Source organism: Camelus ferus, chromosome 11 (genome assembly GCF_009834535.1).
Source record: "Camelus ferus isolate YT-003-E chromosome 11, BCGSAC_Cfer_1.0, whole genome shotgun sequence".
NCBI lineage: Eukaryota > Metazoa > Chordata > Mammalia > Artiodactyla > Camelidae > Camelus > Camelus ferus.
This window is the reverse complement of record NC_045706.1, coordinates 55,621,623-55,693,711: the sequence shown is the minus strand read 5'-3', so window position 1 is coordinate 55,693,711 and position 72,089 is coordinate 55,621,623.

Sequence of the window (72,089 nt, the reverse complement as noted above, 5' to 3'; positions counted from 1 at the left end):
CTTTGATGAGAGAACTTGTATTTCATTCAGCCTTGTTTCTGATATATGGTCTAGCACAGACAATAAAAATTCTGTGTTTGTTGGTGTTGACTGAATATTTATCTCTGAGGGAAAATCCTCAGTTTAACAAAGTTTTTGGTAACATGTTTCTATGCACCAGCAGAAGCTCATGGTAAAATTTATTGATTAACAAATCATTTACTACTAAAGGTCTTTATTTCTCAGAATCTATCAATTTAAAGCATAAAATTTTAAGAAAAAGTGATTTATACCTCAATTTCCCAAACTCTGTTTCAAGGAGTTCTAACTCTCTATATCCTGGAGAATCATAATATGCATTTATATACTGAGGGATTATTAAAATAGTGCATTTTTTAAGTTTCTTTTAAACTAGGTTTTTTATAAATTTATTGTACCATTGAAACATTCTGTCTAACACCTATTATCAATTCTGTGGAATTGACGTTCCCAAGCAGACACTTTGGGAAATGTTGCTTTGACAGCGGATTTCATGAGAAAAAGAAATTTATTTCACCTGGATTCATCCTGATGTGTTTGTTTTGACAATCTTCAATAAAGAATTTCAAGATTACACTGGTCCTCAGTTTACTTTTGGTAGTTATAGAACAATAAATATACTTATTTAAATTAAGATTGATATAACAATAAAGTTATATAAAAATAAATGAGGTAAGTATATATGTAAATAACTGCCTCATTTTACTTTTCATAGTTATATAACATGAAAACAAACAAACAAAATCATCATTTGCCCACGTCTGTGGCAAATTAGATTAAATTATTAAATTAAATGCATTCTTGTTTAACAGTTACTTGCACCCTCCCCCCAAGCAGCTCTCCTGGACAGTTGCTTTTGTTGAAGATGACTCACTGTTTGGTTAATGGGTGGTGGGCAGAAGTGACAGCAGACCTGTTTTGAGTCTAATCTTAGGATGTATCATATGTTTCTTTTTTCTTTCTTTTTTTTTGATTTTACAAGGCAACCTTTATTTTTTTTTATTGAGTTATAGTCAATTTACAGTGTTGTGTCAATTTCCAGAGTAGAGCACAATTTTTAAGTTATACATGAACATACATATATTTGTTGTCACACTGTTTTCCACATGAGCTACCACAAGATCTTGTATATATTTCCCTGTGCTATACAGTATAATCTTGTTTATCTATTCTACATATGCCTGTCAGTATCTACAAATTTCGAACTTCCAGTCTGTCCTTTCCCATCGTCCTCCCCCCAGCAACCACAAGTTTGTATTCTATGTCTAAGAGTCTGTTTCTGTTTTGTATTTATGTTCGTTCGTTCTTTCTTTCTTTCTTTCTTTCTTTCTTTCTTTCTTTTTTTTAGATTCCACATATGAGGGATCTTATATGGTATTTTTCTTTCTCTTTCTGGCTTACTTCACTTAGAATGACATTCTCCAGGAACATCCATGTTGCGGCAAATGGCGTTATGTTGTCATTTTTTGTGGCTGAATAGTATTCCGTTGTATAAATACACCACACCTTCTTTATCCAGTCATCTGTTGATGGACATTTAGGCTGTTTCCATGTCTTGGCTATTGTAAATAGTGCTGCTATGAACATTGGGGTGCAGGTGTCTTCTTGAAGTAGGGTTCCTTCTGGATATATGCCCAGGAGTGGGATTCCTGGGTCATATGGTAAGTCTATTCCTCATCTTTTGAGGAATCTCCATACTGTTTTCCACAGTGGCTGCACCAAACTGCATTCCCACCAGCAGTGTAGGAGGGTTCCCTTTTCCCCACAACCTACCCAGCATTTGTCATTTGTGGACTTTTGAATGATGGCCATTCTGGCTGGTGTGAGGTGATACTTCATCTTAGTTTTGATTTGCATTTCTCTGATAATTAGTGATACTGAGCATTTGTTCGTGTGCCTATTGATCTTTTGTATTTCTTCCTTGGAGAATTGCTTATTTAGGTCTTCTGCCCATTTTTGGATTGGGTTGTTTGGTTTTTTCTTATTAAGTTGTATGAGCTGCTTATATATTCTGGAAATCAAGCCTTTGTCAGTTTCATCTTTTGCAAAAATTTTCTCCCATTCCGTAGGTTGTTGTTTTGTTTTACTTATGGTTTTCTTTGCTGTGCAGAAGCTTGTAAGTTTAATTAGTTTCAATTTGTTTATTCTTGCTTTTAAGGAAAAATCATATATTTCTACAGCAGAAGCTCCTGGCCTCCCCAACACAAGACCATGCCTTTGGTGGCCACTTCCGCACCAGTGACTTCTCCAGAAGGGGACATGTGCCGCAGAGCCACCCCAGGCAACTGGGGGACCTGTATCCTGAAATTAAACTGCCCCAGCTGACCCACAAATGCACAAGTAAGCAATCAGTAAAAAATAAATGTTTATTGTTTTCTGTTGCTGAGACTCTGTAGTTGTTTGTTAAACAGTAAAATCTAAAGCAATGTGAAATGTACGTAATTGATAACTTTTCTAAGAAATTTTTCTGTGGAGTCTGTCTCCACTTGAAGTCCTCCAAGCCTCCACTCAGCCATTAGGGTTCCTCTTAGGCCCCTGTTGAAATGTGTGTCAGCATCACCTATTCCAGCCTTTATTCCAAACCCAGAAAATACCTCTCCTCATCTTACCCATGATTAAGCACACTTTACCTCTCATTGCTTCTGTGAACATTACTTCCCTCTCTTGGCTTCACTGTCTTGATGATTTTGTTTGTTTGCTTGTTTTCCTGACTTCTGCCAAGCACTCCATCCTGTACATCTTTGTTGGACCATTCAGCTCAGCTTGACCTATTGCAATACTTAAGTTTTAGTCTTGAACCCTCTTTTACCTCTATCTACACTTCCTCTCTAGATAATATCACCCTGTTCCAAGGCTTCAAATACTGTGATTTTTATCTGAATGCTATATTTATATCTCATGCTCCATAGTCTAAACTTGGATATACAAATGTCCACTGAACATCTCCATCAATATGTTTAATGAGCACCTTTATCACTGAGGGTTCTTGGTTGCAAACAGAACCTTCTGTTGCTGTTTCACAGGAATGTGTTAAGGATATACGTTAGCTCACGGAATCTCTCTAAAGACTAGACAATCAGGCACGAGAGCGACGAAGCCAGAAATATGCAACACACTAACATTCGGATAACTCTGCCATCACTGTCACTGGGCAGCAGCACTCCTGAGCCCACCGTTAGCCACTGGCACTCCCTTCTTCAGATGGTTCTTTTTCAGATCTAAATATGCAGAGGCATTTAATTGACAATACCTACATAACCTTTGTGTTCCCACTGCAAAGGAAGCTTGAAAAGAGGGTCATGACTTCTAGCTTGGAAAGTCAGGATTCATAGATAGAAAATCTAGAAACATGAAGTCAGTCAAGTCGTCTAGATTATGCTGTAGTAACCAAAAAGAAACAAACGAAAACCTCAATGGCTTCAAATAACAAGTGAAGAGGGAGGGCATGGAAGGTGCCTACCGTATCTAAGACATTCTGGAAATAAGGGTGATGGGAGGCTCCAATCTTAACATATGGTCACCAAAGCAGAGTAAAGGGGGCATAAAAGTGCCCACCTAGAAGTAATACACTTTGCCTCTACTTCTAACCACTTGTGATTCACTTGCCAAAGCAAATCACATGACCATGCTTAAAATTACAAAAAATAAGGAGGTGCCCTTCTAGCCTATATTCCCAGAATGAGAGGAGAACTGATGTTTTCGTGAGTGAACCTCATGATTACAACATACAGGAACGTTTGTTACAAGGAGCCCAGAGCTCTTTAACATGTAAATCATATGGTGGGACTTTCTTTACTTGAAGTCCTCCGATGTCCTTGCATCACTGAGACTGAGAGTCAGGCTCCTAGTCGTGGCCTTGATCCAGCCTCACCTCACAACCAGCTCTTTGGTCACTAGGCTCCAGCTGCTCTGTGTTCTTGGGTTTGAAGCCTCGGAGCTTGTTTTCCTTAACTAACATGTTCCTCCCATGGATTTTACCTGCCTTCCTGTTTCCCATCGCTCAGTTGTCAGATCACAATTTACCTTATGTTCTATTAGGTAAAATTGATGGCTTTTTTAATAGCACTTTTCAACAAGTTAAATGGTCCTGTTTATGTATTCACTTATCCATGCCTGCCTGTTAGAACACCCTACAGATTGTGTTTATCAATATTTGTTGAATGTGTAAATCAGTGATGAAGTGAATGAATAAACCTAATGTCTTATTCATTATATCACATTACTTCTAAATATGTGGACTGAGGACATTAAGTTACAATGAGCACAAATTCTTTCAAAATTATAACAAATTGTTGGAATTTTGACACAGAACATTAATCCTGATATTAGTAAATTACTTTCTAAAAACTTTTTCAGTGATGCCCCAGATCCTTAGAATAACATAGAAGAGAACTTGATAAATCTGGAACCAGCAAACTTTTCTAGACTAAATTACATCAGCCTTTACCTCCTTACGCACACTAAAAATTCACCCAAATGGACAATTAACCATTTTACTAACTTTACACAAAAAATTTACTCTATTGAAGAGAAAGTGCAATCTCCTTGAATCAAGCCTAGAGATACTTGTACATGTTTTGCTATTACAGTGAAAAATCTTGCTTCCTCCTCTTCTCTAAGTCCAGTCCCTTCCCACTTGCTCTAGATCCAGTTCCTCGTCTCCTCGGGGAGTTCATTTCTCTATGATACTTTAATTTTTAATAATAATTTTATTGGCACATAACTGACACACAATAAACTGAACCTATTTAAAGTGCACAGTGTGGTGAGTGTGATAAGAGCACGCTTTTACACACCTATGAGGTCATCAGCGCCATCACCGTAGTCAGTGTATCCATGACCCCAAAAACCTCTTCTGTCGCTCCCTGCGCTCTCCCCCTGGCTGCTGGCAACCACTAATATGCTTTCACTCACTGTGTATTAGTTTTTATTTTCCAGAATTTTAGATGAATGGAATCATACAGTATGTATCTACAGTATATGGATGGCTTCTTTTAGTCATAATTATTTTGAGATTTGTCCATATTTGATCCATGTTATTGTTGAGTAGTTCTCCCCTGGATGGATATGCCACAGTTTGTTTTTCCATTCACCTGGTGATGGGCATTTGATTATTTTCAATTTTTGAGTATTAAAAATAAAGCAGCTGTGAATATTCATGTACAAGTATGTGTATGATTGTATGTTTCATTTCTCTAGGGAAAGTATCCAGAAGAGGAATGGCTGGACTACATGGTAAGTGTACACTGAACTTCTTAAGAAACTGCCGAACTGTTTTCCAGAGTGGTTGTACATTTTACATTCCCACCACCTGTGTGTGAGACGCACAATTCCTCCACAGTCTAACCAGCACTCAGTATAGTCAGTTAAAAAACATTGTTAGCTGCTTAAGTGGTATGCAGTGATATCATGTTTTAAATTTAAATTTCTCTAATAATTAATAACTGTGTGCATTTTATATGTTTATTTGCCATTCATATATCCACTCTGGTGATGTGCCTGTTAAAATCTGTTGTCAATATTTTTCATTGAGTTGTTTGAAGTCTTATCAGTGTGTTTTAAGAGTTATTTGTATATTCTAGCTATGAGTCCTATATCATATCAGACAAATGATTTGCAAATAATTTTATTTCATCTGAATGTTTCATAAGCATTTCAACTTTTTTAAAAAGTCCAAACCTTAATAATGTGTCCCTAACCCTGTCCTTACTCTGGGGTTCCCTTTCTCAGCAAATCCGTCTAGTTTTCCAAAACAAAATCATGGCAGTTGTCTTTGACTGCTTTCTCTCTTTTATTTCTTCTCTGTCCAGCATGCTGTGTCATTCACCCAGTCGTGTCTATGGAACTTCCTAGGTGGCGCATTCGCTCTGCGCCTGCTGCTACCACTACACCTCATAGCTTGAGTGCAACACTGCTCTCTTCACTTGTCTTCACAGTTTTCTTCTCTCCAGCCCAGTCCCTCAGCAGCAGCCGACACGGCCTGTGCACGTGCCACTGATCCGATGACATGCTTGTTTGACAGGGACCCACTCAGTGACTTACTGTTATTCTATGGGTAAATGATTTTTAAAATGTTATCCTGACCTGTAAGACTCATCATCATCTATTTCTTGACTAGTTCTCCAGCTCCATTCCTCTCCACTCTCACTCTTTCACTTTACCTTCTGTGCAAAGTGAACAAATTCTAGACTCTCAAAAGTATTATCCTTTTTATCTCCCTTCCCTTCTCCCTGGAGCTTTTGGGAGCATTTTTTTTTTTTTTTTTGGACTCTCTCCTGCCCATCTTATTTTCCCCCTGGAATGTTAGTTCCACAAGAACATAGATTTTGTCCTGTTCATCACTGGACTCCTAGCATCTGGGACAATGCTTAGCATGCAAGCATGTATATCCTTAAAGAGCAGACAAAGGCACCACTTCTGTAAAGCCAACAACAAGCTCCTAGTCAAAATTAATTTATTCTTTATGTGTTCTCACGTGTACTGTGTACGTCTTACTGTGTCAGCAGTGTTTTGCATTATTACACATTTCTGTGGAAAGGGGAGTGTTGCTAAACAAACACTGGATTTTATTTGATCAATGGGACACAGTCTTTACAAGTCCTTAGTGCACTACCTTAATGCATTTTATTTCCTTTCATCTTTCTATAAGTTCTTCCTTCTTGTACTCATAATAAGCACAATGGGTCATTAAATAAATACCATTAATCAATTAGAAAGTGATGGATATGATACATCAAGTAAACAGTAGTTATTAAATTCATAGAAACATATATCCATGCATACTACAGATAAGGGGCTCTATGTATCTATATAACACATTTTCAACAGAAGCACATTATTAAGTTTAAATTTCTCATGTGTATCACATGTGCACACAGGAGACACCTTTGCATAAATAGTTGGATACACGTTATATTTCTAACCTATAAATAGTTTCTGAAAGGGTGTATATTATTTCTGTGTATGTATAACTATATATAGACATTCATATAATAGTACATTTATATAGCAGCTTGTGAAGTTTTAAGATATAACAAGTTTTGCACCAGAAAAAATGGAAGATTTTAAAAATAGAAATCACACCTTTTCACTGAGGGATAGGGCTCACACACAGTGATTTCACCGACACGCTGTGGCAAGCAGAGGTTCTTGTGCAGTCAGAGAACCCCTGGGCGGTGGATTTGAGGTTGCATTTCTCAAAGCAGAGCCCCAGGACCAGCTACATGAGTCCTGTGTGTGTCAAACCTTCAGTGTGCAGGACACCACCCCAACCCAGCACATCAGAATCCCTGGGATCAGGCACCAGAATCAGGGTGTTTAACAAGCTTGACAGATGATTCTGTTGCACACTGCATTCTGAGAACCGTTGATCTAAGGCACCCTGCCTCGGGCAAACAGTTCGTGTTGAAGAGTGAGAGGCACGGTGGGAGAGCAGCTGTGAGTGGGAAGTTCGATCATCTGCGTGAGGCACAGAAGGCTGGTTGCACGGTGGGTGCTGGCTTGCATGGAGTACTGGATTCAACAGAGTGTGGATGATTACAGAACAAGGATTGTTTTAACGAGGACCGTATGTTCCCCTTCAAGGTTAAGGAAGCAAGACTCTCAGCTGTCTGCTTTCCCATGTCTCACTTCCCTTTCACTCTCCACCTGTTCTTTGACCTTTTCATCAACATGTTTTCCATCAGAATTATGTTCTGAATCTTGGCAGAGCTCGGTGCTGCCTCCCTCTATTGTGTCTTCTTATCATCTTGCCATAGCAGATGCAGACTCTTCTTGTGGACAGGGGCATAGAGCGGCAGCCACAACCCAGCGCTTTAGGAAAAGTCACGTCTGAAATCTGGAGACTCCTGCTCTGCAAGCACAGGGAATACCAGAGATGAGGGCATTTTAGAGATCACCTAGGCTAACAGCAGACACTGTCCCTCATTTTAAGCTAAGGTAACAGCTTTAGAAAGCAGTTAAAAAACTATCAATCACAAAACAGCCTAGCAGTCAGCCTGATCTGGTACTCAGGTCTCCCCTCTCACATTTGGTTTTCTTCGAGAAACTCTTTGTAATATATCTTTAAATAGGACTATTATCTATGATCTCCTGTGAGCACCACACAAATAGTTTTAATGTATAAATGAAACACTGACTAATTGATCAATGACTGAATGATGAATGAACATACTGATTAAAAAAAGAGAATTAAGAATGGGTATCAGTATCAGGCACACAGTCTGTGGATGCTAGAAATCCAGATGTGGTCCATAAACTGCATTTTAGAAAAGCATTTTGCTGTCTATAATTTGCTGTTTTACAAGTGACACTTCAAAGTTGTACGTGACAATTTTTGACCTAGATATAATATCATTTTGGGCTTAAAATGGTATCGTCTTGAAAAATACTGTTTGCAATGATGGCATAGTATTCCATCAAATAGTTTTTTCATAATTAATATAACCAGTTCCCAATTGTTGAGTTGCTACTTGTTTCCATTGTTTCCCTCTTGTGATAAGGATACGCTAAGGGTCTTTCTATATAAATAATGTATCTGTGTTTGTAACTATTTTCACGGGGTACATAGTGCTAACAGTGGAAATACTGAGTGTGTTAACTCCCTGCTCCCTTCATATCATACTAAAACTGTTAACAGATAGTGCATTGATCAGGCAGTCTCTTTTACTTGAGATTGATTATTATATATTTTTCTTTCGACTAAACTTAGACTTACCTTCAGCCCATAATTTTTTAAAGGTTAATATGCTTTAAATAAATTTCTTGATTTAATATAGAAAAGAAATCTAAAACTTAAAGAGGTAAGAATTTTGAAGTAGATTTAGCATTTGCAGTCTATTCGCCTACCCACTCAATATAACTTCAAGATTATACCAAGACACTTTTTTTTATTGACAAAAACATTGGAAAGGGTGGCCCATCGTTCATAAACATGACCTAACACTAATCTCTGAATGCAAGGTAAGCTGGTAGCAGTTGCTACTTTTGAAATGGGCTCCTTTATCTCACTAAAGATTGGAGATGGTTCTCAAAGGAAATATTGGAATGTAACTCAGATCCAGAGAGAAAGTTGTTAGCATAATAGGCAGCAGGACTAGACTGGCAGTGAGAATGGATCCACTCACAAAGGTAAAGGCTGATTGATCAGTGATTGGAAGAAATGAAAAACACTCTAGATGAGTTCATCAAAATCTGCCTTTGCCAACATAATACATGATAGGTGAGAGATCTTCAACCAATTTCTGAGCCAGTTTAGAAACACGGAGCCAATTAAATACTGGAGAGGCCAAGTATCCTTGCAGAAAAACATGTATAGCATTTCAGTATGAACTGTGAATCTTTTGTCTCCATATCCCCAAAGTTACCTGTGACCATGTGGCTATGCATTGGCAGGGGGTAGTGGGGGGCAGGTTGGAAGGAGAGAAGAGAAAAAAATGAGAAATATCCTAATATTTTAGAAATTATTTAATATTGGCTCTGTGCTAATATTAATATTTACATATCTGAAATTTCATGACATTCAGCTGGCAAGAGTTGGGGCTTATTAACTTTAGATGATAAATTAAGCTTTTACTGAGTACATCTCAAGGTACGTCTACAGAAATACACAAGAAATATGAGCACCAGGGAAAACTCTCTACAGTTCTTTCACCTTACAAATAATAAATTAAAACAGTATGGTATCCTTGGGGAAAATTCAGAGATTGGTCTCAACTTTAATGACTTGACAGTTACAGGCTGATATTATTTGCTATTTCTAACTCCATTTAGCTCTGCAGTTTGATTCAAGAAGGATGGATTGAGCAAACTCCTCCTGTTAGTAATAATTGTAAACCCTAGAAAATGTTGGAAGACACTACAAATTGACTAAAAGCATCCATAAACGAGAGAGGAAATGGCCACTGATGCAAATTAGGTTGGATTAATATTTGATTGATTTTCATCCATGGGAACCCAGTTTGGATGATGCCCAGAGCATAGAGGTCTTGCATAGAGGTCTGCTAGACTGATGCCTTAAAAGTTAAGAGTTTAGGATTGCCCAAGTGTGGAAACTGAGTAGGAAACCATCGAGAAGGAAGACTCTAGAGAAGGGAGCCATGAAGTCTACAAATTTCCCTCAGATTCTTGGTGGACAACTAAATTACATGTGGATAGGCAACACTCCAAAAAACCAATGCAAAGCAGAAGCGAGATGAATTATAGAAGTAAGCAGGGATTTCAGCAGCTGCTCAGTGCTGAGAAAAGATGAAGTCCTGGCAATAAGGCAGGCTTTTTAAACAACTTGGACTTTCCATTGAAAACCCTGAAGGGCCAAGTCTCAGAAGTAAGAACCTACTATACTAAAGCCTAAAACCAAGCCGCCGAAGAATTAAGTTAATACACTAGTAATTTAACTGCCAGCCAAAATACAACTCAGTCTCCTTCAGCAGTAAAACAAACAAACAAATAGAATCCAGCCTCTAAAATGTGTCACTTACATGCCTTGGAATGCAGGAAAATATTGCCAGTCATGAGAAGACGCAGGAGGATGTGAACCATAATCAAGAGGAAAATGGCCAGCAAAAGCAGATTCACCTATGACCCAGACATTGGATTGGCAAAGAGGTAATTAAAAATAGCTTTCAAAACTATTTTTTCAGATGTACAGGGAAAGGTAGATACAGTAACTAAAGAGATGGAGAATAACAAGAAAGATGTGACAATTTAAAAAATAAAAAAGACAGAACTGAACCTTACAATCCAGAGGCTTAAAATTAATCGAATGAACTCAGCAGAAGATTGGATGCTGCATAAAGAAGTCTCAAAAAACTTGAAGTCAAGTTTGCATAAGAAATTATCCAGATGAAGCCAAATTTATGCACCCTGTAATAAAAGATTTTAAAAATTAACAGAGTCGCAATTACCTATCAGACAATAGAAACCAGGCTAATGTATGAAATCTGATTCTGAGAGGATTATGGAGAGAGAGAAAAAAGCATAAAAATACTTGAAGAAAGAACTGTGAAAATTTAACAAATTTGGTAAAAAAAAAAATCCACAGATCTAAAAATCTCAGAGATTTACAAAGGAACCCACCTAGGTGTGTCCTGATTAAATTTCTGAAAATTAAACATAAGATGAAAATCTTAAGAGAAGTCTGAGTGAAGTGAAAACGCATTTCATATAGACACTAATAAGGAGAATAGTGGCTGGCACCTCATCAGAAGCAAAGAAGGCCAAAGACAATGGAGATACATATCTTTAATGTGCTAAAAGAAAGATAGAGAGAAAAAATAAAAACCCATATCCACCTGAACTTCTATATTCAGCAATAATATCCTCCAGAAAATAAAGTAAAATATTTTCAGGTAAGCAAAAGTGAAAAATGTATCAGCCATGTAACACACTATTACAAATGCTAAAGAAAGTTCTTCAGGTTAAAGGAAAAATGACATCAGGTACAAATTTGGATCTACAGAGGGGAATAAAGATCTTGTCCAATGATAACTATTTGGGGTAAGTCTATTTTTTCTTGAGTTCTTTAAAAATCAATTAGCAAATGATAACCACTATATATAAAAATAGATTAAAAACAAATTTCTTCTATACAGCACAGGGGAACTATATTCAATATCTTGTAACAACCTTTAAAGAAAAAGAATGTGAAACCAAATATAGGTGTATGTTTGCATGACTGGGACATTATGCTGTACACCAGAAATATCTGACCTAATGGAAAACAGATACATTTTCATATTTGCTCCTACAGTGTGTTGCAAAATCACGTTATGTATCCTTTGAAAAATGCCACTGTATACTTGTGATAGAATGAAAGTACGAAGTGCAAATAACATCTCAGTATTATTATGAAAATAGTTTTTACCTAATGGGCCCTCTGAAAGGGTCTCAGGGCCCCCGAGGGTGCCCAGACCACACTTTGAGAATTGCTGCTCCAGCATAGTTTTTTCAGAGGTTAGCTCTTTTTCTGAATCAACACTATAATTTTTCATTTCACTTTGTCATTAGTTAGTTTACTATCACATTATTGCTTGATAAGAGATGCTTTTATAAGACAAGATTCAAGTAATACATTGCTGAAGTTATTTCAAGTTCTCGTGGCCAATGGAAGATGTAAATTACATTAATGTCCCCCACCAATGCTTCACATTTCTTCATCACTGCATCCTTTCCCGTGTAGTCTTTCAGTGTCAGGTTTCTGAATCTGGGCTCAGCCACATAACTTGCTTTGACCAGTGGGATACAAAAAGAGGCTTGAAATAGGCAGTGCTTGGGATGTCACCGTGAAAAGGATAGGCCTGAGCTAGTTCCTTGGTCCAGGAAAGAAGATGAGAGAAACTTGGCAGAGCTGCCAAGACAGTTTAGACTAGTGAAGTCCCAGACAGCCCACAGATCCATGAGCTATATAAATAACCAATTATTATTTTAAGTTCCTGAATTTGTGTTTATTATACAGCAATTGTTAACTGATACAAACAAGGAAAAGCAAAAGGAGCTGGTATTTACATTACTTGTAGTAAATATACAAGACAGTGCTACTTTTAAGTCAGTTAACATAATCTGAATAATTAATTATGTTTTCTAAGTTTTCCAAATTAGAAAACAGAATAAGTAACAAAACCTAGGTCTGTAAGAGGGCAGAAGCCCTCATTGTTTTTACAGAAAATTTCGTGGGACTCTATGGGGACCATTAGCAGCAAACACCACAGAAATGGTGTGTGTGTTTAGACCTCTAAGGATCTCTCAGGTAGTCAGCTGATGTAGCAGTCAGTGTCTGTGTGATGTTCAGTTGGCTCTTTCCAACAAGATTTAGAACATGTTTGTGTTACCTGGAGGATATCTACCCTTGGCTGTCAATCATTCTTATTCTGTTTGTTATTTCAACCATAAGAAGCTTTATCCCTGACATTTCTCCCATCAAATAGGAAGTGTTTCCATCAAGAACTATTTTATTGTTTAAACTATTAAACAACAGAACTTAATCAGTCTTAGGAGTGAATTGTTCCAGATGGAGTTGTGATATTTTTGTTCTTGTCCAATGGGTTTTTAGAGCCAGTTTTTAGTAGCTGTCTCTCTGGAGGATTTTCGTTCATTACTTAGCTAACTCTGGTAATGTCATTCCTAAAGAACAGAATTATTGTCCTTGATTAGCTAAAGAGAAATATGTGGAATTGATACTAAACTTACCCAGGATAGACACAGAGAGCTAAAGGATTGCCAGTAAAGGAAAGGTACAAAGGAGCAGACCTTAGGTAAATAAGAGAGAGATGGTATTTGAAGTTAGCACACATCACCTAGTGAGATCCCTGTTAGTGGAGGCATTTAAGTCAAGCATGAATGATCAGTTAGCAAAGATACTGCAATAAGAGGCTCTCATTTCCCTTTCAGGGGTTTTTGGAAAGTCCCTGATGCCCAATATATGCTTTCAGAGGTCTATGACCATCCCCTCCCCCGTCTCCCGGACTCATATGCCTGTAAGGTATATGTACTTTTCTTGGAGAGGGTCCACAAATTACATTATTCTCAAAATATCTCTGACCCCCAGAAGATTAACAATTAGAAAAAGATCCATTCATAAGAAATGAAGTTGGACTAGATGAACTCTGACATTGTATCAAACCGTAATATCCTTTGTAGTCAGCATTTGTAATTTTGAGGACCAATGCAGCATCTATAAATGTGAGATATATATATATATAGATATTTCTTCATCCATTCATCCACTGACAAGACACATAGGTCGTTTCCATATCTTGGCACAGAAGTCTTGGCAGCCCCCTATTCATATATATGGCTTTTTTAGTCCACCATCTTGCTAATGTTCTCTTTATTTCTTTCTGAGAAAAACAGCCAGAAACCATGGCGAATTTATATATATCTAAGGTCCCCCTAGTGCTATTTTGTTTTAAATGATAGGGACTCCTTCATCGGTTAAGGAAGATGACCATGCAACTCATACAAGTTTAAGTCAAGAATTTTAAACAGATAAATGGAGATTTCTGTATATTAGGGCAACAAATAATCTACAACATCGACGTGTTATATGTGCTTGAGTAAAGAGTGCTTCCAAATACTTGGTAAACAGTGTATGCTTGACTAGCTCAGCTCAGAAATGCATAATATAGTACTGTGACTTAAAATAAAGCTGTATTTTTAATGTAAATTGAAGTGTTTTGTTCAGACTCAGATGCATAAGTGTACCTTGCAGCAACAGTATCTTCCCAAGGAAGAATTTTCAGATTGAAATTGAAGTTGTTTTCACTTGTATCCTTGTTTCTAAAAAATGCTCATGTAAAGATCTATGTAACTTGTCATGTCCTTTGTGAATATTTACAATTAATTGTTTTATTTCCATAACACATAATTATGAACAAAAAGTAGATAGTAAGCACTTGCACACTTAATTTTATGCTACATTATATGAAATCCTACATTTTCACCCTAGGCAGAGGAGGAGGATATAGGTAATTGATCAAGCAGAGGAATAAAAAGACTGTTCTTACCTTGGAGAGCCCAGTACAAAGAGAATATAGCACGGAAACTTGTGACATCTTACATTTGGCTCCACAAAATGTGCAGTAATAAATTAAGAAGTACGTGCATGTGTTGTAGCATGTGAGAAAAAAGGCTTAAGGGTTTTATGAAGTTTTAATTTTGATAAAAAGCAACAGTATGCTAGGTCAGTGAAACTGCACAGTGAAGTTACAACTGTCATGAATCTTTATGCACTAAGTACTATTACAACAAAATAGATTTTTAAAAATTATACATACAAGAAACAAACTGACAGAGAAACATTAGAATTTAGGAACATTAAATAGACTTCCTTAGCTGTCACCACATTAAGCAGACAAAAAATAAGTAGTAAATATGTGTATAAGAAGCCTTATGAAAATAAAACTATTGAAAAAATGAATCATTATAGACCTAAAATATCTTGAGAAACATAGCAAGTATATCCTAAAGAAAACTTAGAAATACATTATGAACAAGTATGAACAATTCTAAGGGTACAAAGATGGCACAGTATTAAAATATGTATTAATATTATTTCTCAAAGCAATAGATTGAAGAAGATACGTGTTATAATTACACCAATGAATGTAAAAAGGCATTTGGTAACATTTATCCTACATTCTTGATTTTTTTAAATGTTAGCATAAACAAGAAGGCTCAGTTTTAGTCAATATCAAACTTTTAGAATGTGTATTGTTAGCATTTTATCTTGTGATTTCACCTCAGTTTTCTTATTAACATTCTGTTGTTTCATTTTACCTTGTTTTATAGTTGTAGATTATATGACCACTTTTTTACTTCCAAACCCCGATTACCTTTTCTCTTTGAGGTATTACCTCTCAGCATACCTGCTGGTAGCTACTAGCTAGACTTTCCCCACATTATTCTTTCAGCTAAATATTTTTATTGTGTTTACAGGTCATTTGGAGTTACTCTTTACTGAACTGTTCACTCATACTTCTGTCCCATTTATTTAACCAGGTATTATAATTTTCTTACTTGAAGAATACATAACTGACAGTATAGACTGCTGTATACCATGGCCTCAATCCAGATAAATGATGACATTTCCTAAAAATATTTAAGCCACACTCACTTATTGACCCCTTACTACTTCAAATGCTGTTTTATGTTCTTTTATGCTCAATAGTCTTTTATATGTAACCCAATGAGTTTCTGTCTTCTAAATATACAGTTGTGTGAGGTGCTACTTATTTTTAGAATCGCTTAAATATTTTGTTAATCATAATTTTTCTCAACTTTTATTATCCCGTTTAATGCCATAATGTGGTAAGACCAGATCTTGTTATATTTACTTGAACTATGTATATTAAATTACTGAAATTTTGTATCTGTTTTGTATTTGGTATTCCCAAATTTACCTAAAACTTTAGACATTTTGTAAAGAAAAAGATTATTATGAAAAGGTAAGGATAAACTAGTGTTGCTAGTGGGGTGTAGAGATCTACCCTTCTTGTGGCCAGCCTCATAATAAGTCCCCTTGCTTTTTAAACATGCCACCTTTCAATCTGAAGAGGTGGGCATTTTTCTTCAGTATCTCCTTGTCCTCGTCCTCCATATACAGGGACCCATTGAATTTCACCTGGAGAAGCCCCCAGGGTTGCAGACCAGCAGTTAGTGAACCTGCTAGGAGAGTAAAGAAATGGATCTTGAGAAGGAGGTATCTGTGGGGAATATCTAGAGTTAGCCATCAACTTCTGTGTGGGGAGGAGTGGCCTGTATGTTTGATGCTTGTGGACGTGAGTACAGGGACACCCTGAAAATGCTGGCTAATCTAACGCCCGTATTTGAGGAACTGTGCACACAGGGAGGCAAGGCGTGGCTGCACGGTGAGCTGGGCTTTGCTGTGGGCAGCTTGCTGGCAGCCAGTGCCCAATGAGAGGCTGAAGCTCAAGTTAGAATATTGGAAGAAGGTCTAAGATTAGAGGACGTGCAGTTGTCCACTACTCTGCTCGCTTCGCGGCTGGCAGACAAGGTGGGAGAGCAGGATAAATAGTTGGAGACCTTAGCGTGCTGTTTTGCAAAGCTAATGATAAGGCTTGACTGGAACGCTATGAGGTGGAGTCCCTGGAAGAGTGAGGAGAGCAAAGAGGAGGATGTTGTGGTGATTGACCGTGAAATGGACAGAGAGCTGCTTACTCTCTGACCCCTCAAACAAAGAAAAGCAAGAAAAACTCAGCAACACCCCAGCCAGCAGGACAAACCCTCAGTTCAGGAAATGTTCACAGTGAGAGAATATATTCCCACTGAGCTTATTGATATAGCTTCCAGGTTCCAATAAATAGCCAGGGACAATATCCAGCATGGATAGTACGGCAATTAGATACGGAAGAGAATGACAAGAGGCAGAGAAAATGAGCGATACCACCACACTTTCTGCCCTGCACCAGTGCCTGCCTGGTGCTGGGGGGTCTCAGGGTGCTCGCTCCCTTTTAGATTGGATTATTCTATCTTGCAAGGAGGCTTGGCCCAGTGTAAGGATCTCTTGGGCATGTGGGACTCTGAAGTTGGGAATCAGACAGGACATCTATGTCCCTGTCTTTGAAGACCCTGATCAAGCCACAGTCACTGTAAGAATAAAAGACAAGATACTCCAGACCACCTGCAGTACCTGGTATGGGACACAGATATCCATGCTGAGCTCAGCCACAGGACAAGACATTTATAACATTGGGTTATCTATTGCCGATCCGGAAGAAACTGACAAATACCAGCAATAGGTATGGAGTGTGGGAAAGACACAGGACAGACAGGGAGCTTGAGAAGCTAAAAAGGTCTCCCAATCACCTGTAAAGAGTCCGGTAGCCCAGAAGCAGAAGTGGTTCAACCTCATTACTACTCGGAATCCACCTGAAAAGACAGAGCGACAACCCTACGCTGTGTTGGCTGGCCTGTGGAAAGCCTTCAGACCTGAACAACAGCTCAGACCTGCCCCTACCAGCCCTAGAGCCCTGCCTTCTCCAGCAGGGGCCTCAGGCATACAGTTCTGTTTGGGGTGGGTGCCTTCCATGCCCCAGGTATAGGAGGCAAACTGAGATCGCTTCCAGGTGAGGGCCACTGGGGGCAACCAGAGGCCCCATGCTGGGCTCACTGTTCACTGGTTCCCCCAGAAATAAACAAAAGGTGATGGCTCTGGTTGATGCTGGAGCCAAATGTACTCTAATACATGGTAGACTTCTGGTCCCCTCAGCACCACTGGTGGTTACGGAGGGCATCCTGGATACAAGTTGTTCATCAGATACATGGTTTACAGATGTTTTCTCCCAATCTTTGGCTTGTCTTTTCAATTTGCTAAGGGTGTCTTTGGAAGCACAGACGTTTTTAACTTTGATAAAGTCCAATTTACTGATTTGTTATTTAGGAGGTTGTGTTTTTGTGTCATGCTGAGTCCTGTTTTCCTAAGCCAAGGTCATCTAGATTTTTTTCCTTTTTTCCCCTCTGTTTTAGTGTTTTGTCTCTTATATTTCAATCCACAATTCACTTTAAGTTAATTTTTGTGTACGGTGTGAGTTAAGAGTCTGAATATATTTGTTTTGCATGTGGATATCCAGTTATCCCAGAAATATTTGTCAAAATAACTGTCCTCTCCCTACTCGATTGTCTTGCCACCTTTGTTAAATATCAAAGGACTATAAATATAAGAATTTATTTCTGGACCCATTTTTGTTTTATTGTTTTCTACATCCATCCTTATGCTAATGCTACATTATTTTGATTGTTTTGGCTTTAGAATATGTTTTTAGATGAGATATGTTAAGTTCTCCAGTTTTGAAATTGTTTTAGTTATGTTAGGTTCTTTAAATTTCCGAACAAATTTTATGATCAGCTTGTCAAATGCAAAAAAAAAAAATGCATTCTGGTGTTTTAACCATTTGGTAAACTTCCAATTCCAGATTTACTCTCTTGCATAATCAGAACAAAAATATGTAACAATGACACTCAGTATGGTGGACATCAGGCAGCATAGGACAGTGATCCCCAAGATATGGGAAACAAATGAGTGGAGCCCTTTGATTACTCCAGATGACTGCCTGGAGAAATTCTCCCCATCACAGCATGGCAGGGCATATCCAGGAAGAGCCCAGGGTACTCCCTGAGATCAGGAGATGGAGTTAGGAGTCTGGGGAGACCCAGACAAGTAGTCTTTGAAGGACAGAGTACTGAAGAGGAAGAGCTTCACAGAGAGAAAGCTCCAGAGATCTATAGAAGGTCCTCCTTTAGTATTCAGCTTTGAAAATAGAGAAGTTAAACATATCTCAGACTGACAGCTAAATTTATCATCCCCATTTGTTACTTTTGTTGAAGTACAAAAGCAACAACTGGTGGCAGCACTTAAATGGCAATATTAATTAAGAATCAAAAAACATACAAGAATAAAAGTACAACTTTATTTTTATGACTTTGTGAAATTTAGAAGATGGAAGGAAAAGGAAAGGTACATAAATTTAGAAATTATTCCCCAAATTATCTAGACAACTGGAAATACAAATGAAGCAGTGACAAGAAAAACATTTGTTGTCACACTTCCCACCATGAACCTTAACTACTTATTAACCTTTGATGAATCCAGCTCTCCAAGGAATTTTTATGAATGCATAACTCATGCGCTGAAATTAACCATCAATGACATATTAAATAACTAAATACAAAATGATTTCAAAAATGTGTGCGTACTCTTCACATTTTTTTGGCTTCTATAAAAGTAGTACATTTATGTATTTTTGAAAATAAATCTGCCGCAATGCAAAACCAATTTTAGAACATTAAATTTTGTTCTATCATTGTTTATAAAGACACATTGTCATTATCAGAATGTCAGAGATGTTTTCATATATTAACTCATTAGCCCTCCAACCGCATCTGCAGTCCTGAATATTTAATATCCTGACATTACTTAAAAGACTTTTTATTTTAATACGGGCAGCATAAAAATAGAAATGCTGGCATACATTACAAAAGTCTCGTAATTTACAGCCACTTTATAACTCAAGAAAATTTGGTAAATTGAATTCTAATTAATCCATGGATTTCCATTATCCAATTTAAATAAATGCAATCACACTAAGAAAGAAAATCAACTTAGAAAATTACCACACTTGGTGCAACAAAATAATATCTAAATCAATCAAAATTTCAGACCTAAAAGCTGAACTATGAAAAGTTTAGAACTAAATATAGTTGAATTTACTTATTCTCTTGGAGTGGGTAGAGATTTCTAATAATCACATTAGAATCATAATGGAAAAGTTGGAGACATTTAAATCTGTGAAAATAATTAAAATCTTAAAAATACCGTAAATAGAATTAAGAAATAAATGGCAAACTAGGAAAACATATTTACAATACCCAGGTCAGTGAACGAAATCATTTACTAAATAGCTCATAAATCAGTTGCAAACCTGAACCCCATTAACTTAGCAGAGAAAAAATCTGGCTGAAGGAGAGTTTATAGAAAAGGAATAAAAATTGCCTAAAAGCAATGGCTTTAAATGCTCGAATTCTCTTACTGTTGTAATACATGATGTAAAACATTTAAGACCCCAAATGTCAACTTTGACTGACAGGTTGAATTCTGGCAAGTGTCTGATCCAACTGTGTAATTTCTGGTCAGTAATTCCAGGTTCTAAATAATTTGTAAGTGTTCAGTTTTCCACAACTTTATTATCTGCTAAGAATTTAGAAATCACATTCTCTATTCAGCTGTTAATACTGGGGTCCATATTTAGTTTCATAAGCTTTTCCCTGTTTCTAGTTTTGTTTTGGGTTTTTGGCTCATGAATTTTGTTTGTCAATAAGAAATGTAAGAGTGGAATGTTAATAAATTTCAGCTTAGTTCTGTAATGTCAATATTTTAAAATTTTAAAAGTGGATTGGTTAAAAATAAATTTAAGAAGTTTCAAAAGGCACTATCAGAGAGTGTTTATGAATAGGTGAGATAGGTACAACTGTGCTTAAAATATTACTTTGCTCATCATTACTTCTTGCATTGTGTTCCTTCTTTAACTCCTTCTCCCTGAAGTGCATTCTCAGGTGTCCTCTCAGCAGCAGAGTACTTTTTATGGTAAATTCAGCCTTTGTTCAAAAATATTTTTGTTTCATCCTCAAATTTGGATGATTGTTTAATTAAAAATTTTAGACAAATATGTTAAGTTGGAAGTTAATTTTTCTTATTAGTTGGAGAGAGAAAATCTCCACCCTCTTTATTTTTTTAACATTTTATTATGAAAATTTACCAACGCCCAGCAAATTTGAAAGAATTGTGCAATGAACACTCTTAAACCCACCACCTAGTTTCTACACATCACATGTCTGTCTCTTCTGTCCATCCATTAGTTCATCTTATTTTTGATGCATTTCAAAGTATATTACACACATCATTACCCTTCCTCCTCTTTAAACATGCGTATTATTATCTAGAATTCATATTTATTTTCCGTTTTTTTTTTCTTTTGATGCAAAATCTATTGCAAGGACATACACAAATATGGAGTGTATAATCAGTGAGTTTTGACAGATGCACCTGTCTGTGGAACCCAAATCACTCTTCAGCCTCTATTCTTGATGTGAAGCTTTATTATTGAAATTTTATCTCTGGTTGCCCTTACAATACCATCTTTGACTTCGGTGTTTAACAACTTCACTACAATATGATGGGGAATATTAAGTTGTTTTTGTTTTTGTTTTTGTTTACTTTCTAAGCCTCAGGTTTTGTATCTTTTGTAGGTTTTGGAAATTCTCCACCAATTTTTTCTTTAAATACTATTTTCTGTTTTTCTCCTTCTGGAACTCATGTTAGATATATTTTCTATGTTTTAGGTTTCTTAACTGCTGATGGTTCTTGGGATTATTGTATATCCAGTCCAGAACTCTCCCTCACACTACATTTCTAAGTGGCAACTTAAACTTTCCACTGAATGTTTAATAAGCATCTCAACCTTAAAACGTACAACACTAAACAGGTGATTTCCCCTCTCACCCTGCTCTTTCTCAGTGTTTTCTATTTGAATTAAAAACCAAAATCCATCCTCTCAAATGCCCGAGTCAAAACCCTTTAGAATCATCTCTCACTTCTGCATTTATCTCAGCCAAGTCATAAGCAAACCTGGTCAGCCGTAAGTTCCAATATATCCAGAATCATATTAATCCTGACCACCTCCAACACTGTTGAGACCTGTGGGGACAGTGGGTCAGGATGACTGGTCCTGCCTAGTCATCACCTGCCTAGATTATGACTTCAGTCATTTCACAGCTGGTTTCCTGATTCTTTCATGGCCCTTCACAGTCTATTCCCAATATAAACAAAAGCGATACCAAGTCACAGCCCACTCGCAGATCATTAACTCATTCCCGCTCCACTGTGCAGGGTGAAAACCAAAGTCTGTCAGAGAGGCGCAGCACCCATGTGTTGTTTATCCTCCCCTTTTTCTCTCTGACTTCACCTCCTCGACTCCTTCCCTTGGCCAGCCTGCCTCAGCTGCTTCCTGAGCCTCAGATGCGTCATGCTTGCTTCTACTTTAGGGTCTTGCAAATCCCTCTGGCTACACCTTTCTTCCCCTGGGGCCCAGATGGACATGTGGCTTGTTTTCCCACTTCCGTAGTTCTCTTCTTAAATGTTAGCATTGTAAAGAGGCCTTTCTTCATTTCCCCTTGTGAAACAGGAGCCTTAGACTCATGCTGAGTCTTCTCCTTACCAGAGCTATGTTCTCATTGCGCTTATCACCCCTATGATAGTTAATCTTACATGTCAACTTGGCTGGGCCATGGTGTCCGGATACCTGGGCAGGCATTATTCTGGGGGAGTGTTTCGGATGAGATTAACATTGGATTTGGTGAACTTTGAGTAATAAAGCCGGTTACCCACCATAATATGTATAGGCTTTATCTAATGGTTGAAAATCGGAACAGGAAAAACAGATTGATCTTTCCTGAGTGAGACAGAATTGTGACTGCAGACAGCCTTTGAACCTGAACTGCAGTATCGGCTCTTCCCTGGGTCTCCAGTCTGCTGACCTACCCAGCAGATTTTGGACTTGCCAGCTTCCATAATGGAATGAACCAATGCCTAAAAATAAATCTTCTCTATGTATACACATCCTATTGGTTCTGTTTCCCTGGAGAACCTTGACAAATACAGCTGCTCAAAACACAAAACATTTGCCTGTTTAATGTGTATATCCCACCCCCACCCCACCACTAGAATATAAGGTTTATCAAGGCAAGGAATTTGTCTGTTTTGTTCACTGATGTACCTCCAAGCTTGTATTAATTATTTTTCATCTCATTATCTTTCAGTACTGCATTCTGCATAATTTTCTGTGATCTACTTTCCCTTTAACTACCTTCACCAATTTCTAATCTGATATTTGACTCACTACTTTATTTTTTAATTCCAACTATATTTTTAAACAATATATTTTAGAAGTTCTAATTAACTCTTCTTCAAAATGGTTCCTTATTCAATTTGTGCTGTCTTTTTCTTAAAGTACCACCAACACCTTTTATGATTTTAAGCGTATTTTAAGTATTTATTTTTCTATTTCACATTTTTATCAGAAATTAATCATGGTCTATTTCTGCTCTTTGTTTTGTCTACAGGCTATTGTTCATTGTGGATTGTTTCCTTGGGTTTTTTTAAATTTGCATTAAATGTCAGCTAGTCTTTAGTAGATTGCTCTGGGAATCTGATGGGAATGTCTTTCCTATACTAATTTTCATTTCATTTTACCAGTACAACACTGGTATTAATTCTTCCATTTGAAAATTCTGTAAATATATTATACTTTGTGAATAGTATAAATTTTCATCCCAATCTTGTATAGGATCAGAGTTTAACTTTACCTAGAGTCATAGGCATAGTCATAACACAGAAGTTTCATTGTCTTCTCTCTGTGCCGGTGGATGGATTTAGACCATTTTCTTTGAGGATATAATCCCTTGAAGTTTTCAGTTTATAGCAGTTGGTCTCAGATCTCTTTTTCTGCTTTTTAAGAGCCAAATTTGATCTCATCCTACTGGGCATTATACTTGAATCCGCTAAGTTGCCATGACCACACCATTAACTCCTCCCAGACCACCAGCAAAACAGCCAAATTTTGTACACTTGTTTTTGTCCCTAATGTTTGAAGTTTCTTGCATTTGTGTACATTCCTTTCTTCCCTCTGGAAGATACCAAACAACTGTAGCTTTACCAGAATACAAGGTATTTAGAATAAAAGTATTTTCAAGTTTATTATTCTACCATCTTGCAGGATCTAGATTCACTTCTTTCTTTCATCTTTGTTTTTCCCAAAATTGGCATTATTGTATTTTAGTTGTGAAGTAGTCTGTCACTGGATTTTGTTGTTATTTTAGTCTAGTCTTAGAACCTCTGTAATTTTACTACTGAGTGTGATATATTGATATTTATGTTGATTATTTACACTGTTTATTTCTACTGTTTTATTTTGTGCTTTCTACATATCTTATATTTTCTTTGCGCTTTCTCTTTGATTTTTTTCTTCCCTTTCTCACTTGGAAATAGGACAGGTCAACTTCTCCAGCTATGGCTCTCTCTTCTAGAACAGTAGCTTCTGTCTGTCTTAGGATAATTATCATTCTGAGTCCCACTTAAGTTCTTAGTTTGGGAATTCCTACAGCACCAGGGACGTTTGCATAAATTCAGCACAGGCTCAGGGCTTTGATTTCTTATGGAATTTTTTTTTTTTTATGTTATAGTACTAAAAGAGCCTCTTTGCCTCTCAAAGGGGTATTTTTCAGAAGTTTCTTTTTTCTCCTTTCTGTGAAAGTACATCCCCCAGATGTCCTGACTTTATATGGGGGTCCAAGTCCTAACCTCTGTTCCCTGCATGGAAATTGAAGTCTGATTCTCTTAGGGCCTAATTTGGGGGTTGATAATCATCTGCAGGGGCAGCATTGGGTCAATTTATAGGCTTAATGCTCTGGTTTTCAGTTCGTTCTTTATTTCTGGCAAATGGAACTTCCCTTTTTCCTTATGACGTGAGCTATGCATTATATTTAAATGTGCCATTGGTTCAGTTTATAATTAAAAGGGTTATAGGTTTACTTTTCCAGCATGTTGCAAGAACAAGAGAACTAACTATTGCATAAAAATTAAAAAGGTTTTAAATAATGCTATTGTGTTTACAAAAGTGGTATAAAATGCTAATAACAATAAAATGTACAGATGTACATCTCTTGGAAAATATATGAATGCTTCCACAAGAAAAAATGGCAAACATATATGAGGATTTATGCACAAAAGTTAATATGGCTAAAATTTTAAAATATAGAGTTAGGTAGTACTACAAAATGCAGTTTAGACTTTTGTTTTTCAACTCACATTGACAAAAGTTAATGCAATTGATAATCATCAATATTGGTGGATATTTTCTGAGATAGACACTCATATATTGCCAACATATGTTACAAATTAAAAATGTATCTCTTTTATCTAATATTCAATTTATATTATTCTCTTCTAAAGATTTAACCAGACATTGAGACTGTATATTCTCTCTGTAACCAACATTTTGAAATGAAATGAATATTCAAAAACAGGAAATACACACCTCTACCTTCTTTGCTCTTCCAGTGAGAGACCCTGAGGAACACATTCTATCCTCACATCAAAGACTCTGACTTCATAAATAAGAGGAAGAGTTTTATTTCTATAATGGTTAACTTGACAAATGTAGTCAACATTACACATATAGGCTGATTATATCATTTGCAATATTGATCCTTTTACTGTAGTCATAATGTGAGGATATTAAGTAGCTGGAGTTTCAACTGAACTTTAAGAGAAAAATGGAAAGAAGATAAAAAGGGAAATTTTCATTTAGTCAGTGAAGGTGATTTCTGTACAATTTTTTTCTCCTTTCGCTCTTTTAGCAGCGTTCCAGGAATTTAAAAGGCAGGTTGTGGGCTCTACTGTTTTGCCATCAAGACTTGATCTCATTTTGAGTAACATTATCTGAGCATAAAAGTAATGATTTTCTTTTAAACATAGGCTTTTTAAAGATTTTCTCAACACTTTAGTGTGATTTTATTACATCTAAGGGCTATGTTTCCCCTCTACCCCAAGAGAAACAAATTTCCCATTTTATGAAGTCAGCAGGGAGCCAGACTCAATTTATAAAAATTAACTTCACAGGGAACTTTTCCTAAGACTAACTATTGCCACATAAGGAAGTTGCACTCTGGTAATCAAAGGCTCACTTGCAGAAACAAATTAACCCTCCTGCATTAAAAAACTAGTTTAAAAAAAAAAACCCTGAGAAAATGATGAATTACAGTTTCCCTGAAAAATAACAAAGACCCTTGTCAGATTAAACTCACACAATTTTGACATTTTAGGAAGGTGTTGCTCAAAAATCAGTGTGCCAATTACCCTTTGGGGGTCCAAAAAATGTATTATAACTTTAATTTGCATTTATTTCTCATCACAGCCCTTACGTCTTTATTTTTGTATAGAATATATTAGTGCAACACTACATGTATATAGTCTATAAACACACATAAGTACATTGACAATGCATGCTCAGACACATTTTAGTGGAGTAGGGTCCTGATCTAAATGTTTGAATACCACTCCAAGACTTCTAGGGAAAAAGTAATTAAGAAGAAACCATTTTATACAGATGGCAGTGCATTCACATAGCTATCACTAAGTCTTACTCTGTACGTTGAAACAAGTGATACTACTTAAGAAGGATATTCTGCATTCATTGACGAATTAATTTTGTTTCATGTCTTCCATTTTCTAATTTGCTATTGTGATGTTTTGTTCCATAGAAGAAGTGTGGAAGCGTGTTAGATAGTAATCTCATCATGTAAACAGGAATCTTAACGATGAAACTGTCACAATGGCCATCATTTCACCTTATTTGGTGAGCTAGAACCGTTCTGAAAGATTTAAAGAAGTCTTTTTTATATTTTGCCTTGAAAATAACCATGTAAAAAAAGAATGCTAGGTAAAAGATCTTCCTTTTTCATCCTGTAAAAATAATTTTCCTGTGTTATGAATCCATTTTACACCAAATTACAGAGAATGTGATTTTCTTGTTTCATTGATTCTAAGCACATATTCTTTTAAACATTTAATATATTGAAGTTGCAATGCCTGTTACGATTTATGTTTGTTGCAGGCGGGTGGCCACTATGATGTAGTTGCCATTTCTTAGGCTTGTGCAGGCATGAAAAGTGGCCACATCAAAACTTGCAGAATAGATATGAGCATCTTGGGAGAGAACTCTAGAGACAAGAGTGGAACGCTCTCTCAAGAAATGTTGCCTCACAGTGCTCTTGGTGTCTCAGTCCATGTTGGAATAATGCATGGACTTGATGGTCCCAAATTGGAAGGCATTTCAGGAAAGTCAGACTTTGGAGATGAAGAAGCTTCAGGGACACTTTAATCCATTCATTTTACTTTCTTTTGCGTGCATGTCTAAGAGTGGTATGTAATAAAAGTCTATATTTAAATAAGTGTAAGAGTTCTTTCAGTAAATATAAAATAAAAATTTTAAGTGATAAGAAAGCATTGTATTTTGTAACTGGTAGTATATTTTATTTTCCTATTGGTACGTGAAACGATAATTACGCAATCCATAGTATCTTAGATTCAGTGAAATATGAGACACCCACTGTAGCACATACACACTAGATAATGAAAGAAAAACAGTCCTGGCATTTGGCTTCATTTCTTGGCTTTCTTCTGCTCTTCAGTTTCAGTTAATATAAGTTAATGTAAACTTCTTCGTGCTGCTCCCTGTGTTCCATTTTTTGAGTATTGGGGAGTAAAATAAGCAGAATAGAATAAGACTTCCCAGGAAGAGGCAGAGATAAATAATAATAATAAAATCAAGAAATATGCACACTTACATAATGCAAACAATATCAAAAAGAACACCACAAAGTCTTTTCAGACTACCAATAAACTATATCATAAGTGGTAATCTAAGGTGAAGTAAAAGTTAGCTATTGTTACAGATCTTAAGAGCATATGAATTGAGTATCTTTTAGCTGATATGAATAAGAAACTGCAAATTCTGTCATGTAAGCTTCCATCATGATTTATGGAAATGAATTCCAGTGAATTTCCAGCTCCAAACTTTAATGTGCTCAAGGCACAACAGCTTATTCAGTTTAAAGGCATTGGGGGTGCTCCTCCATTCACCAGCCATCTGTCCACATTGGACACACCAGTATATCCATCATCCCTGCACTCATGGGTCTCTTCAGGGCCAGCAACTCTGATGATCTTTTGACACATTTGGGGTTCATACTCTTGGGTTGAGCTGTGAATATTTGGGCTCTGAGCTCAGTAAGCTTCATCTTCTTCTTCACAACCAACTGTCAGACAATTTTCATCTCCCTAGAGCCCAGCCAAGAGGCTGGGCACAGGTCTCTGTGGCTTATATTCTTCCCAGGCTGGGGAAGAAAACTTTATTTCTTTCCTGTTCCTCTCAAGTCACTCTCTTTTACCTCAACCATTCTTCTAGGATACCTACAGTCTCCCTCCAAATAGTTTTGGCTTTTACAAAAGACTAGAAAACTTTTAAACTTACAGAGATTCTGAATTATAAAAGAGCTCTGCTAGCGGCTTGAGAGGAAGAGGGTGCAGAGGACCTGGGGATGACATACCACAGTTACAAATTATTGTTCCACATCAGAATTCCTTACTTTCAGCCAAGGAATTGTTGGGTGATTTTCAATTAATTGCAATAATAGCCAAGAAAATCGCAGGCCAGTAATAGTCACCATGCGTGAAATGTACTTTGTCACACAGTGTACACCTACCCAAGCCAAGGCTATACCACAGAACCATTATGTTTGTTATCATAGACAGTGCTAAACCATTAAAATATTTTTAGTGACAATTTCAAATGAAGAGGTACTTTGTTATGCATTGTCTAAATGTGAATCCTGACTTTTTAAGTCCTGGAAGTTAGTCTGTACTTTGCATCATTTTGCCACCATAATCCTGGAGTGAAACAACCAGGGGAAATGGAGCAGTATGAGGAGGTTATAGAGTACCAGTTTATGAGTTTGTTTATTCTGCAGAAATTTTACTGCTGCTCAAACTGACTGCTCCTTTAGTGTCTTAAATCACACAGCATAATCTGTGGACTCGAGATCAGAACAATAAACTTCACTGAATTTACAGGCTCAGGAGAACAGCATTCAATAGGGCCTTTTATTATGACCCTGTCCTGACAATGTTTTTCTGACTTTCACTGCATCAGGAATTCATAGGAGAGATGCCAAGCAGTATGCTGTCTTGAGTGTGGGCCCTACCCCCACTGTTAATCACACCAAATCTTGAAGAAAACATTTCAGATAGAAAAAGACAAGACAGAGGGACCTCTTGGGGGGTGGGGGGGGGCATGCAGAAAATTGCTCCACTACATGCTAATGAACACATTTTTAAAAAGGAAGTGTGGAGCCATTTAATTGAAATTTCTAGTTTTCTCATTACAGATACTTGCCCATCAGAATTGTTATTCGTCACTGGGGTGTTGATGGCTCACGTACACAGCTGAGCTGTATAAGAATACAGAACCCAGCATGGAGAAGGCAAGAAGGTGTTATGTAGAATGGTTTCCCATATTTTATATGTCTAAGAAAGAAAACTTTTAAAATCCCCCATCCCATATCTAATTATTAGTTAATCAAATATACATATATTATTGTATTAACGTTATATAAATTATACAACATACAGTAGAAATGAATAGGAAAGTATATAAAATAAAAATGAATACAAATATATTTCTAATAATATTCACTGGTCATTGGCTATTTTCTCTCTGCTGTTTAGACTAGATAATTTCTGTTGCTCTATTTTCAATTTACTGATTCTTTCCTCTGTCCATTTCATCCTACTGTTGATTTCATCCGTTGTGGTTTGTTGTTTTTTTCTTTCCAGTTCTAAAATTTCTATTTGGGTCTTCCTTATGTCTTATTTTCTTTTGCTGATGTTTTCCATTTCTTTCCTGAGAGTTGGTAGATCTTAATTTGTTTCGAGTGTATTTATAATTACTTGTTAAGTATTTTTATGATGGCTTCTTTAAAATCCTTTTTAAAGAATTGTGAGAGACCTCTAATATCTGTATCATCTCTCTGTTGGCCTCTGTTTATTATCTTTTCTCATTCAAAATGAGATTTTTCTGATTTCTTGGTATAGTGAGTGATTTTAGATTAAAGCCTGGGCATATCATGTTATAAAACTTTGCATCTTACTGTCTTAGCAATCCTTCTCTGACCACACCTTGCCTTGTATGAATAGCCCTGGAAGGACTGGAGGGAAAGGGGCAGGGTCAGCCTGGGTGAGGTCTGCACCCTGAGACTGTCTTAGAGGATCCCTTAGTCCAAGGATGAGAACAGAGTAACTTGTTCAGCCTTAGGTCGCCTACACATGTCAAGAAGCCTTGACCCCACCCTATCCAGCCTCCTGTTAAGATAAGGGAAGTGGGCACAGTGGTTGTGGTGGGGAGCCCAGAGGGTGAGGAGTGGGGCAGAGAACTCTGGGAGAAGCTGGGGCTCCCTATACTTTTCCAGAGAGCCTCTAGGAAGCCTGGGTAGAGCTGGGGGACCCAGGGCTAGCCCTCCTACAGGAGAACATTCACATCTCAGAACTGAAGGAGAGATCAGACCCCAGAATCCTCACACCTCAGGGAACAGTCCCTCCAGAGCAGCAGGACCAGGCCCAGTGCTGGGTGGGTGCATGCCCTAGCCGTTTCCCCCAGTGAAGTGAAGGGGAATCGTGCCCTGCACACGTGGTTCCCATCTTGTCCGGGACAGGGTCTGCCCTTCACTGCCTGGGGCTCCTCAGTTTCCTCCTCTGTAACCTGGGGATCTGAGTTCTCTCAGGCCCCCAGGATTGCCTCAGCAGTTGCAGCCCTGACTTGTGGGGGATGCGGCTCCTGCCAGCCCCTGTGTTCCAGGATTATCCTGTGTGAGCTCCCCAAGCACCCCAGAAGCGGCCCCTCCACCTGGGCAACAGGAGGGGAGCCCTGCTTTTAGGTGGCCAAGAACCGACATGGGCTTCCGGAGACCCGCCCCCCACCTCCAGCCTGGATCGGTCCCGCCCACTCAGACCTTGTCCTGCCCTCCTCAGGCCAGGTGAAGGGCTCCTTTTCTCTCCTGACGGCACCTCTGAACCAAGGGTCAAGCCAGACAAACATGGCATGTAATTTCAAGAATAAAAAACCAAATTTCCCACCAGAAAAGTTGTGCCAAATCATACTAACTGTGTTTGAAAATACCCATTTCTTTACATCTTTACCAGCTCTAGATTTTAAGAACTTTTTTTTTGGTGGGGGCAGGGGAGGGGCTTATCTCTCTGTCAATATACAGTATCACATGTTTCAAAGTTTTATTTATGAAACATTCCTGTCTTTATACCGACTTTATAAGAGTGTTTTTGTTGCCTTTTTGTTGATCTATAGTTCATTCATTTTAGCATCGCAAGTATTTTCTGCTCTGTCACTTATCTTTAACATTATTTATAGTTTTCCCCTAATGCACAAGAATTTCATTTGATTAAACTTGATTTGGCAAGTTATTTTCTGTATGGCTTCTGAGTTTACACTGTCCTGTGAGATTCACATCAAAAAGATCTAATGCAACTTCCCGTATTGCAGGGGACATCCAGTGCCAACTCTGGTGCAGATTTCTGGGTTGTAAACATTCTTGTTTGCTCTGGTTAGTTCCTGTTTCCCACAGAATTAGTCACCTACTCACTTTTCTCCGCATCTAGGGTGAACACGAACCGAACCCAGAGCATAACTGCTTTTTCCTTGTTTCCCTTGAACCTCTCCGAAGGCTGTGGTATATAGTGCAACATTTCTGAAAGTAGAGCAGTTACCAGGGTGGAGAACTCGCCGCCCAGTATCTGTCACACTGCGCCCTACACTGCTCCTGGCACATACCTACTATGAGAAATTTTTCAAGGTGAAAATTTCTTCTAAAGATTTTGCGCCCAGCCTTTCAACCTCACCAGCTGCTGAGGCTCTGTCTCAGACTCTCCCACATTGCCCACAACTCCGTCTGTTACCCACTCCGAGAATATTATATCTCTCAGACCAAGCTCCCATCTCTCTATCTTTAGTTTGCAACTCCTGAGCGCCTGCCTCCCACCACCTGATAGCATCTTCTTCTAGATCACTCATGGGGTTTGGGGTTTGTCACTTCATGTACACTTCTCATATGTAAATAATTGAAATGCTGAGTGACAGTTGTACAAGTCTTCATAATCACAATGCTAAGCTCTTAACAGGCAGTTTAAAACACCACAGAACTCCTCTGAATGTTTATGATTTACTGCACCCCACAGACATAGCCATGGGCACATTTGTTCTAGGACCTTGGCCCCACCTGGCATGGCCTCCATCCTGCCACTCCCACCAGACATCCACCACACCCCAAGTCGCTGCCGAGATGGCCATCTTTCTGTCCAGCATAAAGACTGTCCTACTATTTATCCTTTCCCTGCAGCCTGGCCATGTACCCTCCCATCCCATGGGGCACTGCCTTGTCGAGGCTCCACTCCAGTCAGACAGACCTGGATTGGAATCCCAGCTCCACAACTTCCTAGCTGTGTGGCCTTAACCAGGTTCCATCTTCTTCAGAGCTTCTGTTTTCTCATCTTTGAAACAAGATACAATTGCTTTGACCATTCTAGAGCTGCGTGGCACACAGCTCGCCATTATACCGTGTCCTGGAAGACCTTCCCTTCCCTCCAGGATGGTTGTACAATATAATCTTCTTACTTCGGGCAGCAGCTTCTTGGGAGATTCCATCTCAGAGGTAGAGTTTGAGATTTAGAGTCAAAATGTTTGGTTTTGACTCATGATTTAGGATGTGTCTGAAAGGCAATGAAACACGAAGGGAAATCAGTTGATTAGAACACCGAAAATATAATTTATTTTATATTTTATATTTTCCTGCAACTTTCTATATATCATTTTTAACCTTCTCAATACTCCCTAATGCTTTTTCATCATTTAAGAGATTTTTTTCCTTCTGATTCACAGAGTTCACTTCTTCCTGCATTCTCTTAAAGATACCAGAGGTCAGCCTAGGTTTAGTGTGTCCCTGTGTGTGATGGGCAGCCCCGCTGCACTGTAGTGGCATCTTCCACCACTAGTTGTGCAAACTCTGGCTGCAAAGAGCTCAGAAGCCTGCGATGCTCTGGATGTGCAGTGGCAGGTTCCCTACTTCCACTCTGTCTCCAGGCTAGACTGGGGTTGTTATTCTTACATTTTGGGGCTATACTTTGAAAAGCAAGCTTTCCACCTCATCAGCCAGCTCTTGATTTTAAAAATAACACTAAAATCAAATACAAAACTACCCAAGAGTATTTCATGTTTTTACATGTTTCTTCAAAGTTAACTTGATAGCAGGCTTTCTCAACCTCAGTACTATTGACATTTGGGACAAGATAGTTCTCCGTTGCGGGGGCCACCCTGTGCATCGTAGGATGGTTAGCAGCATCCCTGGTCCCCACCCAGTGACAGGTAAATAACAGGAGCACCCCCACAGTGTTGATAACCAAAAGTGTTTCCAGACGCTGTCACATGTCCTCTGTGGAGCAAAATCATCCCCGGGAGAGAACCATTGCTATATAGGCAGCAGTCTATAGCCCACTCACTGGTCCTGCTTTTTTCATTCCTTGATCTCAGAATTTACAGTCAAGCGCAAATTAACCTCCTCCAGGAAGCCTTCCTGATAGCTCCTGCAACTTACTTACTCCCTTATCAGTGCTCCACAGCATCCTACACATTTCCCTGCTAACACAATAAAATGTATTGCGAAGTACTTTTTACTTGATTACCTGTTTCACAGGTCATAGGAAGTTTAAAGTTTAGTGAGGCACCCAAGTGCAATGACAATAACTAGACCTCTCTCTGTGATCCACACAATGGCGGTCATTTATCATGTGCCTGAAGCTGTGCTGAGTATTTTACACGTATGATTTTATTTAAATCCCATGAGGTAAATAGTGTATACTCATTTTCTGGATGAAAACTGAAGCATCTAGAAGATGTCCAGCTTGCCAAAGATTGCATCATTTATAGATACAGAGGATTTGACTGAACCCTGATTTATCTAACTGTGAAGGTGACACTTTACTTTTTAAAATGTTGAAATACAGCACAAATATGTGTATATAAAAGCATATATATATATAATTCCATGACGGAGGTGTACCAAGGACACTCCTGAGGGTGCAGCCTGCCCTGACTTCAGGCAGTAAGGGGATGTGTTGTCTGCAGAAACCTTAAGAATAATAATTTTTTTAAACTGACTAAACTTGGTCTGCTTTTAATGAGCGCAATGGGCCAGCATTTCTGACCAATGTCAGTAATAAAATACTCTTCACTGAAAGAATCTTGTGTTGTGACTTCTCAGTGTTCCCTCCTGAGCACTGCTCTGCCTTCTTTCTAGATGAAACTAAGTCCTGATTCCACCCCTCTAGTTTATTTTTTCCCATTTTGGAACTGATGTAAATGAAGCAGTTCAGTAAATTCTTTTGTGTCTGGCTCCTTTCATATAACATTATGCATGTGAGAATCATACATGCTATTCTATCTATACAGCAGTAGTTTGCTCATTTATGTTTGTAGTGGGATTCCGTTGTATGAATTTAACATGTTATATTCTGTTGGTGGATATCTGAGTAATTTTTAGTTTGGAGCAATTAGAATAATGCTGCTGTGAACATTGTTGTGTGTGTATCTTACTTCACTTACACATTTCTCTTGGAAATTAAATTGCTGAGTTATAGGGTATGTGTATCTAAAACTAAAACGGTAAGTTACACATATTTTTCCAGAGTTGTTGCAACACTTTACGCTCCTACCAGGAGTGTGTGACAGCTCCCGTAGCTCCGTATCCTTTCCAACACTTGGTATTATTCTTGCCAGTTTTAGTCAGGTTGGTAGGTATACAGTGGTGTATCTCATTATGATTTTAACTTGCATTTCAGTGATTAACAAGTGAGGGTGAACGCCTTTTTCTTAAGATTAATGACCATTTGAATGCCCTATTTTGCGACATGTCTAATCAAGTTCTTTGCTCATTTTTCTGTTGAGTGTTCTTTCTGTTATCAAAAAGAGGGAGCTTAGTTAGCTCATGCCAGATCTGTGGTGAATATGGGCCTCCTGAGTGTCAGACCACTGGATAAATGAGGCTAGAATTCAGAGACAAGATCTGGGCTGCAGTAACACCAGGATATGAAATTCAGTCTACAATTCTTGATGGTTTGTACAAACGCCAGAGAACATGGTGCGTTGTCAGTCCAGTGACATATCACGTGGCCGTATTAGTGGCAGCTTTGTGGCCTAGCTCTCAGTGGATTATGCTAGAGATTCATTTAAATATACATGACATAGTAATCTCTATAAACCTGGGACAATTATCAGAATAATTTGGAGATGGTTAATAAGCCAAACTTCCATCAAAATTCATTACTCCCTCAGGGCCGCCCTTGGCCTGAAGGCAGACAACCAAGTAATGGCTTGTAAAATGGTATTTTTTTAACTAGAAAAATCACATTAAATGTGATTTACAATGAAATTGCTGACATCAGAAACTGGATTTTGTGATTCCATGTGGCTTAAACCTTTAAAAAGATGTTAATGGGCTGTAAATACACTCTTTTATTCAGCTTTTAGTCACAAGATGTGTCCCAAATCATTAACAGATAGGCTTTTACTACGTGTCAGAAAGGCCTTCCTAGATGTCACAAATTGAAATTAAGTCTTCCCTGGGCCTTAATAAAGTACTTCTAAAGTTTTATATTGAAACTACTTCCTGGAATTTTCGTATTGGAAAAAAAGGAAACTCCAAATCATTTTAAACTGACATTACATTAAGTAATCTGTTTCTTAGAACTGGAAAATTTTTAATGTGATAGGACAAAATACTGATATTATGGGATATTTTCTCTCTCTCTCTCCCTCTCTCTCAGATACACACACGTGTGCGCGCGCGCGCGCACACACACACACACACACACACACACACACACACTACACAAAACAAATATGGAATACAAAAATATTCAACATTAACCTAATTATAGTAACACCCCTGCTTAACTGTCAGATAGGTAGCTGGAAAAATCTAAAGAGAGATTTAGCATATTCTAAATTGAGGAATATATTTTCGTAAGTATACTGATAATCTTCTATGAATACTTCCTTTGTAAACTTTTAATACTTCTAATTGATTTAAGAAAATAATATGGTGTAAGAAGCATTGTGATAATTGGGAAATAGTCTTCTGTTGACGTCAGAAGCCTTGGATTTAAGTCCAGCTCCATGATTTTCAAACTGAATGGCCTTAAATAACTCATGCAGACTTAGAATCTTTATTTCTAATTCGTAAAATAAAAACGAAATGTTCTGCTGTTTTCCTTTTAGACGCTATAAAGATAAAATAAATGATTGCTTCTGAAAATGTTTTGTCAAGTGAAATGTTATAACAGTTCAGTTATTTTTGACCCCTTCATCGATACAGGCCATTCTTTTGCTGGCATTTTCAGCACCTCTTCACGCCTGAAAGAACCTTCCTGACTCTATTCAAGTGTAGCCACCTTTGGTGTAGCCTTTCCCAGCACCTAAAGGGATAGTTAAGATACTACCTTCCCCATATTTTCCTAGCATATTAGATTATCACTGTTATAACTCTTGGTTCACTATCATAATAGTAGGGTTAGCAATCAATGCAGTAATGTAACAGTAGCAATATTAGTAGTAGGAGTAGTAGTAACAGTAATTACTATTCATTAAGTGCATCTAAGGAAATGAGCCAAGCACAAATTTAAGCTTTGCAACAATTTGTTAAGGATAGTGTTTTTCTATGTTAAAAAAAGTAAATTTTACAGAGATCAGCAAGCTTTCCCAAGGAAGTTCCACAACTCTTAACCTCACGTATTAGTTAGCTTCTGCTGTATAACAACCCACTACAATGTTTAAAAGCTTAAATAACAGACATTCTTTTAGTTTGTGATTCTGTTGCTTAGAAACTTAGACTAGACTTCCGGTTTCAGGTGGTTTCCCAAATTTGTGGTAAAACTTAGGTTTGGGCAGGACCACATTTACTTCTGAAAATTGATTGACTATCAGTTGGGCCATCAAGTCTTCTCTCCATGTGTGTCTCATCTTCTAGGTATCCAGGCATGGTCATGGTATGGACTGAGGACTAGAATGAGCAGGAAAGGGAGGATCCAAGTACAGGGATGCAAGATTCTTGACGCAGACTTAGAACTACACCCTATCACTTCTACTGCATTCTGTTAGCTGAAGAAAGTCACAAGGCCATCCCAGAGCCAGAATAGGAAGGAATTAGACAGTTATAAAACAAAGAGCATAAACACAAAGACAACATTAATTGGGACTATCGACACAATTAATCTCCCACAGCCTACCTACATCATGCTATTTCCCTGATTCTAGATTTTTGTGTCTTATTTGCATATTCGATTGAGACCACTTCAGGAGCAAAAACCAAGTTATAGGATCCTAGAACTTAACTCCTTGCCTGGGCATTTATTTAATTGGTTAACTTTTGTGTCAGAAGACAGACTACAGCACTTAATCCAACTTACAAAGTTAATTGAAAAAAATATTTATAGAGCTGTTCATTTGACTAACTTACTGAGCCACTAGTACGTGCTAGGCAAATCTTTTTAGAGATGACTTTGCTAAATATCTGCAGAACTATTGTGGTATTAAAAGGCTCAGAAACACATTTCTAAGCTTAGAGTTTGTATACCTTTTAAAAGCAAGAAAAAATAATCTTGAGTATTTTTATAATCCTCACAGCACAGCTATGTAAATTCTAAAACAATCAAAGAAGCTTTGTCTCACTACATTAGGCATCAGCTTTGAAAATCCGTGAGAAAATATTAGTGACAATATTTGCTTTTTTATGAGATGTTTTGCCTTCTCCTATCACAAAACAACTAATCTATATAGAAAAACTCCCCATTAACATAGTCAAATAATAAATCTATAATATACTTTATAAGAAATCCTTTATAGTCCCTAGAGTGGATTTTAGAATTCAGAGATTTAACACTCAGTGTGAGAATTCCTCTTGTGATAAGCACTGAAATAATATTGTCAAAATTAAAATGAATATATAAATTTCAGACACATTTAGTGAGAACCTACCATGTGCAATACACCATTAGATATATGCCACAGGGGGTGCTGGGTATTTTTCCCAGTTGAAAGATTCATACTCTATTGAGAGTAAGAGAATGCACGTAACTGTAAAACTGAATTTGATTAGCCATTTCGCAAAAAAGCCTCCACATCAATGCAGGAGATTTTCTGTAAGGAATAATTAATTCACTTTATAAATATTTCCTCCCTAATATTTGTACCACAGCTTTTTTGTTTGTAAGTGTCAGTATGGCAGCAGGCATGAACAGGAACATTGTAAAAGACAAATTAATCAAATTCATGATAAGAAATTGTAGCCCCAAATACCACTCAAAGTATTCAAAGAGCATGCAGCAAACATTCATTCAACCGTAACTGAAACACTTTTCCAAATATTCTGTAGCATAAAAGGGCTAAAATAGCAGGCTAGGAAATCTGGAGCGTAATTTTTGCTTCTGTTGTATTCACTCTTAATTCACACTATTACAGGGAAGACCTCACTTAGTCTCTCTCTAAGCTACATTACTTTGCTTCTAACACCACAGTCTTCACCCTTCCTCTGAAGCCTCGCTCTACCTCATTAAATGGAAAATAAGACTATTATTAACTTCAGAGCTTGTAATAGACTTTGGCCTCTTCCACTTCATTATTATTCATTAGCAGCTCCTCCTCCTCCCCTGTGTTCTTACTGTTCCATGTTTCTTGTTGCCTTTGATGTGCTCTCTCTGCTGTTTCTTTGGTTTCTAACAGCAGAAGTGGCATTTCGTGACCTACCCTGGTGTTGACATTCAGTTACTGCCTCCATTAAAGATGGGCTAATTAGAGTGGCCCATGTGTTGACCCAGAATTAATGAAAGGGAATTCAGGAATCAAAGCAGGGCACTGATTGTCTGAAGCTCTGAAACACCAATTCAGCCTCACATTTTGGAAGTATGGGTTATGATTATTGACCTAGTTATGCATTAGAAGTACTTTTGTATTCGAAGTCAGTGATTAGATCCATTTTAATCAGTGCTGTGCCTTTGTGTGCGTGCACACATGCATGCATGTATGTGTTAGAATTTACTTGCTGTCTCCTTTGAGAAGAATTTTATGTGAGCAAATGTGAGATGGTTTCATTAGGTGGAAGCATTAGCAATACTAAGATCAAGAGAACATCAGATTGCTTACCATCAGACTCCTTATTTTGATTCAGTTCATCTAAATTTTTAAAACACTAAAGAATTTAATTTACATTAAACGTCTTTCTAGGAACAGAAATGCTTGACGGGGTCCCCCCCTGCCATCTCTCCTATATAATCACAACCTACCCCATTTCTACTCTGACCTTATATTTTGCATCCATTCATAGAACCTGCCTAGTCAATGTCTGGAACATCAGACACTGAGGAAAGCTCCACCCTTTCAGATACCAACTCATGCAAGGGATTAGAGAACATTCACCATGCCCCTCAGATTTCTTAACTTGCACTGCTTACACTATCAGTGTACTGACTCTGTGCATCCTGTTGGCCATCAAAGTGCTGTGAGCCACATACTGAAATGGCTTATACAAAAGAGATGGTCAATTAGCACATGAAAGATGAAGATGTGGAAATTAAAGAAATCTAAAGATTATATTTTTTTTTAAGGAGAAGAAGGGTTAAGCTGTATTAGAGGAGTGCTTCTAAAAGCTAAACGTTCATAAGAATCACCTAAGGAGCTTGTTAAAATGAATATTCTGATTCAGTAGGTCTGGAATGGTGCCAGGGATTTTGCATTTTTAGCAAGGCCCTAGGTAACGTTACTACTGCTGGTCTACAAACTGTATTTTGGGCAACAAGATGCTAGAAACTTTGGTGACTTAGTCTGACAAATCAACATAGATCTGTTTCTTTCCTTATATTTTCCATGGTTTTATTGTAAAGATGCATTGTACTTCCAAATAAAGAATATCACAATCACTTCCCAACCCTGAGGATGAGATTCCTAAAATTTTAAATTTTCATAAATGATAGGGGAACTTAGGTACTTAAATTAAGGTAGACTGTAGAGAGAAAGATGGAAATTCACCATACGAAGATATTTATCTTTATAATTTTATTATACATGTAGAAAGAAAAAAAGAATAACAATGAAAAGAAAGAAAATAAATTGCATCCACATATCTTAATTAGTAACAATGACCTCTATTAAATAAGTTCCACTTATCTTTATCTCAAAATGACTTCCTGACTTTGATAATATTTTGAAGTTGATGTGATGGTGATGGTGTTTCTAAGAAAGGAAGACAGGGAAGTGAAATTTTTTTAGGAAAAAAAGTTTTGGGAACTCTCTTTCCTTCTGATTTGTGGATCTGCGAGTTCTTTGGAAGCCCAGTGCTTCTTCACCCCTTTGAGGAAGGTACAGTCATTCTTTGAAGCCTCCTTTGCACCTCTTTATCAACTGTGTCAATTCGCTCCAGGTTCGGTTAGGGATTGCTAAGACAGCTTATGCACTTTCATAAAATAGAGTCCTTGAGTACAAGGTCATAATAAATTCATTTTCACAGAAAAGTTTGCTTCCTTCAGGTATGTTCTGCATCAAGCAGCCTAATAGGCAAAATGAAATTCTCTCAGAGATGATGCAGCTATATAGGCAGGCATCCTGCCCCCATGCTGTCTGTAGTATGAATATTGCCTGTTCTGTTGTCCAGTTCTGGACATTTCAAGTTCCCATTAGTGAGGAGAATTACTTCCTGCTTTCAGTTGGTCATTATTTCTTCCCATATTTTTTCTGATCCATTCTTTCCTTCTTCTCTTCTCCTTTCTAAATCAAACTTACATCTGACACTGATCCAAAAATACCCAAATTTTTGCCATTTTGGTTTAGTCATTTTGGTCTTCTCTCCTTCAGATTGAATTGTTTTTAATGATTTATCTTCGTATTCATGAATTTATTCTTCTGCTAACTCCATTCTACTAAGCCCATCTAGTGAGTTTCTAATTGAGATACTGCATTTTTCAGATGTATAAATTACATTGAGTTCTTTTTATATAGTTCATATTTCTTTGATTCAATGTGAATATGTTTTCCTTTACATCACTGAGAATAGCTTAACAGCTACTTTAAAATCCTTTTCTGCTGATTCCATCTGGGTCATCTCACAGTTGGATTCTGTTGAATGGTTTCTCGAGACTGGTTTACATTTTCCTGCTTCTTTGTAATTATGGGTCATATCCTAGACATTGGCAATGTTATGTTGTGGAGACTCAGGATTCTGGCAGATTTCTCCAAAAAATGTTATTTTGTTTGTTCATTCATATTAGCAGGCAATTAATTTGTATAGATTCAAATTGCAAGCATCTTTTCACCGTCACCTCAAATCCCGTTTCAGTTCTTCATCCTAAATTGGGCTCCTTGCCACCTGCCCCAGCACCCAAGGTCATGAGTCAGCCAGAGACTGAGAAAGCACGGAGTTTTATTCTCTCTTCCTCTTTCTCTCTTTCTCCTTCTTCCAGTCTTCACTTTCTAGCTGCTAAGTTGCTCTAATTCCTGTCTCCAGAGAGACTATTGGGGTTTGAGTTTACCCCGTGCTGTACCAAACATAGACAGTTTTCAGGCTAAAAGCTGTAAAAATGGAGAACTCACCCTGTGACATTCCCTCCTTCCAAATGTTGACTCCTGTTCAAAACCTTTCTGCTTTTGTTTGTCTTCCAGGGCCTTCAGGTAGTTGGATTTTTTTAAATTTCTTCTTCTCCTCCTCCTTTTTTTTTGTTTGTCTGTCCAGATAGGAGGGAGCTTGATCAGCCATATAAGTAGTAGAACTTCAATTTATTATGTATTTAGATTTATTTGTTATACAGATCTATCCTTAATAATAGAAGAATTTAAACCAAAATTTGATGCTTCCAAAATAATACACAAAATTGCATATAGCATGATAGCTGGTGTGTAAAGGCCCACAATAAATATTCTACACCCAAACACATTTTCTGTTATTACTATTTGAATTTCTTACACCTAACTAAATCCTGGCATAGAGCAGATATTCAGTAAAACTACTGAACTGAATGAAATGGACCATGTAACCTGCAGGCATTTACCCACACACCCTGCCTCTCTTCTCACCTGCACAGATTACGCCCACCTCAAACAACACATTTGACTTCCCAGTAAAACATTGTGATTATGGGCTACCGAACTCCAGTGGTAGAAATAAAAAGGTTTACCATTTTCTAAACATGATTTCCTTTAGTTGACTCCTCAGAAGATAACGTTCAAGCCCCTCAGGAAAGAAACTGTCCTAAAAGATCTGCAAGATGACTGGAAAATTTACACATGGGTTTGGTGATGCTTTAGCTCTCAGCTCGGGAGATTGGAATTTCAAATCCCAGGCATTCCCCTCAGACACAAAAATATGGCTTTTCTATCCACTAAAGAAGCAAGGAGGGAAAAGGTGAACTCTAAATTGAGTGTTTAATGGGCTGCCACCTACAAACAGTGAGTGAAAAAGTGAGCTCCCACAAGTCAGTATGGAATGACTGGAGAGAGGCAGCTGGTAAAAGATTACAAGCAATTTTCATGAGATTTACAGTAAGCTAGTGAACTACAACATGACAGAGGCTGCAAGTGAAATTAAATGAGGCCGTACATCAATGAAGATTTTGTTTTCTGCAGCTATGAACTTTAAGATGATTAACAAGACAAGAAGTGTGGATTCCAGGGGCTCTTTGGAATACTCTAGGGCAGACAAAGTTATGAACAGGCAGAAGATGGGAACAGTTAAAACTAGAGTGGGAGTGGGGAGAGGGTTCAGTGTCAATGCGTATTAGAGAAACGATTCAGTTACAGAACAAATAGACGTGACTTGAGTGAATGTTTTGTCTCATTCCCAGGTGAGCACCCACCCTTTTCAGGTCTCCTGCCCAGTCTACGGAATCAGAACTAACCCAAGACCAAGACTCAGCCTCCTACACTCCTGCATTATTCCCCCTGGCCATGCCCTGTCTTACACACACGAACCACATCAACCCCCAGCCATACCCTGGCAGTTCATATTAGTAACTTCTTGGATGCTAATCCTCTGGCTGCTATTCAAGCCGTATCTCTAGATTTGGTCTTTTCGTTGAAGTAAGACTTCCTAATACTCAGCTTGAGCTGTTTTCAGTTGGGAGGTTTTGCCTGATGACCAGACTTCCTCCAAGCACATCCACTGGGTCTTTTCCCCTTTGCTCATCTGAATCCTGTGAAGGGGTTCAAGTTCTATATTTTAGCTCTTCTCCTTTTCCTTTTCTTCCCACTGCAGTTTACCCAGCACTCTGGATATAAAGCATCATGCTAACTGTCCCAGACCTGGATCAAATTGCCTGTTGACACATTACTGCAAGCATTATAGAGAATCTTCAGATATTCTGTATCATTTCATGGCTTCTTTATTTTGTTCAAGCAGCTAAATGTATAACCCATATACAGAAAGCCTAGCCAATAAATAAAACAGTCAGGCCAAACAGGCTGTGTGATTCGTAGTGAGAAAAAAATACTCTGCTTTTCCAAGCCACAGGAAAACATCCATACAGTATTCTGATACAAGGTTCTCTATGCTCTCATGGAGCCGTGTCTAGCCCTGTGCTCTTCTCTTCTGAGTTCTAAAGTGTCCCACTTCTGCCCTCTAAAGTCCCGACTACCTCCAAGAACCATACCCTGAATCAGGAAAAAATTCAGCTCATGGTCCCTGAACTTCTTCCTTGTGCAGGGCCAGTGTATCCAGGACCCTCGCCCTGACCCACTGAGGCTGCGTGCAGCTATTCTTTCAGATCTGGACTGGGGAGAGAAAAAACAGCTGGGATCTTTTCTTACTACTGTCTGCTTGTAGAGATGCCAAGAGGATGATAGATGGGATTTACCTAGTCGCTAGAGATACGGAGACACTCTACCAGCATGTGCCTCTGCATCACCAAAGGCACTGTCTTTCACTATTCAGGGCCCCTGAATCAGTCTTTCCTACAGCCCAGCGTTTCTAGATGCATGATCTCTGGACCACCTCCATCAGAATCAGCTGAGAGACTGTTAGAATGCAGATTCCCAGACCCCGCCCCACACAGACTGATTCAGACACTCTGGAGCTGGACTTCACACCGCTGCGTTGCTAACAAGCCCTCCAGGGGACTCTGATGCACACTAAATGTTTGGTCACTTTCTAGATCCGTCAGGGGGAACTGCAGCTGGGTACCCTGAAGCAAAGCGTTGTCACCAAGTGGTAATTTCAGTCAGAAGGCTAGGGTACTACTGTTCATGTTTTGGACCCCCAAGAGCCTGGCAGAAAAAAAGTATGTCTTCCAAAGATGCTTGAGAAATTCCCTAAAATGAGAGCTGGGGTCCCACCTATGTTGCAAGTGGGTGCTGAGAGTGACCAGGTAGAGCCAGACCTTCACATGTATGTCTGTGTAGTGAGGGAAGAGCCACATAGAGGCCGAGCGGGGATACTTGGGTGGTCAGAGTGCTCCCCTGAGTGAATAGGACGTTGTCTTTATGGAGTGACCCTGTGCCTTTGAACAAGCATGTACATACCGTTAAGGACTAGCCTTGATTCCCAGATGTTTACCAGTTGACCTGGTCAGCCAGTGACATATACCATGCTGGGTGTGAAGTGGCTTCCCTAAAGTTTGATCCATATGTTTTGATTCAGAAACTCTAAATATTCGAGAGTAATCATATTGATGTCCTTTGGGACAGTTTTGGAGAACCAGAGGACCACCCTGCCCCGCCAAGACTGTCTGGAGAAAGAGTGCTATATTAACTTTACTCTTCTGAGCCAACAACTGGTCTATGCCTACCCTAGGCAGAATTTAATGATGGTGATGTCTTTTGCACTAGAGTCTGAGAGGCCCCAGAGCTAACTGGAAATGTTGGGGTCTGTCTTGAAGAGTCCAGCTTTCATGGGATTTCAGGTGGTTCTGAGAGAAGAGAACATATTCTGTGTGGAGTGATCGACCAACAGCTTGTTGCCGGGGTAGCACCAGAAATCCTGGGGCTGAGGAGTTTTCCTTACTGGCGGGAGGAGCAAGGCTTCAAGAATGCTTATGTCACTAAGGGACAGAGACAGTAAAGACAGTAAATATTCCTCTCCAAAAAGCTAGGCAAGTCAGGAAGGAGGCATGAAGATCTTATTCTGCTGTCAAAGTAGACAGAAAGGAAGCCTACGTGATTAAATAATCTCTCTGGACTAAAGTGCCCCATGGAGAGAGATTCGAGATCATGAAAGATGGGAAGTATAGACAATAAAAGTGAAAAATATCTGAGGGTTTCATGGTCTATCTATTTTCTGGGCCTCAAAAGCACAATATTGGCATTTCATGCATGGGAGAAGAATGGATGGCATTTCAGTGCATTATAGACAATGCGCAGTAAGTGTTTGATTAGAGAGTGTAGAAAATCTAAAAATCAGCCCAAGAATTTTGAAAATTAAAAGAAAATTTGTTCTCTATCTGTGTGGCAGTAATTTAGGAGAATCCCTGCAGCGAAATGAACAGCGAGGTTTAGGAATGGAATGGTGGTGGGACAACTGAGGTGGGAGACAAGAGAAAGGTTTAAGGAGATTAGATGACAGATTTCAGTGATATTCAATGTACAGGGGCAGAAATACAGTTCACACCTATGTATGTGTCTTAGAAGGAAGTTTTTTGAGTGTCAGGAGGACCAACAAGTTAAATGTATTCAAGGGAAAAGCAAGAAAGACAAACCAATAAAAATTCCAAATAATGTGAGCCACAGAGAAGAGTGGGTTAGTAATGCCATTTATTTACTCATTTGTAAAACCAGTACTTACTGAGTTCCTAGTATATGCCAGGCAAAGGGCTTGAAGCTGGTTGTATGGGGCACTGGGAATTATATACTTGCCATGTGTATATGATCCCTGTTCTCATTGTACTGATCTAACCTATCCAACATTAAGTAATGAATTTAATGTTTGCTGTATAAGGCTTGTTAGTATTCAAACATTTTTGCTGTTTTTTACTAATTACTAAACAGTCGTAATTCAAAGATTATTATTTACATCATGGATCAGCAACCTATGGTCCATGTGCCAAACCTGGCTCACCATCTCTTTGTAATTAAACGTCTCTGGGTACACAGCCACACCCGATGTTTTATGTACTGTCTATGGCTGCTTTTGTGAAAATGGCAGGGTTGGATAGCTGTGACACAGACCAGATAGCCTGCAAAGTATAACAAACTTAAAATCTGAGCCTTTACAGAAAACATTTGCCCGTCCCTTGTCTAAATCACTATCACAGATGTGTCTACAAACCTGATAGCACATGTCAGACTCAGGACAGCCTCTTTTCCTTCACCTCCTGCCCAGGCTGCAGCTTCTCTGTCTGCTGCAGAATACCTTGTGGGTACCGTAGCGCCTGGGCAGGAGGGGGAAGCATTGTCCCTCCCTAAGCCTGACTGTGCCGCAGATTGCCGTGCCCTGTTCTTTCTTTGTGTGTATTTGAACCCCCAAATGCCAAAACACAGATGTAAATTTTGTGATATATTTTCTGAACATTGGTCATTTATTAAATGAGGGAAATGTCATTTTATGCTCTTTGAATAGTATGCCATTGTTTTTCAGTATGGAAAACTGAAAGTCAGATATAAGCCAGCATATACTGACAGCTAAGCATAAGAGATGTATGATTTCCTCGACTACTACCAGAGGAAGTGATAAAACAATGAATTTTTTGATTTAGAGAAATTCGGGTGAAGATAAAATAATCACAGTAGACATTGTAATGGCTTCCCATGCTGTTTATCATTATGTCTTTCAGCTCAGATGACTGTTTAAACATACTGCTACCATAAGTGTATTTGGATTCCAAAATTGCAAGTAAATTTTCAAGTGCCAGGATGAAATCTACTGCAATGATAAAAAATGTAATAGCTCCTTCTACTATTATAGAGATTACCAATGATCTAAATGTCTCGCCTTTTTATGATATGGCCATGATTGCAAGTAATCACAACACAAAAAAATTTTTTCCATTGCCTGTGCAATATTTTTCTCATGAGAAGAGCTGACTTACAAAGCTACTGCAAGTAAAGTTCCTTCTAGATGCACTTCAGAACAAAAGCAGATATTTGCAGGAAAATCTTACTTAATTAGGAGTTATTTTTTAATTGTACTCTTTTTGATAGAAGTAATAAAAATACAAATTTTGGTGTAAAGATGCAAACAATTTTACTCAAAGTTGAAGGGAGGCCTGAATGATTCTATGGAAGTGTTTGTTGTCCTGTCCATATTCCGCATAATGTTACTCAAACCACATCTGTACCCTTGCTATTGACATTGAAGTAGCAATGATTCTTACTTCAGCAGTGTTCAGACTGAACAATTAAAGATTTTTGTGTTTTGTTTGCATTCAGTATTCTTCTGTTCTCCCAAATTCAAAAATCTGTTAGCTTTCATTAACAAATGCAGTTGAGAGAATCTTCAGTATTTTTGAAGCACTGAAATCATACTTCAATTCTGGTGGCCCACAAAGTTCTTGTTGACTTTTTAAATAATTCACTGAGTAAAGCCTGCTATTTCTTGTTCATAGTTTTCAAGATCTCTTTAGCAAAAGAATTATGCAAATTGAAAGAGCAAACAGTGTTATTGAAGTATTCCATTGCTTAAAGAAATAAAGTCAATAGGTTATAGAATTGACAAAAAATTTATTTAAGTGTCAAGATTTTTCTTACTAAGCATGACATTACTTATGAACAGGAAAAGAAATTCTTATTTTAAGAGGGTAATTGTTGAAGCATTGGCCATGACTATCTTTTCAAATGGATTTTATCTCTTGAAGAATTCAGTTCTTTTATATGGATGTTAGTAAACATGTAACAACATGAGAACAAATGGATTCATGATGCATAGTATTGAAGAGAATAAAAATTGACAAAATGCTCTTTTTTTAGTGAAAAATATTTTTTAAAGCCATTGACCCAGAAATACAACATGATCCTGAAAGATGTAAAAGCAAGTTATGCCACGAAAGATGGCATTATATATTTCAGTACATCTAACATGAAGAGCTTTCGCAGAGTGGTGACCTCTATGAGTATAAATGTTCAGTGGCTCATAAGGCTAATATTGAGAGTATTTTCTCATTAATGAAAATAGAATGGACAAAATAGTGAAATAAATTGTATCTGACGGCAGAAGAAGCTATGTTGCAATATAAATAAAACGTAGACTATAATTGCAAAGAATTTTATAAGCAAATTCTGCAAAGCAAAGAACTATTAAAGAGAGTCAGATCATCAAGGAAATGTAGTTAAGGAAAGTGTTATACAACTTAGAAATGTGTAATTTGATATGAACAATGATTAATTTTTATTTGATTAATTTAATTAATTTAATATGCCAATGTAATATTTTTACTTTATTTCAATGTGCATTGCATAAGCCATTAGATATAATTCAGATTTCACTGACATTGTATTTTTATTTGCTAAAGCTGCTAACCCTGGATCAGACAGCTGGGCTTCCCTTATTTGCCCAGGGTTGAGAGTTCTGCCCCTATAATATTTTTAAGAATATGCACAAATTGACTTGGGGCACTGGGGTCTGGGAGGAACCCCCTTCTCCAGAAGCCAAAACTCCAGCTGTTGATCCAGCCAGGTCAGCCTAAGAGAATAGAAAATACTCTGCTTGAGAAGTTACATTAAAATTCCCATGTTATAGATGAGGAAACCGAGGCTTAGGCAAATAAAGTCACTTCTCAGTAAAGAGCAGAGCCTGTGCTGTGGTGGAAAGAAGAACCACTGTGCATCTCACAAAAAAGCACCAAAATACATGGAGCAAAAACTGGCAGAACTGACGGGAGACAGAGATGATTCAACAATGGGCACTGGAAGCTTCAATGTCCCACTTTCAGCAATGAACAGAGCAAGTGGACAAAAGGTCAACAAGGGAATAGGACCTGAACGAACTGTAAACCAACTGGAGGTAACAGACACCTGCAGAAAACTCCACCCAGTAACAGCAAAATATGCATGTGGAATGTTCTCCCAGATACCCCTTTATGCTAGATCACAGTTCAAGCATTAGTAAATGTAAACGGATCAAAAACATACAAAGTATGTTCTTTGGCAATAAAAGAATAAAATTGGAAAGCAGTAACAAAAAAGTTTGAGAATTTTATGTATATTAACAACGTATACAAAAATCAGTTCAAAATGAGTGCTGGACCTAAATATAAGAACTAAAACTATAAAGCTCTTAGAAGAAACCATAGGTGTAAGCCTTCATGAACTGGGATTTGAACATGGTTTCTTAGATGTGTAATACTAAAAGCACAAGCAACCAAAGCAAAAATTGATAAAATAGGAACTTTAAAGCTTTCAGGCTTCAAATGACACCATAAAGGAAGTTTTTTTTAAAAAACCCACAACATTGGCAGAAAATTTTGCAAATAGCATATCTGATGGGGGACTTCTACCTAGACTATATAGAAAATGCTTACAACTCAATAATAGAGAGACATGATTAAGAGAACTGAATAGACATTTCTCCACCAAGATCTACAAACAGCCAATAAATATGTGAAAAGACGCTCAACATCATTAGTCATCAGGGATGTACCAATCAATCACAAATTCCCAACTACGAGGATGACTAAAATCAAACAGTCAGATAATAGCAAATGTTAGCAAGGAGTTGGAGAAATTGGTACCCTCCACATTGCTTGTGGGAACGTAAAATGATGCAGCACTTCAGAAGACAGCCTTGTAGTTAGTGAAAGTTAAACTTTTCAGTTGGCCAGCAATTCCACTCCTGGGTATGTATTCAAGAAAAATGAAAACATGTGTTCACACAGAGACTTGTACACAAATGTTCATAGAAGCAGTGAACTCAAATTTACACCAACTGATGAAAGTGAAAAAAGCCAGGCACAAAGAATGACATACTGTATGATTTCCTTTATATGAAATGTCCAGGCAAATCTTTAGAGACAAAAAGTAGATTAGTGGTTTCCTAGGGCTTGGGGACATATGGGAGCTGGGACAGAAAAGGTAATGGCTAAAGGGTATAGAGTTTTTTTGTGAGGATAATGTAAATGTGCAAAAATTTATTGTGAGATGGTTGTACAAGTCTGTGGATGTGCTAAAAAAAATTTAATTGCACACTTCAAGTAAGTGTATTGTATGATATTGTATCTTTATAAAGTTGTAAAAACAAAAGCAAAAGTCATACTGTGACAGATTTTGCCTTTGAGGGAAGATGGCTGAATGTTTCTCCAACCCAGCACTGGATCTGGTCCCTGCTGTTCTAGAATGACTGTTTCCAGGGGTGCCAGTATCCTGAGATCCAGCTTCCTTAGCTGCAAACTATGCATATCCTCTGGAAGGAAGATAACCCTGAGCTCCTGCCCTGCTCGCAGCTACTGAGAGGCTCCCTTTGAAAAGAGTAGGGGGCCCCCTTCTTCACCTCCAGGGCTCTGCTCTCCTCTCAAGGCCTCTGACTATGACCGTGATCTCCACCTTCCTCCTTCTGACAGGAGATGATTGTGGGAGATTGGGGACCACATTTGTCAAAACCCTCAGAACTATGTAACACAATGAGTGAGGTTCAGTGTGAACCATGGACTATAGTTAACAAAAATGTATTATTATTGGCTTCTTTAATTGTAACAAATATACCTCACTAATGCAAGATGCTAATAATATGGGAAACAATGAAGGGTGGGATGGGTATATGTAACTCTGTGTACCCTCTGCTCAATTATTCTGTAAATCTAAAACTGTACTAAAGAAAAATAGAGTCCTTTATTTAAAGGCAATAACAACAACTACCTGACAAGTCATCTGAAAGGTATCTTGACTGAGCCAGCCTCAGTCTCAGAAGAGAATCAATGAAATGAGAGAACTTTATCAAGAGAAAGACAAGGACCTTCGCAGGATACGATCTGTCAAGACGTGTTATGACCTACCTACAACAGGAGGGAGAACATTTTAAAGCAAATGACAAGTGAACTGTTAGGGTGAAGTGCTGGAGACTTTCAGAAAGGGACTCAAGGCCTTGAAGAAAAGCTGGAAAGAACCTTGTCTTCATTTCAGAACCCTTGACTGAAACTCGTGACCATTAGCTGAGTGTCACTGAGGCCAAATGAAACTTCATCATCTCCAGACAGAATGTGCGGACCTAAAACAAAACATAGCAGAAATAGCGATTAGGGGAGGATATAGCTCAAGTGGCAGAGCACAAGCTTAGCATGCACAAGGTCCTGGGTTCAATCCCCAGCAACTCCTCTATACATACATACATACATACATACATACATACATACGTACATACGTGATTACCTCCCCCCTTCCAAAAAAACCCAAAACAAACAAGTAAAAGAGAGGTTCTTAGCGATAAAAGCCTAGCTCAAAAAAGAAGATAAATCTCAGAAATAGCGATTAAACCAGAGCTTCTAGAAGTGGATTCTCATGTGTCTGACGATCCAGACAGAACATTTGCAGGGAGCATTTTTGTTCCCCCATCTCTGAACATGGGATGCAGCTTCCTCTGAGACAAAAGGGCCTCACTCCCTTCGCCACTTCCCCCCTTGACTGCAGGCCTTCTCCTTCCCCACCTCCATTCCCAAATCCAGTGAGTCCAGATGGGGAGTTCATGGCAAGAAGATGTCCATTCCTGCCCCTTCCTCCAGCATACCTGAGTGAACCCCCCACAAGCTGACTTCCCACCTGGGGGCAGCTCCTGTACCTGATTTATTCTCTCTCCTTGCATTGTTGCCTCTGTATTTTTTTTCCCAAGTCTTTATAGGTGTTTCTCTGTTCATTCATTTTTTAATTTATTCAATAACGTTGATTACAACCTACTATGTACAAGGTTCTATACAAGATGCAGGGAGTCCCTGTGAGCCACAACTCTGTCCCAAACTCCGACCTGGCCAGGCCTGTGGGTCCAGGGGCAGGCTGGGAGGATGCATGATCTTTGTGCAGAACCTCTGCTCCTGGTATAGACCAGATGGGCTCCTTAACCTTCAATCTACAGGATTTTCAGAATGAGGTCAGAGATGTGACAGGGAACTGACTTCAGGAAAACCTAGCTACAGGTAGAGAAATCCTATCTACGGTCAGGGTCAAGGAGGTAAACAACGCTCGCAAACAGATGCTAATCCAGCTGTGCCCATAGTCTTTGCTTTGAGCCATGGATCATCACGTTCATTCTACACTCAGCTCCCTGGGTCCTCTAATGGTGAGACAGATCCCTCAGCTCAGAGCCAACCCTGACTCCACAACCAACACCAGAGACTCAGAGTATGAATCCTGAGCCCAGGACCCCAAGACAAAGGACAGAAATAGAGCTCAGTCCACAGGGTCAGGAACAGCCCAGAACCCCGAAACCCAAAGCCCAAGTGTAGAGTCTCAGGCCCAGGGAGCAGATCTGGGAGACAAGAATGAGAACACCGGCTAAAGTCTAAGCCCTGCAACCCGTAGCAGGCCAGGTATGCTGCTCAGAACAGTTCGCTCAGCCTCTGGAAGCCCTGAGTCTCAAACAGAGCCTGCGGCCCATAGATCAGAGCCGTCAGCCCTGAGCCTGGGGCCCCCCCTGGGGGCAGAGCCCAGAGTCTGGAGACCCAGGCAGTCATGTGGGTTATGCCCTTTCTCGAAGCTCCAGACCACTATGTTATGTGGTTTATGGGGTGATGATAGTGGCACCACACTGGCACATAATTCTCTACAAAGGGCCTGTAAAGTGATCAAAGACCCTATTGCTGTCAAAGATCGTATTTCCCTTCTTCTCTTTGGATCCCTGCTGTGAAACACCTGGCAGACACCTAGAGGACGGAGGGGTTACATTGATGGCTCTGGGGGCATCTGAGTCTTATTGCCACAGTATGTGTGTGACTGTAGGATGTAGTGTGGGTTTATTGTGTCTCCTTTTGTATGCTGCCTCCTCTTCCACTGTCATCATCTGCTACCCCTGTGAGTGTCTCTGGGGGCTGCTCTCCTGGGGGTTATGAGGAGAGCCTGGCTGCACATGGTGAGGGGAATGAAAATCTGACACTCACCCAAGAAACCCAATCAGGAAATTAAGGCCACAGGGGCATCTGGTGACTTTCCTGGGCAGAGGTGGCTCTGACAACATTTGTGGGTCCAAACATAAACTGAGACAAATCTGGACATGAAGGCCCAGAGGCCACCTCCAGGCATGTTGTGGACACTCAGAGCCTCTGCCGTCAAAGGGCTGAGGGGATGGCCACAGGAGCTGGGTGCAGGGTTGGGGCTCAGGAGTACCATGCTGCTTGCTTGGACCAGTATTCTTGTGCTTCTTTTGGCTCTGTTTCCCTCTGCTGTAGAAACGGATGTCACTTTTCAGTAGAGCTATAATCAGCCTTTCTTTTACAAGGGGTCCCCTCATCTCCCTCTCTAGTGGCTCCATGGGACTTGGAGAGAGGTGGTCAAGCCCTGTATGGACAGCAGTCACCCTTGGGCCCAGATACCTTCCCGGCACATCTCATTTGAAGCCAGTGTGTGGTCTGAGATCTTCCAGGAAGACCCACAGCTCCAAGTGCAGATGAGCTTCAGTCCCACAGAGACATTCCTGAGTGTGGCCATGGTCAAGGCAGACAGTGACCCCTGCAGGTGCAGGCCCAGCCCCATAGCACACTCTCTCTGGCCGCTGAATCCTCACAGTCCTCTAGGCAGGGTGCCCCTGCCTTTGATCTGATCCTTGTTGGCTTGTGTGCCCAGGCAGGGTCTCTCCAATACCATGGTTAGATCAGTCTGTCTCTGCACTGGTCTCTGAACCTATTGAGTTCTCTCCTGGCTCCTGCCCAGGGCTCCTGCCCTCCCTTCCCTGAGGAACTCTCTATTCATCATCTTTCCTACCTTGTACGGGTTCTGCCACACCCTGTCCTAGGGCAAGGAATTAACCTCTCTGCCCCTCAACTTTCCATGTGCAGATAGGGTGATTGCAATATTTGCTGCTAGGTGGAGGGCTTTTCTTTCACTTAGAAATTTCCTTTATTACGCATAATTAAGTTGTTTATTCTTCCAGGAGAGTGTGTGAGAGAATAAGAATTTCTGTTCCATTGCTCAAGAGGATCTAGTAATGAGGGCCGGGAGAGAATAAGGATCAGAGACAACTGTAAGTGACTTTGAAGGCTGTAACTAGAGATAAGAAACCAAAAGATGACAGGCAGATGGATGCAGGAAATGCATATATTATTGCACAGTCTTCAAAGTTGTACAGGCTGAGTTCTCTGTCACCCGGGAACGACCATGCTGCTGAGCGGCTGCCGCAGGTACATGCAAAGATACACGTTCCATCATTCGGTATTAATTTGATAGCAGCTTCCTAGATCATTGAGGAAGACAAAGAAAAATCAAATGCCAGAAGAAAAATGGAAAGAAAGTAATTACAGAGGTTTGAGGAAAAAACTATGACCCAAGCATTCAGTAGTCAACTATATTACATTGCTGTACTTCGGTTACTTTTAAGACAACAAGAATACATTTTTAGATATAAAAGGGACATAAATAGTCTACTAATATTCCTCCCTTTTAAAAGTTATGCTGAAAGAGATAAATCAAAAGAAAAGTACAAGTAGGTGAGAGTTCTTGACATAAAAGAACTAGAGTGCACGTGGGAAGCAGGGAAACATAAATTTAAGTGTAAAAGTAGCTGTAACCATGAGTAGAAAACGAATATCCTTTTGAAAATAATTTGTGAGTAGAAGGAACAAAAGTGGAGCATTACAAAAAGCATATAAATTTAACAATAATAACCTGGGTCTAAAGTCACCTATTCACTGAGAGGAAGTTAAGATGAATTCTGAGAAAGTAGAATGAAAAACAGGAACCCATGAAAATAAATGGGCCAAAATACAAAGAAGGGGTAAAGGGATATATACATATACTGCATAGAAATAACATCTAGGGAAAAAATTGGGTCATAAACTGAGCATTTGATCTCCTTCATCAACCAATTTTAAATGTTTCAACAATAGGAATAGGGGAATTTCTGGAAATCAAAGTGTCCTCTAATATACTTAAAACTTCAAGAAGTAAGCAGACATGGAAAGATATTACCAAAGTATAATTTAAATGAAAATATAGGTTACTAAACAGAGTGAATAGCGACAAGTATTCCACCGGCACATAGGATGTGCCAGGTACTATTCTGAGTGTTTCCTTTTTTAATTTTTAATTCACTTCATCTTCACAACAACCTCATGAAATAAGTATTATTTTTTTTCCTTATGGCACAGGTGAGAAAACTGGGGCATGAGGAAGCTAAGTTATTTGACTGAGGCCATACAATTAGTAAATGCCAGGACTTATGTTTTAACTCTAATAGTTTGATTCCAGAGCCAGCTGGTACTGTTCTTTTTCTTGTTTCCACAGTAGACTTTTAAAAGGTTTTTTATATAATATACATTCCAAAAGTGCACATTCCTTAAGTGTGCAGCTTAATGAATTTTCATAGGGAATTCATCTGTTTAACCAGCACTGTGGATGCCACGTTACACCTCCTTACCCGCAAGAGTAGCCACTAGCTTGACTTTTAACATCACAAATTATATTATTTTTATATTTATATAAATAGAATCATTCAGTGTATTCATTTTTATGTATGTTGTCTTTTGGTCAATTTTAGCTTTGCAAGATGCATCCATATTTTTGTGTATAGCGTGGATCGCTTATTTACATTACCATGTACTATTCCATTGTGTGCCTACCAGAATATATTTATCTCATCTACTGTTGCTGGGTACTTAAGTAGTTTCCACTTTTGGACTCTTACAGACAGTGTTGTTGTGAACATTCTAGCACAGACAGTTCTTCTAGAACGCTTGATTTGGAAACAAAAATTTATTCTAACATGAATAATACAATGGAGAACAATATGAGTAAGTTTTGTTTATAATGCATAGTATAAATACTATGTTTGCTTATGTTCAGTTTTGCTTATGAGAAAACAAAATTGCACCCAGCTAAACCGAGTCACATAGGAATACATAAAACACACACCTGCACACACCTCAAACACCTACCAGCTTAAATAGTTCACCATGTGCATTGTTCTATAAGGTTCAGTTTTGCTCTTCTTTTTTATTGGTGAATTTTTTATATTTAGAAAACACGTGCATTCAACATCTCAAGCATGTCTGAGCATCCTCTTTCAAAAGTGCCAAGCAGGTTATACAAAAAGATTTGATAGTAAGGAGAAGCTAGAATAAAGCATTATAAGCAAGTCATAAAGGAATCCATATTTGGACCATCAGAGCCAACATCATGAAAATAAAATTCTTTTATTATTTAGAAAGACTAGAATAACTTCGAGTACTGTGAAGTCATAAGAACAAGGCCTAAAGAAATAAAAGAAATGGAAAGATTGTTGACCCTGTGGATTGAAAAACCAAACAGTGAGAAAATCAGGAACAACCTTTCTCATGATCAAAGGGAAAGCCCCATCTATATACAAGCACCTTAAACAGAAACTGCCAATTCCTGCTGAAGAAGCTCCTTTTAGTGTTAGTAGTGGCTGCTTAGGCGGTTTCAAATGTGTTGCAATTTCCAAAGCCTATGACTCTCAGGCAAAGCCACCAGTGCAAATGAGAAAACCACAAAAGAATTTCCAGCAGTGATACAGAAGTTAAAGTTCATTGACAAAGAAACTTTTTTTTTTTTTTTTGGATGAAACAGATACCCATTATGAGCACATGCCCCAAAGGACCTACATATCAAAGACAGAAAAGCATCACCCAGGATTTATAACTGTGACAGATCACAAATTTTGGTAACTTTCCCATAGTGGGTTGAATGGTGGCTGGCAAACAAGTTGTCTGAGAACTGAAGCCTAAAACCTGTGAATGTGATCTTGTTTGGAAAAGCAAGCTCAAGAGTCAATCATTCATGCTCTCAAAGACGGCTGTGAATTAGCACTGTCTTTTTTATATATGCAAAGCTCGGTAAACTTTTAGTTTTGACAAGTGGGAGGGATGACTGTGCTCACCAAAGAATTTGCAAAAACTGTTGTTACTTTATTTTCTAGTATAATGAAACCAAAACTGTCAACCAACCAGTTATTTCATCTTTTATAGCACAATGTGCAGTTGTATGGCAAAACCACTTCTGGTGAGACGGTTTGTGCCAAAGATGTTTATAGCAAAAATACTGAACATGCCTGAACAGCACCAGCTATGTGTCATTACCCTACAGGAGGGAAGCAGTGTCCTCAAGGAGGTTATACATGCCCTAAATCAGTATCTCATATAAGTGCTGTTCTCCCATGATGAAGAGTCATGGGTCCAGGAGTCCAGGGGTAGAAATGGGAATGGCACCACTCACCATCTCCTCTGGCTAGTCTCACTATATAGCTCAATATAGAATCAGTTTTGGTAAATGTTCTGTGTGCTCATGAAAACAGTATACATTATTTCATTGGTGGGTGCAACTTTCTACATGTTTAATTACTTCAATGTGATTTTGTATCCTTTTCTTGGTATTTTTCATCCTTTAAGTTCTAAGCTTTCTTGAATCTCTAGCAAATCTTTTTTTACAATTTTAGAAAATGCCAGTCATTATTTCCTCAATTAGTCACTCTGCCCTGTTCTTTGTTTCCTTCACCTTTGGGACTCCAATTACACATGTATTAGACTGTCTCACCATATCCCAAATGTATCTGAAACTTTTTTTATTTTCTATCCTTTTTGCTGTTTCAGCCGGGATATCTTCCATTGACCATTTTATTGATTCTCTTTTCTGCTATGTGCAATCTTGCATTAAACTCATTTGTTGAATTTTTAATGTTATTGTTATTTTTTGATAATTAAATTTTCAATTTTTAATGATATTCTTCACTTTATTATCTATTTTCTTGAAACTGTTGATCACAACTATGTCTGTGACAATTCCAATATCTGGACCATCTGTGGTTCTTTCTGTTGTCTTTTTTTTTTTTTTTTGTCTTGCTCTTACATACTGGAATGCCTGATCATTTTTATTGATTGTTGGACATTTTATGCAATAGAACGTAGGGGCTCCAGAAGGTCTTATCTTCCCCTAGCTTCACCCTACCCCTGCTGGACAGGGTATGGGCACGTCGCCTTCATCCAATCAGGGACTGAGTTGACTTAGTTTGAGTTACAGTTTTATAATGTCTTAGTTTTCTCTGTTTCACCTCTTCCCTAGACTGTAGCTTTCTGAGAGGTTTTACACAGCCTCTCCTTTCAGTGGATTCTGAAATACAGTTTTTGTCCTCTTGCCACCAGAAAACTCTACTCTGACTTTATGAGCTTTCTAGCTACCATCTTAAATTCCTGCCTTGTGTAGTTTAAGAATTTGGCAAATGCCTCAAGGACAAAACTATTGGTCTTACTTTTCTGTGCCTCCGTTTTTACCAGTATCTTGCCCCACCCTGTGTCCTGGTTGTCTTGGTGTCACTCAAGTTCCATTTCTGTCTCTGTGGCCCTGTGAGATTGCTACAGGTCCTGATGGCTTCTCTCTCTCTTAGCTGAAAACTTCTTCCTGCTCTGGACCTGAAATCTCAACTACTTACTCAGTACCAAGATGAGGTAAATGTCTTGAGGAAAAAAAGCAGCTACAAATGTCACCTCAGTCCTCCAAGGTTTTCTTCTCTCTGAGCCTTGGACCTTGAATCCTGGTTGTGTCAGTGGCCCTGTGATGCCCTCAAGCACGGGCTATTACTGTTTCACCCCAATTAGAAAACTGTCCTCAGTAGGAGTGTTTGCCTTCTGCACGCTATTCCATCATAGCTCCAGAGTCTGATTTTAAAGTAACTATTCAAATCCTCTACATGGATTATAGTATGAACACTTTTCTGCCAAATACCATTTTCACTTGAAAATATATCTAATATTTAGTTTCATACCAGCACAAATAGATCTACCTTTTTTTGTTTGACATCTACTTAATATACCATTGTATAGATAGATCATAATTTAGTCACTCAATATCTTATCAGTGTACCTCTTTTCTAGCTTTTAACTATTAAAGTTTTTAACATGGAGAAAAGTAGAAATAGTACAGTTAACACTGACAAAGACTCTTTGCTTGATCAGATTTAGACAGGCTCCTGAAACTTCTCCTGGGCCCATCAGTTCACTTCTCATAAAGTCTAGTTTTACTGAGAACACCCCAACCTCGACATCATCTGTGCACGTTCACCCTTGGTAGCTGATCCCTTACCTTTGGTCTTCCCCCAGGTGATGTCCGATCACCCTGGCCCATCTTCAGCAAGAATCCTGTGAGGTGGATTTGGCCATAACCCCTCCTTACCCTTGATGCTTCCTCTTGGTAATTTTCCATCCACTGACCCTCACCCTGCTCCTTGGCCAGAAATTCTCACTTGCCCATGCAATATTTGAAGTTGGAGTTGAGCCCAGTCTCTCTCTCCAACTGTAAAATCCCAGTGCAGATGTCCCTATATCTATTACAATGGTCCTGAATAAAATCTGCCCTACCATCTTTAACAAGTGTCATTGAATATGTTTTCTTTAACAATACCTAAATATTCATCTAACTAGATTTAACAGTATTAACATGCTGTCACCTCTCTGTTCTTCCTAAGCTCTTCAGCATGCATCTCCTAAAATTAAGGATATTTCACCTTCATTATCACAGTATGTTGAATTTTGTTGTGTGTAGTGTTTTGCTAATACAAATAATGCTTTAAATAATATCTATGCCTATTGGCCAACATGCCATATGAGATATTCTAAGCAATGGGGTTGCTGGTTCAAAGTGTAGGTACATTTAAAGTTTTGATAATAACTGGCATATTGTTTTCCAGAAATGTTACACCAATTTGCACTCCTAACAAACAGTGTATGGGAGCTCCTTTGAAGGAGACAATTTTTGATGTTTCTCTTTGGGTGTCTCATCTGGTGATCTTGGCTTCCTGTGATTTATAGTGTGTGTCAATTAGCACTTGAAGGCACCAACTGTATGAAGGCACTCAGGGCTTTTTAAAGTCAGGGATGCCTTTCAGAACCTTAAGTATCCTCTAAAAGAAGGCAAACACCAAGAAGACATAAATTCTAAAATATCAATTCTGATTATCTAACTCTACCTAAATCATGAAAAGATCTAGTATACCATTCCTAGAGAATTCAGTTTCATAGAGGCATGATTTAAAAGGGTACAAAGGAAAAAGGAGCCAAACTTATAGCTGTCAGGCACAAGCTAGCCAAAATATACATGGATATTATTTAAGGCATTATTTGTATTAGTAAAACACTGGACGTAACAAAACTGTTCAATGTATTGTAGTAATGAGGAGAAATATCCTTGTAAGTAGGAGAGTACTGAAGAGCTCAGGAGGAACAGAAATAGGACAAAATATTAAGTGTTTCCCAAAGACAAGAAAAAAATTATAATAGCCACAAAAATATTTATTTTAAGTAAAACAATAATTAGTAAAGCTGATTCCACTTAATTCAGATCAAATTAATTGATTCTCTCTTAGGCTAAATAAATTGCTTTATACACTGCTGTGTGTGAAAACAAAAATTAAACATAACCACTCGATGAGGTAATTAGAGCCCTCTAAGTTTTGCCAGAAGGATGGCAGAGGGAATTGGTGGAGAAGGCATACCTTGTGAATACGACCAACTCTGCAGCGAATAATTAATTGCAGCAAGGATCTTTGTTTTATTTTCTAATTTGTGAAATATTTTTAACCATCATTGAAAATGATGCTCTCATACAATATTTTTTTTTAATTTGTGTGTGGTGAGGTAATTCCATTCATTTATTTATTTAAATGGGCCTGGGATTGAACCCAGGACCTCGTGCATGCTAAGCATGTGCTCTACCACTGAGCTACACCCTCCCCCTCTCATACAAGTTTATAACAACATCAGCAACTAACATTTGTAAAGAGTTGACAAAATTGCCAAGTGGTTTGCATATTTGTTTTTGATTTGATCCTCAAGTTTTGCAGATAAGCAAAGGCTCAGAAAAAAATATTTAAATAGATCAATTTCACGTGGCTAGGAATTTTCAAAGCTGACATTAAACCCAGAATATGCCACTTTTCTAATTTAAATATTAATGAAAGTTTATATAAACGCTGCAGAAAGTCATAAAGACTTAAATAGCTAATTTTACATTTAAGAGAAAGTGAATATTAATATTTTCTGTGTATACATACATGCACATATCAGTTGCTTTCTTCATGTCAATATAATATTTACTTTATTTTTTAAAATTGTAGAAATAAAGCAGACCAGAGAAATAAAACTTCCAAGAATACCGCTACCCAGAATTAATCAGTGTTTACATGCTGGCATATAGCTTTCCAAAATTATATGTATATATGTCTGCATAAGCAGTAGAGTGAATAAATATTGACTGTCGTAGCCTGCTATTTTCACTTAGGAATATATTGAGAGTGGTTTTCCATATCTATAAATACTCCCTGTTTATATTTACTGTGACAGTGCGTTTACCATTATAAAAATACCGAAAAGACTTAAGAATACGAGCAGTTTGAAGACTCTGCTGCATCCCATCTCCGCCAGTAACTTCCATCAACAATTATCTATTCATATATGTACATAGAACCTTTCTTCTTCATGTAAATGCAGGCTTAGGTTATGCGCTGTTCTGCACTTCCCTCTGTTTACTTAATGTATTATTGAAACCTTTTATCTCACACTATACACATAGAATATGCCATTGGAAATATATATCATAATTCATCTGGCTTTATGCTGATAAAAATTATTGTTTTTCAGTGGTGGTTTTTCAGAATTATAAATAATGTTGCAGTAAATACATCTAGTAGCGGCAGCAGTAGTATTGTTAATGTTATTATCATTGTTGCTATGGCTGTGCACCAGGCACTGTTCTAAACAATTTATGTGCAGTAACTAGTCTAATCCATGAAGCAACTTGGTGAGAAAGTACTAGTATCTTACTTGTACAAATGAGAAGAGTAAGGCACACGGAAGTTAAATTAATTGCCCATATTATACAGATGGTGAATACACACATATTTCCACATGTGTTAATAAACATAGGAAGAGTTTTCAAGATGTCTGGGTCAAAGAGAATATGCATCTGAAACCTTGACTGATATGGTCTAATTATCCTTAAATGGGGCTATATCAATTATGTGTGCTCTTCAGCAGTGTGTGAAGTTTCCAGGGTCCTTCTACTCCGTGGTGGGCATTGTGAAACTTTGATCATTTGTACCAACTTAATAGATGGACCAATCAAATTGTTGTTTGTCTTCAGATTGCTTTCATCATAAATAAATACAGGTAACTTTTCATGTAATTATTAGATATCATTCTCTTCCTATGAACCATCTGTACTATAAACATTCTTTGCTATTGGGTTGTCAGTTTGTAAGATTTCCTGATATGCCCAAGAAAATAATCCTTTGTCATATATTCTGCAAGTATTTTTCCCAGCTTTGCTGCCCATCTCAAACTATCACCCTTGCCCTTGCCTGCCTGCTGACTTCAGTGAGTGGGATCCGGCTCACACAGAATACTCATACTTAATTTCTCAAGTGTTGCCAGGTTGCCCTTCAGAAACTAGGCATTGTTTTTTCACTTTCAATAGTAGTAGCATTTTCTTTTCTCTGTATTGTGACTGACACTGGAATTAACTAACATTACAAACTGTGCCAATCTTAGGTATAGAATGAGATCTGCTTCTTTTGAATTGCATTCCTCTGATTATAAAGAAGATTGAGCATCTCTTCAACTCTTATTATCTGTTCAAATTTGCCTTCTTTTTAGTGTCTCATATCAGCTGGTGGTTGATGGTGAAGACTGGTGACTTCAGTTGAATGGTTTCAAAAACTCTATCTCAGAGTAAGTTACTGAATTCAAGTTACAGTTTCTTCACTGTATTATCAGCTCACTATCTGTCTTCCTAGCGAGGAGGGACTGCCTAGTGACAGGCGACATCAGCCAGTTGCACCAGTCCAGCTATATAGGTTGTTCACACTGACTTGCCTTCTAATTGATCACACATTACTTCTGATTGGACAATGTTTTTGACAAACAATTAATTGTTTTTAATAATATTCTTGTTTATAGTACCTAAAACTAAACAAAACTCTTCTAATTCCTTTCTTCCATCCCTGTAAAAACACTCTGATAATAGTGTAGTAAAATAACTTAAAGTGAAGTTTGGCAACTTTGCCTAGAAACTTGACGCTCAGCAGGACAGAGAAATAGGTTTTGTGAGGATATGGATTTGAAATCTACAAAATAATTGCTCTTAAAATTAGTAAGTGGCAAAATCATTCAAACATTGGAAAGTATTATAAAAATTCAAGTGAAAGTCTCTTTGATTCAGGAATTACACTCCTAATTTATTACACAAAACAATTCAAAAGAAGAAAACTATGCTTTACCTGAAGGTATTCACTGTAGTTATGTCTATTTGGGGAGAGGGAGAAGGAGAAATAACATTTAAAAAGGAAGAGGTTAATTTGATAATAGTTAAAACTACATGCATCTAGGTAAAGCTTACACATGAAAGTATTCATTTTACCTTCATTTTCAATCTTATATTACTACTTTTTATTTAATGGTAAGTAATGTCTCAAAAAAAAAAAACCAACAAAAATACATGCGTACTTCTTAAGAGCTAATATATTTAAAATGTCTTAACATCACAAAAGAAGTTTTAAGGGATAAACAGATGGATAAACAGGGTGGAGGTGAGGGATGAGAGAGAGGTCGAGATTAGGGCCTCTAACAATGTCTGCAAATTCAGATTTTTAGAAGAGCAATCTGAGGTTTATATATTAAATGGGTCTTCAAGAGCAACTGACCTAAAATGAAATGTGTGCTGAGCATTGGCTATTACGAACAGCACAGTGTCAAGAAATGCTATCTGCATCCATAATTGTAGGACTCAAATTAAAATATTGACCCAACTTTGCTCCCTCAGCATCTGAACAGTGACTTGCTGGTTAAGCCCGATTTTCTCTCAGATTGCTGAGTTGTGATAAAGGGAAAGATTCTCAGTGGAGGAGGTGAAGATTTCTCTTTTGGCATGTGTGACTTCAGTTCATCTCTCTGAATGAATTTTCAATTTGTGTGACGATATGTCCCTGCCCTTATATAAATCCACATCTGACTGATGAAAGATGATGGGTCAGCCTTACTCAGGCTCCGTTATTGAAACAGTGTGTTTACCTAGTCCGTTTAAAGAGAAATCCCTGAATGTTGACTAAAAATGCTTGTGGGTTCATGTATTTCAAGTATATTTCCCACCTGGAAGAGCTCTGATTTATGTAACTGTCATACAATGAAGATGGAAAAGTTACTATCTCTGTGTTGATGACTCCTAAATCCTGATCTGCAAATTAAAACCTCTATTTCTGGAGCTCAGCTTATATAAATCAACTTACCAGTTGGCACTTCTGTTGAGGTATCTTAAAGACACCTCAAACTAATTGCATTCTATGTTGAACACCTCACCTTCCCATGCAGACCAGCTAGTCTTCAAAATCTCTATCCCACTGAATGAGACCACTGACTACTCAGTTTCCCAAGCCAAGGTCATCCGTGTTTTCTCCTTCTCCCTCATCCCCCACAGTCAAACATGCATTAAATCCTACTGATCATTTCACTTACATATCAGTTAAATCCATCCATTTCTCAAACACCCCTTATCCTGAGACTTACTATCATTGAATTTTTATATATGAGTCCAGTTGCATCCCTTAACAGTAAGCTCTTCATTTTCCCAGCATCTAGCCCAAAGTCTGGAGTATATTAAGCATTACATAAACATTTTAAAGTTACTGAAACTTTTAAATGGGAAAATAAACATAAATATAAGCATTAATAGATGGTAAAGTTGTATTAAAACTTGAAAATGTTTTGAAAGAGTGGAAATAGAGATACATATAGGGAGTCCATTATTCCATTTTAATGTTTAAATGAAATACATGTTTAGCTACTTCTTTATGTAAAAGACTGAGCTGTATGTGTCTATAAAATTGCTTGTTTCATTGTAAGAACCTTGTAGGTCCTTTGTACATAAAGTACTGAAGAGTGAAAAAGATGACATACCTTATAAATAACAGTATGTCCAATATTACCATACCTGTTTTTCACTAAACTCTTAGGAAATAAACAAATTTTTAAAATATCATCATTTTCAGATAAGGAATGAAGACTTAGAGGAGATGAAACTCAAATCCAGGTTTTCTTGATTTTCAAAGTTTTATACACTGTATTATGAAATGTATTATAAAAAAAAAAAAAGATTGTCAAAGAGCTGGGAGACGCAAGCTAAGCCTGCCTAGCCGGTGAGGAGGAGGCCGCTTCTTACTTGATCTTAAAAAAACTCTGTACCCTTCACCATAATTGAGTTTTCCAAGCAAACGATATCTCTAGATGCTTTACCTAAAGATATTTGATCTAATACATCTATTGAATTTGCCTTCTTGTATTAAAAACTGTGATTAGAATTGACTTCTTAGTTTTTGAGTAATAACAAGTGAAAATAACAATTTAAATCGCCATATCTGTCCACATTTTGTAAACTCAGATGAAGGGATCTTAATTTGGGGTGGGGGGGTGCTATACAAAGTGAAAGGATTTATCACCAAAACACAGGGACATTTGGGTTTCAGTTTACATCTATTTGCCACTAGAAACTTCTCCTAGCAGGCTCCTAGCAGGCTTAGTTCAGTTTATTGGAAATTTGATGAAAGACTACTGACCAAAACCCAGAATGCACTATTCCTGACCGTGACTCTGCATAAGACACGGATCAGCAATGCCAACACCCATTCCCAAGGATTTGTGTAGCAAAGTGATTCAGCCCTCAGCTCTGGAGACTGTATCTTTGGTGCCCTGACTTCATAATGAACTATCTTAGTATCCCTAAACAAGTTACATGAGTGGACTAAACTGAAGTCTTCCATTTTCTAGATTTTCTGTGATTGTTTGAAATACTACATGTCACGCAGCTGACAAAGTGCCTGGCACGTAAGAGTTATTCGTAAATACACTCACAATTCTTAAGAGCAGAATTACAGACTGTCAAAGGTGGCAGAAGCCTTAATAACCATGCTACCTGCTGCCGCATTTTATAGGTGAGTAATCTGATTACCAGAGAGTGGAGAGAGTTTGCCCAAAGTCACAAAGACAGGTTCCTAGTATAGCAGTGAGTCTCAGACTTCGGAATGCATCAGTATGACCTGGAGGACTAATTTAAAACCACTGATTGCTGGACTCTATCGCTGGAGTTTCTATAGATCTAACTCAGGTTGAGAGATTTTTGCTTTTCTGCCAAGTTCCCAGATGATGCCAATGCTGTTAATGCACGTACCGTGCTGAGAACCACTGCAGTACAATGATCTTTACACAGTACTGTTCTGTGCCATTCCATATCCCAGTGGCATTCGGGGGGATTGGTGTTCATCCCCAGTCAGCCTAGGGGATGAACCATAGCTGAAAAGCACATTTAATACTTGAAACTAGTTTTATTTCATACTAACACATTACAGTCACCAGCTTAACTATTAATAATTAAGTCTAAGTGGCTTCCCTAAGTTCTTACAGAGAGGGGCTAAAGCATAACTTTGAGACCACGGCCTGTGTGCTTACTCCTGTTCAAATCTGGCATTCTTTCCAATATTCCACACGGAAAACACCTTACTCCTACAAACTAGCCAAGGCAGCACAATGGAACAAAGATAATCTTTTCAACAAATGGGGTGGGAACAAATCAACATCTGCATACAAAAAAAAATCTAGACACAGACCTTACACCCTTCACAAAAATTAACTCAAAATGAATCATGGATCAAAATGTAAAAGGCAAAACTATGAACCACCTAGAAGATAACATAGGAGAAAATTGAGATCACCTTGGGTATAACGATGACTTTTTAACACAACACCAAAGGCACAATCTATGAAAGAAATAACCGATAAGCTGGACTTTATAAAAATTAAAAACGTCTGCTCTATGAAAAACAACGCCAACAGAATGAGAAGACAAGCCAGAAGACTGGGAGAAAATATTTGCGAAAGACACATTGGATAGAGGACTGTTACTCAAAGTATACAAAGAACTATTAGTTCTAAAGTTTAACAATAAGAAAATAAGTAACCTGATTAAAAAATGGACCAAAGACCTTAACAGACTCCTCACCAAGGAAGATAATACAGATGGCAAATAAGCATATGAAACAATGTTAACATCATATGTCATTAGGGAAAAGCGATTTAAAACAACAGTGAGATACCACACTTACACATCTATTAGAATGACCAAAGTCTGGAACACTGTTGACACCAAATGCTCATGTGGATGTGGAACATTGATTCATTGCTGTTGGGAATGCAGAATGGTACAGCCATTGTGGAAGACAGTTTGGCAGTTTCTCATCAAACTGAATATACCCTTACCAAATGATTTAGCAGTGGCGCTCTTTGGTGTTTACCCAAAGGATTTGGAAACTTATGCCAACACAAAAACCTACACACTGATGTTTACAGCAGCTTTATTCATAATTGCCAAAACTTGGAAGCAACCATAATGTTCTTCAATAGATAAGTGGATAAATAAACTGTGGTACATCCAGACAATATATATACACCATGAAGCCATGAAAAGACATGGAAGAAACTTAAATGCATTTTACTAACTGAAAGAAGCCAGCGTGAAAAAGCTTCTTACTGTATGATTCCAACTATTTGACATTCTGGAAAAGTCGAAACTATGGAGACAGTAAAAGATTAGTAGTTTTCAGGGACTGGGGGAAGGGAGTAGGCAGAGCACAGAAGATTTTTAGGGCAGTGAAAATACTGTGTATGAAAGTAAAGGATACATGTCATTCATTGTACCTTTGTCCAAACTCGTAGAATGTACACCACCGAAGTGAACCCTAATGTAGACTATGGGCCTTGGCTGATAATGGTGTGTCATCAGTTGTGGCAAATGTCCCAGTCTGATGGGGGATGTTGATGACGGGGGAAAGTATGCATGTGTGAGGGCACAGGGTAAATGGAAAATTCCTATGTCTTCATCTTAATTTTGCTGTGATCCTAAAACTGCTCTAACTAAATTTTTAAAGTTAATTTTTTTAAAAAAGAAAGGAAAGAGAAGACAGCTGTATTGGAATGATGCAGCTACAAGTCAGGGAATGTCGGGCATCATTAGAAGCTAGAAAAGTTCAGGATCAGATTCTCCACTAGAGCTTCCAAAGGAAATGGCCCTGTCAACACCTTGATTTCAGTTCAGGGGCACTGATTGCACATTTCTAGCCTCCAGAACTTTGAAAGAATAAATTTCTGCTGTTTTAATTAAACAAACAGACAAACAAACAAACAAAAATTCCAAATCCCCCCAAACCCTATTCCTCATTGGACAGTTAATAAGCACCAGATAGGTAGTGGGGTGACAGCTGAAATGAAATATTAAAATGACACCTGCCCTTGGGAAGCTGAGAATCCCATAGAGGGATAGGTGTGTACTCAGCATTAATCAAGGCACAGCATCAGGTCAGATCATGCATCACTAAAGTGCTGAGTAGTGCAGATGGTGGGACAAAAGGAGGGTGGGACTTGGGTGGAGCTGGGAGGGGAAGAGCACGTTTGAGACAGTCCAACCAAGCAGTGGCCCCAAAAAGGCCTGAGTTAAGCCTTGGTTCCAACAACTTCCATGGGGTCCCCTTGGACATGGAACTTTCTTTTCTCTTCTGCAAATGTGGAATGATAACAACACCTGCCTCTGAGGAGAGAACCATCTTTCCTCCTGTGTGTCTCCTTTACTCTCACACGACTACCATACTCACAACACTTCAGACCCTAGATGGGAGTTTTTCCCACACCAAGCAATTTTGCAACACCAGGTGCGTGTTCTACAATTAAACTCAATTCTGGCACTCTCTACTGGAGTCAGGATCAGATCCCACAAGGGCTCAGTCCCACAAGACTGCTCCTCACTTCAGATGCTAATGACAAGTAGTAGGTCTCCTGGTCACCCACACTTCTGTCTGACGTGGCTACAAATCAGAGCTTCCTGTGACCTCTTCCCACTTTGACTCATTTGCTAGAACAGCTCATGGAACTTAGGAAACCCTTACTTACCTTTACCAGTTTGTTAAAGAATATGATAAGGATACAGATGAACAACCAGATGAAGAGATACATGAGGTGAGAAGTGGGAGGGTCCTGAGCGCAGGAATTGTCCCCATGGAGTTGGGGTGTGTCGCCCTGCCAGTATGTGAGTGGGTTCACCAGCCTGGAAGCTATGCAACCCCATACTATTGGGATGTTCTGAAGACTTCCTCATGTAGACATGATCTGTCAGTAACTCCATTTCCAGCCCCTCCCCCCTCTCTAGAGAATGGGGAGAAGGGCTGAAAACTCCAAGCTTTCCAAGCTTCTAATCACATCTTGCTCTTTCTGGTGACCAGGCGTCAACCAGGAGCGTCCAGGAGCCCACCCAGACTCACCCAACAGCCTTGCCGCCAGGGATGTTCCAAGGGATTGACGAGCCTGGGGTCTGGAACTAGGTCCAAAACCGAATACTAGAATAAAAGATACTCCTGGTGCTCTTATCACTTAGGAATTAACAAGGGTGTCGGGAGCTCTGCCAGGAGCCTGGGGGCAGAGACCAATACGTATATTTTCTATTATCTCACTCTGCCTCGTGAGGCAAGTTGTAAGCTCTGTGAAAGTTAAAATCATGTTTGCATTTTGTTTTGATTTGTTTTTTCCTTTTCTCTTTTTTCTTCCTCAACAGCAGTTCACCTGGATCTGTCAAAGTCATGTTGTAGACATTGTATAAACATGTATTAAATACAATAATGAATATTGATATGAAAATTAAATGAGATAACAGATGCAAAACACTTAGAAGAGGGTCTGGTTCTTATTAAGTCTGTCAATGGATGCTATTTATTATTTTTATTAGAAGGTAGATATTATGAAAGGATGAAAAAATTCTTGAATTAAGACTTGAAGGCCTGAAATTATTGTTTCTGGATTGGTGATACGTTTAAAAAAAAATAACATTTACTTCTTTGAACGATGACTTGCTTAATATATCAGTACTAGTATAACATAATTTAAATCCTTACTCCTGTGTTTAAAACTTTTATGCACAATTTATTCTGTATAAATATGCTAGGTTACTAAGGAGTACCCTGTGCTTTCATTGTTACTTATGTTTTGTTCACTTTGAGAAAAGGATTATTTCACTGAGAGATTCCTGCACTCTGCTCCTCGTGCTTTCACACACACAAAGTTGTCATTGCCACTGATTTAGGAGTGAAGGGAGAAGTTTACCTGTGTTCCCTATACCTGTTTTTGTTAAATCTCAAGAGTCGTTTGGTTTTGTGTGGGGTAGGAGTTTTTTAAGCTTGCTTTTTGTTTTTCATTTGCAAGTTAGAGCTCTTAAAGTCTAGCTCTAATTCCAGAATACGCACATATTTCTCTTACAAAGTAAAGAATTTCTTTGATAGCTTGAGTTTTAAAGATAAAAGAAAGAAATAACACCAACTCCAGGCAAGGATTTTTCATTGTGTTTAAAAAAAAAAAAAAAAAAAAAAAAAAACCTCTGTGTAATATTTAATGTGCTTTATCTTCTTAGTTGATTTTGTGGCTCAAACATCATGAGGGAAATCAGACCTTATCTTTTAATGGGTAAATACCAAAGGACGTCCCTTATCGGTTTGTCCTGAAGCTCTGGATGTATTTTCTGGAAGTAAGGGGCAAGCTGATTTTAGCTAGAGCTTACAAAGGAGGTTTGGATTTTAGTTTCCAATGAGCCCCTATTTTGTGCTTTCTTTACTCCTGTAGAATTCTTTTTTAACCAAGCCAGTAGTAGCCTGAGATCTCACTACAAAATAAGTGATGTGGGTCAATGACAAATGTTTCTTTATTCTAAAATAGACATTATTCATGTATTTTCTTATTCATTCATTTATTTCTGTCTAGTAACAAAATCTGTCTTGTGTAGTTTAGGGCCTAAAGTATCTTCCAGTGATCCTGTGAGAAAGAGACAAACGTGTCCAAATGCTTGTCATGAACTAGCTTTTCTTTTCCGTGACTGCAACACAGAACTAAAGACTGTCTGTATAAATGACTTATGGTTGTTAAAGCATTTGAGAATCCACACTGAGGATTAACATCCTACCAAGACAAACTCTCCTCATGAATTCCGGGAAAAGAAGCTAGAAGGAGGCCCTCAGTTGCCGCTCATCCAGCCCACCCTTCCACCACTCATTTGTCCATTCATGTGTTCCTTTGTCCATTTATTCAAGAAGAGTAAATTGGCTTCTGTTTAAAATACCTGGTTATCTCTCTGCCTATGACACTCTTTTCCTACAACAGATATTTGAAATTTAAGATAGTTCTCTTGCTGTATTTAAACTTACATATTTCCAATATTTTATATTTGTTCCAGTTATTAAGTAACTCTTTCAACTCCACACCCATCTTTCTGTCTTTGCTCAGTAAAGCTGAGGCTGAAACCCTACAAACCACAATCTTGCTCGGCCAGCCACCCCATTAGGCTCTGACAGTAGAGGGCAGTAGAGGGCAACTGCGTGGCTGGAGGAAGAGGGCGATTTGTTCCTTCCTGTTTGTTTCCTGACTGCCTGGGGTTAGAATGAGCAACACTCAGACTTTCTTCTTTACCTGGTAACAGAAGCGGTAGCAGCTGAACTCAGTTTACAATTTTCCCATCACTTACAAAACCATACACACAGACACACACACACATATGTACGTATATATATGTATGCATATATATGTATGTATGTGTGTGTCTGTGTGTGTGTATATATATATACACATATATATATACATATAACACATTTTTAATTTGTTTATCCATCAGTGAAAACTCAGGTTGCTTCCATGTCTTCTTGGCTTTTGTAAATAATACTGCTATGAACATAGGGAGTGCAAATATCTTTCTGAGTTAGTGATTTTCAGATAAATTTTTTTCAGATATCTTTTTGAGTTAGCTACCTTTGGATAAATACCCAGAAGCGGAATTTCTAGATCATATGGTAGTTCTATTTTTGACTTTTTGAGGAACCTCTGTTCTGTTTTCTGTAGTGGCTACACCAATTTACATTCCCACCAACAATGTCCAAGGGTTCCCCTTTCTCTACATCCTCACCAACACTGGTGACTGCTTGTCTTTTTGATAATTCTTACAAGTGTGAGGTGAATATTTTATTGTGGTTTTGATTTGCACTGAATTAGATTCTTATTTAAGAAAAATACACCTGAGCTATAACAATTTAGCTATTCAAATATTAAAATACTATAAAGCCAAATAAACTTATGGAATAATGATGCATCTCAATAGATGAGAGAAGTTGGAATTATTAAAATTCTGAGACAACCAATTGAAAATTTCTCAATTCACACTGAA